At 46.3% G+C, this 70,969-nt stretch overlaps 3 protein-coding genes and 1 pseudogene across 3 annotated transcripts; 2 read left to right on the top strand and 2 right to left on the bottom strand.

Moving 5' to 3' along the window:
* Window positions 1-16,937: 16,937 nt before the first annotated feature.
* LOC134364457 (CMRF35-like molecule 5) lies at window positions 16,938-21,442 on the top strand. The gene is made up of 4 exons (XM_063080374.1): window positions 16,938-16,998; window positions 18,339-18,668; window positions 20,135-20,231; window positions 21,331-21,442. Exons 1-4 carry the CDS (start codon window positions 16,938-16,940, stop codon window positions 21,440-21,442), a joined length of 600 nt encoding a protein of 199 aa, XP_062936444.1.
* A 9,567-nt stretch (window positions 21,443-31,009) lies between these two features.
* Window positions 31,010-48,842, top strand: LOC134364456 (CMRF35-like molecule 2). The gene is given in 5 exon segments (XM_063080373.1): window positions 31,010-31,070; window positions 38,096-38,443; window positions 40,470-40,530; window positions 40,664-40,832; window positions 48,798-48,842. Coding segments are annotated over 5 exon segments (684 nt in total).
* Window positions 48,843-49,277: 435 nt separating this feature from the next.
* On the bottom strand, window positions 49,278-59,663 carry LOC134364455 (CMRF35-like molecule 7). Its single transcript, XM_063080372.1, has 4 exons — window positions 59,624-59,663; window positions 58,272-58,601; window positions 53,281-53,339; window positions 49,278-49,388 (listed from the first exon to the last, which is right to left on the bottom strand). Exons 1-4 carry the CDS (start codon window positions 59,661-59,663, stop codon window positions 49,278-49,280), a joined length of 540 nt encoding a protein of 179 aa, XP_062936442.1.
* LOC134365032 (ribosomal biogenesis factor-like) lies at window positions 59,029-59,330 on the bottom strand (annotated as a pseudogene).
* Window positions 59,664-70,969: the final 11,306 nt, after the last annotated feature.

Raw genomic sequence — 70,969 nt, 5'->3', positions numbered from 1 at the left:
CATAAGAAGGTGGGAGAGGAGCTGTAGAGAGGGGCAGTCTGGTGGGAAGGTCGAACCCAACTCTGCACTCATGAGCTGTGAGACCCTGGGAGGACCACTCCTCTGAACCTCTTTCTGTATCTAAGTGGGGTTGCTAATGACACCCAATGCTCAGGGTTGGGAGGATTAAATGACAATGTCCATCTAAAGCACGCTTCACTTGGGAAACATTCTCCCTTGTCCCCTCCATCGGACTCTTCCATCAGTGTATCTACCCTGCTCCTCTCTTGGACAGCGACCTGGACATCTAACTAGTCCCTTGACACCTTCTCGTGACTGTTCCCCAAGTCCCTCAAACTCACTATGGCCCAGACCAGGCTTCCTGCTTCTCTCCCAGCCTGCTCCTCCCAGGTGTCCTGACTCAGTCCCCAGTGTCCCAGCCCATCTTTACTCTAGATTCATCTTCAGCTCCTTATCCTTCACCTCCAGTGTGTCAAAAATCTGGTCAACTCTACCTTTTAATAATTCTCGACCTTTCCTCTTTTTGCTGATTCCCAGCTACTCTCACGATCCAGAATCTTATCACCAGTTTCTCCGCATACCCCTGCAGGAGAGGTCTCTTTCCAAACCCCGACTTGATCAAGCTGCTCCTTTGCTCAAAACCTTCAGTGGCTACTTGTCACCTTCAGGGTAAAGTTCAAACTCCCTGAAAATGATATTCAAGGCCTTCCACGAGCCACGCTTCTGCTGACCTCTGTAGCTTTATCACCTCCCACCCCCAGGAGACCCTGCGCTCCAGCTGCACTGAACGGGTACAGCGCTCATCTTTCTGGATTCTTCTAAGCAGTCGCTTTGGCTCTTAGAAAGCTTTTTCATCTCCTAAGAGTGGTTCCAGCATCACCTCCTCTGTGAAGCTTCCCCTGACCTGTCCAGTCACAGCTGGTCATGACCGTCCTCTGGTCTTCATGGCTCTTGTCACATCGTGTTAGGGTTGGTTGCATAGATCTCTGCCTGCTGGATTGCACGTCCCATTGGGGCTGGGGGCTGCCTTGTTCATCTTTGTATCCTCCACACTTGGTACTGAACCTGCTTCAGGGTGGATACTCTGCAAATGTTGGTTGAATTGTTGCTGAGTGAGGGACACTCTAAAAATATATATTTCCATAGGGATTTCTGTGTTGCCTCGACACTACACAAATCAAAGCTCAGTGTCTTGGTAATTTGTTGACAAGCAAATGGAACATAAAAATATACATTAAAATTGGTCGGCTTTTGGTAGGCTTCACTCCTTTGGCCTTGAAATGAGTTGTCGAATGAATTCCAGCACCCAAAGAAAGCGTTTGTGGCCAAAGTGAACAACTGAGAAGAGACCTTCATTGGGGAATTTATTGCAAATGACCTCAAAATAGATTTCTGATGGAAAAGCAGCATTAAAACAAACTTTCAGGAAAGATAAAATCTTGAAAGTGATGGTTTTTGAGAAACCATCTGTGCTGAGCAAGTGATTCACAGGGCTACTGGGAGGAGAAAATTAGGAAATGGATGCAGAAATGCTTTGAAAAGTCAAACACACTATCCTAATGGAAGGCATTCTCTGATGAGTGGTTTGCAAAGCGTCTCTTCTGGGGCCTGGTGCAGCCCCAGCTGTTCTGTGGCCTTCAACTGGTGGTGAGCACAGGTAGAAAAGTGCCTTTTAAACAGAGCTATTCCTACTTCTAGCATCCTTACATGACAGACCTCCTCTGTGGCTCTATTGCAGCTGGCCACTAAGGTGGGTGTTGCTTAGGGGGCTGCAGTGGGCACTGAGGAAGAAATGGGGAAGCAGATGAGCAAGCCACTCAGCGTCTGTCCCTGAGTCCCTCCCCCAGGTCCCTGCTCATCAGCATGCCCTCCCTGCTCCTGGTCCTCCTGAGGTGTCCCTGCTCCTGAGCCTGCTCTGTATTGGGATCTGGGTGAACTGGCCTCAGAAGGGCTGCTGAGGGAGACAGGTGAAGACCCCCATTTCCTGTCCACATCAGCTTGCGGTGCCAGAAGGAAGAGCCACACTTTTGACCCTCAGCACTGAGCCCTTCCCCGATGGGCTTGAGAGGATGATCAGAGGCTCTGACTCATCCATACCTGTGGCCTATGATGAGTGACTAAGACCAAGCCACAACTAGGTTGGAGGCTGTGCTACTCCCCAAAAGGACAATGATATGGCAGGACTGTAGTGTGTGATTCTAGGGTTCTGCTTGATCAAACCAATGCAGTCCCCAAACTGGAGAAGGTTTGCACTTACCTCCTCAGGCTTCCAGCTCTGGGGCCATTTGCTAGTGCTGGAGGCCCTCTGGGACAGCAATCCTGCTTATCCCATCTGCCTTCACTGTTATGTGTGCACTGATTGGTGCATCTCCTTTCTGTGTATCTGCTCCCACCTCTGGGTCTTGCACAAAGGGTGTTCATAAATGTTTGTAGAATAAACTCATGAGAGCAGAACTGTGTCTGTCTTACGTCTGGGTCCCTAGACTCTACTAGCACCTGGAGCATGGCAGGCACTGAGTGAGTGCTCGTCCCATTAGAGAGTAAATGAGTCACGTGCTGCTCTTTCCTGAAGGTGAAGACACAGGGAGGAGGGGGCCGGGGATTAGTGACTGGCACTGGAGCTCACATTTCCTGATGCAGTCAAGGGTGTGGATCGTCACAGGAGTACTGGGTGTGACCCACGAGCTCAGTCTTACAGAGCTAGCTGTTGTGCTTTCTCGATGAAAACCGAGATCTTTAGCAAAATCTGTTACACATGCCTCTCCCTGTCCTTTACCAGCCTCTGGGGACCGATGGCTGTGAGACCCACCCTCATTTCATTCTTGGCACTGGACTCCCACCCCCAGCAAAGTCTCACCCAGTCCTCCTGGCAGTGCCAAGGGGTGTCTCTGGGATGGTAAGCACAAAGCCTCGGTGTGTTCTGCTCCTGCTTGGGCCTGCTCACCAATGCCCACTGTCCTTGAAGCCACCTGAGTGAACACCACTGCCATGGCCATTGCCCTGCCTCCTGAACATCAGTGTCTGTGCTGGAGATGCTGCCTCCAGTGAGCCCAGATCTGCTGGCTGCTGAGGTCCCTGAGTGGCCATGCTGTGTCCTTCCTCCCTTCTCTGAATCAGGCTGTGTCACTCGGCCCTGAGCCATGTTGCTTGTGCCTCCATAAGACACAGAGAACAGGTGAGGACCATTTTATTAAAACCTCACAGATTTGTGTGTCAGAAATTTGGCCAGGGTGTGGCTGGGCGATTCTTCCATTGCACATGGTGTTAATGGAGGTCACTGACTGGCAGGTGAAGGAGTGGACCTGGATGAGCAAACCCATTACAAGGTTTGTGGCTGAGACCCCTACAACTAAAGGCAGATGAACAAGAGAAAAGCACACACATATACTGACTATAAGTTTTATGTGACACAGGAGCCTTCATAAGGACAATAAATACCCAAAGAAACAGGGAAATCTGTGTATTTTTATGGACAGCTGTGTAGAAGTATAATTGGAGGATGAAAGGGTATGATCTAGTGGTAATAAACTGGGGAACCTAGCAAGGCCTGTGTGTTCAGATTCTTCTTGGCTTCTCTGTGTGACATTTCTTCGCTCCAGGTATGGGGCAGGACACCTGTCATGTCTGAGTCTTCAGGGGAGAAGGGAGGGAGAGGATCAGAGGGTGACCTTCCTGTTACAGGGCACAGGTCCGGCTGCCTGCCCTCTTTCAAAAACAAACCACTCAAAAGTCAAATGTTGGTGAAAATGGAAGTCAGCTTTTATTCAGGAATGCCGGTGACCTAGGAGAGACATTAAACTCTCTCATCTCTCGGGGAAACCTGAAGGAGAAAGTCCAGACTAAATCCATCTCTAAGATTCAGATTTACTGAGGGGTTTTTAAAGAGGGGGCTGAGGGAATGGAACGTGGGAAGTGAAAAGCAGGAGGGAGGGGGACATGGGCCGCAGCAGGTCTGTGCAAGGAGCCAGGTGCAAAGTCTTGCCAAGAATCCTTCTGGTTTCTGCTACTCTCCTTGCTGTTATCTCAGGGTCTTTCTGGAGGGGGTTTCCCAAAGTCTGGGTAGAACATGCAAGTCTGCAGCTTTGGGATGGCTGGAAAACAACTTTCCATTTATTCATGTAAATAATGACATCTTGCCCCATTACCAAGGTTCATAATATCAAATAACCATAGGAAAAGAGGGAACTCAGAGAAATGCACGCCAAGAAAAAAAAAATTGTGTCGTTTTAAAATTTGCCTACAGCCCGTGTGGTTTTAGGTCCCAACATGGCTTCAGTCCTGCTCACTCCAACCTTCCTAGGCTTAATGGCCTGCTTACGGGAGGGTGAGAGTGACCTTCCAGCTTCTGCTGTTTTCTCACATGCCAAGATACCATATTTTGGGGTAGCATGTCATGAACCCTAACAAAAATTTGTAGCCATTTTGTTTTGGCAGCTGGCCGATACGAGGATCCGAAATGGTGACCTTGGTGTTATAAGGCTGCCCTCTAACAAACTGAGCTAACCTTCCAGCCCTTTGTAGCCATTTTTAATTTTCCACAATCTTATTTACTTTGCTGGCCCAGGGCAGCCTGGCCTGAGGACACATTGTGGGCTTGACTTTCTGGGATCCATGAGGAACAATTTTCTCTGTGGCTTCTCTCTCTTGGGACCAGAAACCTCTTCGGCAGCATAGTGAGTTCATCCGTGGTTTACAGGGTTTAAGCAGGATGAAGGCAGAAGGGAAAAGCTGTGGGCAGTGGGTTCAGCCAGGAGTATAAGACAACTGCTGCTGCTGTAACAGAAGACCACAGACTGGGGGGCTTAAACAGCAGACGTTTATTTCTCACAGTTCTGGGAGCTGGAAGTCGAGATCAGGGAGCCAGCAGGTGGGGATCTGGTGAGGGACCTCACGTGGGTTGCAGATGGCTGACTTCTCACTTTGTCCTCATAGGACAGAGAGAGAGATTGAGCTGTGGTCCCTTCCTCTTCTTATAAGGGCACGAATCCCATCATAGGGGCCCCACACCCATGACCTAATCACCTACCAGAAGCCCTGCCTCCTAATACCGTCACATTGCAGGTTAGGATTTCAACATATGAATTTTATGGGGGACACAAATGTTCAGTCTATTGCCCCAGAGCAGGCAGCTATAGCCTGTCATTCTTCAGAAGTGTAATGGACTTCGTATTAGGTAAGTGAAGTATCTTTCAAGGGCATGAATCAAGAAGGTTCTTGCGGTTATAGCTGAAACCATCTGCTCACATCGATTCATTCTTGACATTAAAAAAAAAATACTCAGTCCCAGCAGAGACCAGGCTGAGAAAGAAGCCCTGGCACCAGGAGCTGGTAGCCCTGGAAGTACCTGTGCAGAGGGACAAAAGGCCCAGAGCCAGCTGCTACTTGGGCAGCAAGCCCCATGCTCCCCACCCCCCTACACCCGACAATGCCCACGACTCCTGCGTCTTCCGCCATGACCCACCCTGGGCAGCTGATTCACCTGCCTTCATCCGTGGGAACGACTTCCTCATGGCTGTCACTTTTCATTTCCTTCTGTTCCCTTTCAAGCTACTCGGGGATACAACATTGACAGCGCTAAGCGTAGCCTGGAATGGGAGAGAGAACTCTCCAGAAAAGATCTGGAAAGTTAAAGATGAGCAATGCCACCATTATGGGCCTGCAGGCCCAAGGGACAGTTCGCCCATGGGTCCAGCCCAAAGCAGCCGAGGGCTCTTCTTAACCTTCTTAACCAGGGCCAGTGAGAGAACAATGGGGCATTCGAGGTGAGAAAGTCCTTTGAGCCAATGTACTATTTTAGGGGTGGAAGGTGGGGTCACAGATACCCTTGAGCTATCCTTGAGCTGTAGACCCATGACCCCAGAAGAACACACATATACTGAATTTCGTATAACATTATGAGGACCTCCAGAATCCCTCTGCATAGCCCAGGTTAAGAGCCCCCACCCTAAAGCTGGAGAGAGTCTTATATACAAGTGCCCTAGTTCTCTGACTTCTCATTTAACCAGCATTTATGATGCATCTAATGAGGATGGAGTGAGTCCAATAATAGCAAAGCTTGTAATGCTTGTCACACACTTTACAGCTCAAAATCAAAGAAATTTCACAGGTGCTGTCTTAGTAGTTTCCCAGACATTGTTAGGGCCCATTAAAGGGAAAGCACCTGAATAATCCAGATCTTGTTCTGGGGGTCATGACCCATCAGCTTGGAACACACCATCAGCTGCTGCAACAACGAAGAATGACACTTCCAGGGAGTAGTGAGCCCCAAAGGTTTATGCCCTTGCTGGCGCAGTAACTCTGGAAGGGAGGACTCTAGACAATTAATGATCCCAGATCCTGGGGAGGGGGCAGGAATAGCAGTGGCTGGGTTCATGTCTTGGGAGGTAATTCATTCTTGATTCTTCAGGGAAATGAGTCAGAGCATTTGGGGAGCCACAGGAGGCTCTTACCTGGAGCAATGACAGCCCCCACTTTGCCTTTCACAGTTGTGACTGACTCCTTCCATCCCCGTGAGACATCTGTGGACGAGAGCTCCTGCCGGTCTCTGCCTGTCTACTGCTGTAGCTGTGATGACTGCATTGCAAGTTTCCCCAGTATCTCCTCTGCACCAGAATTGCATATTTTTTCTCAAATTCATTATTATAATGACTTCATCTCACCAGGGACCCTTCTTCTGGAATGTTCACTGGCCCAAGGGATTTTCAGTGCTGAAGCATGTGATATTGTGAAAATATGTATTTGGTCATCATTCCTGTCTCCTGACACACAACTCCTAAAACCCTTAGAGTCTCCAAAGTGATTTGTATGCTACTGATGGCTGGCAGCCCCTAGGTAGCTTCAGGATGGGGGATGGTCACAGGAAAGACCAAGGCAGGACTTTCAGTCCCACCTCTCAACCTCTGGGGGAGGGGACAGAGACTAAAGGTTAAGTTGATCACCACTGGACAATTATTTAATCAATCATGCCTACGTAATGAAGCCTCCATCAAGAGGCCTGGGTTCAGAGATCTCCTAGATAGCTGAACACAGGAGGTTCCTGGAGGGTAGCATGCCAGGAGAGGGCATGGAAGCTTCGTGCCTCTTCCCCCATTCTTCACCCTAGGCATCTTTTTGTCTGTATCCTTTGTAATATCCTTTATAATTAACTGCTAAGTGTAAGTATGTGTTTCCCTGAGTTTTGTGAGCTGCTCAAACAAACTAATCAAACAACCTAAGGAGGGGGTTGTGTTGGGTGGTCAGAAGTTCCAGAGGCCTGGACTTGTGACTGGCTTCTGAAATGGGGGCAATCTTGGGGACTGAGACCTCACCCTGTCAGATCTGAAGCTATCTCCAGGTAGATGGAGTTGGAATTGAACTGGAGGACACCTAGCTGGTGCCCTCTACAGAACTGCTGGCTTGCTCGCCAGTGGGGAGAAGTCCCCACACATTTGGTGACTGATGTCAGTCTTCTGTGTTGATTGCTGTTGAGTAAGACCATAGGGGGAAAAACACTACACTGTGTGTTTTTCTCACTCTCACTCACTTTTGTTTTTCTCACACTGATACAAAGAATAAAACCGAAATTCCATTTACCAGAGCTTATTTCCAAAGTGGTTAATGCTTTTCAACTTATCAACACCTCTGTCTGCTGTATGATACAAATGGATGTCTGATAACCCCATAAGAATATCCCATTTGTACCACACAGATTTGGTTTTACTGTGGGTCTCAGCTTACCCCCCATGTCTGCAAAATTTGATCACTTCTCTCTCTAAAATACAAAAAGTCTGCACATTGGTGTAATCATTGTGCTCCCAACAACTCCACCTTCAACTCTGGTATTACCATGACTATTACTGTCTACTCATAGAATACTTTCACATTCTTTCTGGTTAATACACCCATACTCGGTGGCATAATTCATAATCTTCAGTTGCTTCTAAAAAGGAGAGAACAAGAATAACTCCATATGAGGGTACCTCAAAAAGTTCTTGGAAAAATAGAACTAAAACATAATACAACTAAGATAAATGTTCAGGTGATGGATAAGCTACCTACCCTAAGTGAATCACTATGCAATATATGCATATATTGAAACAACACATTGTACCCCACAAATCTATACAATTAAATTTTAAGATAAAAAAGATAATATGAATCTTTCCATGAACTTTTTGAAGTACCCTCAAATTTCCTCATTCTGGTGTTCCCACTTGGAAAAAGAGAGACTTTGGGGACACGGGGTCCAAAGCCATTCCTGCAGCCCTACACCAGAAACGCCTGCATCGGTTGCAATGAGCTGCTCGGTGACCAGCACAAACTGCATCCTTCAAGGCTGTCCCTGATGGACACTCACTGCTCTTGGTCTCCAGATCTGATGCTGAGGCGCAGACAATTGGGGGCACATACACTGACAACGCCTTTGCATCAGTACTTATCACCATCCTGTACCTATCCTCATGCCAGCCCAGTACGGTCAGCAAGTGCCCTGGACCCTGGTCTCCTTTGTATTCCAGCCACTCAGAGACAAACAGCCTGGGACATAGAACTCATGACCCTGTTTTTCACATGTATGGAGAAGGTGGGTGGGGAAATTCATAAAACCTTAGACTCCTAAAGATCCCTCGATTGGTTGAGTAGGTGAGATCTAGGGGAGCGACCCTTGTGTTATGGACTAAATATATCCCCCCCGCCAAATTCATATGTTGAAGCCCTAACCCGCAATGTGGTGGTATTTAGAGGTGGGGTCTTTGGGAGGTAATTTGGTTTAGATGGGGTCATGAGGGTTGGGCCCCCATGATGGGATTAGTGGCCTTATAAAAAGAGAAAGAGAGACTAGAACTTGCTCTGTCTCCACCACAAGAGGACACAGTGAGAAGGTATCTGTCTGTGAGTCAGGAAGAGAGCCCTCACCAAAAACTAAATCTGCCGGCACCTTGCTTTTGGACTTCCCAGCCTCCAGAACTGTGAGAAATAAACGTCTGCTGTTTAAGCCACCCAGTCTATGGTACTTTTGTTACAGTAGCCCAAACAGACTAACACATAGGATCTGTCACATGCAGAGACACTTCTCCCTTCTGGATCAGAATGTGCTTGATGGAGATTCTGGGCACCAGGAGACAGAGGACAGTGTGAGGTTTTCCCTCACTCTTTATTTTGGGTAAAATCCTCAAACATGATCTAGCTCATGGCTTTCAGTATTTTTTTGACCAGGACTCAGTATGAAATTCAGTTCCATTGCAAACCTGTATGCACATATAGTAAACAAATAAAAATTTCAATATTTGCCATTACTACCTGAGATGTGCTCTGATCTATCCTAACATATCCTATTTATGAGAAAAAATCTCCATGAATTTTAAGACCCATTAATAGGTTGCAACCCTTATTTTGGACAACACTGGCCTCACCGTTCTTGCCCTCTGCCTGTTGGTGTAAATCTTCAACATTGTGTCCAGAGCCACAGAACCGGTTATGCTCACCTGATGAATGAGGGGAGGGACAGGAATGACAGAGGACTTCTGCCTTCAGCCTGTCATGGAGCCTTGATCCAGCAGGGGAAAGGAGTGTTCTCACCTCTCTTCTTTTTTATATTAATCTCTCTTTCTTTTTCTGGTGCAAAGATTCACATGAAACTCACATGCAACTTCCACCCATGGTGAGGTCTAGTTATAATTTTGGTCTTATGATACAAGGGGACATTCTCCCTTACCTAATCACAGAGAAAGGGATATCTAAAAAGAGCAGGCAAGAAGGACAGCCTAAACAAAGGGGCTTTATGTCAGGGCTTGCACGTGTTCTTCCTGTCCCTCAGCACAGACTTGCATGTCTCTTACAGGACATTTGAGGTGATGTAGGTCTTCCCTGCAGTGGCTGCAATCCAAGTCATGTCTGTGTTTGTGAGAAGGAAATGCTCCATTTGGCCGTAGCTGGCAGCTCAGGTCTGGTCTGGGATTTTCCGAGTGCTCCCCGTCACTTGCCCTCTTCAATTGACTGAAGTGCCATATCTGCTGTTAACTGCTTACTCCCCCATCGATGGTGTGCAATGATTTTGTTTTCCTGTGCTCGTTTCCTGAGGATGAGGCAGTGTGGGCCTCAGCGTCAGGCCATGTGGAATGGTGGTTTGGCCCTAGAGTATGATGTGGTTTCCTCCACCTTGCGTGTGGACATGTGTGTGAGTCTGCCAGGGCTGCCATGACAAAGTCCTGGGCAATATAACCAATAGAAATGTATTCTGCACAGTTCTGGAGGCCAGAAATCTGAATTGAGATGTTGGAAAGGTTGGTTCCTTCTGAGGGCTGTGAGAGAAGGATCTGTTCCAGCCACTCTCCCTGGCTCGTAGATGGCATCTTCTCCCTGTGTCTTCACATAGTCTCCCCTTTGTGCATGTCTGTGTCCAAATTTCTTTTTCTTATAAGGACACCAATCATATTGGATGAGGGCCCTCTTTAATGACTTCATTTTAATCTATCATCCCTTTAAAGACCCTGTCTCCAAAGGCAGGCACATTCAGAGGTACTGGTGGTGTAATAGGTATGTAGTCACGTTGCATTGTGGTTTTAACTTTTCCCAACGACTAATGATGTTTAGCACATTTTCTTGTGCTTACTTATTCTGTGTATATCTTCTTTGGTGAAGTGTCTGCTCATATCTTTTGCTTATTTTTTAACTGGGTTGTTTGAGTTTTTCATTGTTGAGTTTTGAGAGTTCTTTATATGTTATAGATACAAGGCCTCAATCATATATGTGATTTCCAAAAATATCCTGCAAGAATGTGGCTTGTCTTATTTATTTTTTAAAAAACAATGCATTTCAAGGGGCAGAAGTGTTTAATTTTGGTAAAGTCCAATTTATCGATTTTTTTCTGTTATGGTTAAAAATCCGGGGCCGGCACCGTGGCGCACTCGGGAGAGTGCCGCGCTTGGGAGCGCAGCGGCACTCCCACCGCAGGTTCGGATCCTATATAGGACTGGCCGGTGTGCTCAATGGCTGAGCACAGAGCGGGCGACACCATGCCAAGGGTTGTGTTCCCCTTACTGGTCACAAACAAACAAACAAACAAACAAATCCATATGCTGCCTATAAGAAACCCATTTTAAGTATAAAACACAAATAGGTTAAAAGTGAAATGATGTAAAAAGATATTCATGCTAACACTAATGGAAAAGTTGGAGTAGATATAATTCAGAGTAAATAATATTACCAAGGGTAAAAAAAAAAGTCATTTCCTAATGATAAAGGGGTCAATTTATCAAAGGACAAGCAATACTAAACATTTATGTACCAAATAATAGATATTTAAAATACACAAGGCAAAAACTGATAGAACCTCAAGGACAGATAGAAAACTCTACCCTTCTACTCAGAGATTCCTATTGCTATATCTTCATGTTTACTAGTCTTTTCTTCTAATGCCTAATCTGCTATTAATCTCATCCAGTGTATTTTTCATCCCAGATATTGTAGTTTTCATCTTTAGAAGTTCAATTTGGGTCTTTTAAAAATATCTTTCATGATATCCCATGCTCTTGGATTGGAAGAATCAACATAGTGAAAATGTCCATACTACCCAAAGTGATATACAAATTCAATGCAATCCCCATCAAAATTCCAAAGACATTTTTCTCAGAAATGGAAAGAACTATCCAGACATTTATATGGAATAATAAAATAATACGCATAGCCAAAGCAATGCTGAGCAAAAAAAATAAAGCTGGAGGCATAAAACTACCTGACTTTAAGCTATACTATAAAGCTATAATAACCAAAACAGTATGGTACTGGCATAAAAACAGACACACTGATCAATGGAATAGAACAGAGAATCCAGAAATCAACCCACACAGCTACAGCCATCTGATCTTTGACAAAGACACCAAGTCTATTCACTGGGGAAGGGACTGCCTCTTCAGCAAATGGTGCTGGGAGAACTGGATATCCATATGCAGGAGAATGAAACTAGACCCATACCTCTCACCATATACTAAAATCAACTCAAAATGGATTAAGGATTTAAATATACACCCTGAAACAATAAGACTTCTTAAAGAAAACATAGGAGAAACACTTCAGGAAATAGGACTGGACACAGACTTCATGAATACGACCCCAAAAGCATGGGCAACCAAAGGAAAAATAAACAAATGGGATTATATCAAACTAAAAAGCTTCTGCACAGCAAAAGAAATGATTAACAGAGTTAAAAGACAACCAACAGAGTGGGAGAAAATATTTGCAAAATATACATCTGACAAAGGATTAATATCCAGAATATATAAGGAACTCAAAGAACTTTACAAGAAAAAAACAAGCAACCCAATTAAAAAATGGGCAAAAGAGCTAAGTAGGCATTTCTCTAAGGAAGATATACAAATGGCCAACAGACATATGAAAAAACGCTCAACATCACTCAGCATCTGGGAAATGCAAATCAAAACCACACTGAGATACCATCTCACCCCAGTTAGGATGGCTAAAATCCAAAAGACTCTGAATGATAAATGCTGGCGAGGTTGCAGAGAATAAGGAACTCTCATACATTGTTGGTGGGACTGCAAAATGGTGCAGCCTCTGTGGAAAATGGAATGGAGGTTCCTCAAACAATTGCAGATAGATCTACCATACGACCCAGCTATCCCACTGCTGGGAATATACCCAGAGGAATGGAAATCATCAAGTCGAAGGTATACCTGTTCCCCAATGTTCATCGCAGCACTCTTTACAATAGCCAAGAGTTGGAACCAGCCCAAATGTCCATCATCAGATGAGTGGATACGGAAAATGTGGTACATCTACACAATGGAATACTACTCAGCTGTAAAAATGAATGAAATACTGCCATTTGCAACAACATGGATGGACCTTGAGAGAATTATATTAAGTGAAACAAGTCAGGCACAGAAAGAGAAATACCACATGTTCTCACTTATTGGTGGGAGATAAAAATTAATATATAAATTCACACACACACACACACACACACAAATAACCGGGCTGGCGGGGGAAGAAGATATAACAACCACAATTACTTGAAGTTGATACGACAAGCAAACAGAGGGGACATTGGTGGCGGGGAGGGGGGGAAGGAGGAGGGAGGGAGGTTTTGGTGATGGGCAACAATAGTCAGCCACAATGTATATCGACAAAATAAAATTTAAAAAAATAAAAATAAAAATAAATAAACAAAAAATAAAAATACCTTTCATGTCTCTACTTAACACTTTCAATCATTCCTCTAGATTTTTGAGCATATAAAATATAGTTTAAAATAACCATTTTAATGTTCTTATTGGCTAGTTCTAACATTAGTATCTGTCCTGGATCAGTTTTAATTGACTAATTTTTTCCCCCTCGTTATTGGTTGTAATTTCCTGCCTCTTTACTTGCCTGGTAATTTTTGATTGGAAGCTAGATATTGTGAGTTTTACTCTTTTGAGCACTGGATATTTTTGTATTCATTTCAATATTCTTGAGCTTGGTTCCAGAATGCAGTTAAATTACTTGGAAATATTTTGATTCTTCTGAATCTTGCTATTAAGGTTTGTTAGTTGAGGGCTAATTATTTCCCACCTCTTAGGCAATCACCATCTGAGTTCTGTTATAAATATCCCACAAATTATGAAGTTTTCTCATCTGCCTGGTGGGAACAGAAATTACTCTTTGTTCTGTGTGAACCCCACACACTGTTCCCTCTAACCTGTTCAGGTGACTGTTTCTCTGGCCTTGGGAAGTGTTTTCACACAGAGATACTGATCTGTACTTTGCATCACTCCAGTGGTCTCTCCGTGGGCAACACTCTCCTCTCTGGTACTTTGTCCTGAGCACTCAATCAGCCTTGGCCTCCTTGAAATCTCTGCTCTGTCTTCTCAACTCAGGGACTCTTCCAGATTTTTCCAGGGTTCCTGTCCCTGTGTTGCAGCCTGGAAGCTCCAGGCAGTAAAGTGGGGAAATCATATAATCATATAAAGTGGGGTAATATATAATTAGATAATGGTATATATATATATATAAATTTAAAACCATTATTCTGTAAGGGAGTCCATAGGCTTTACCAGAGTGATAAAAAGGGTTAATAGCATTATAATCACCTATGCACACTGCAGTGTTGTGACTTCTGCATTTGTGACTAGATTTGTTGTTTCAATTGCTGTCTATGGCTGCTTTCTCTGCAGATAGTTATTTTTAGTATTAGGAATAATCATTTTTTACTAAACCATTAGTTTTTCCCTCTTGGGATATGTGACTTGTGTCACTGGTCGAGTTAACTATTTTGCACATTCTGCTGCAAAGCACAGAGCCAAATCTGATTCCCAACAATGGCTAGTAGATTGGGCTCTACGGGTTATATTTTTATATTAGCATCATTGCTATCTGTTTTTTATCTATTTTACATTTGGACATGATTTTCCTTTTTTATTTTTTACCTATTTCTCTTTAGGTGTTCATAAATTGTGTTAAGCCATTTTCAGAACAAGACAGTGAAGAGAAAAATTTATAATTCTCTTAGAACATTTAAACATTTATCACCATTTTTTGGTATTATTGCCCATTCTTTCCCTCTGGTTTTTTCCCCCTTCTTGATGTTTACTGAAGTGGCTACCACCAGTTGATTTCTTTGGCTTGAGAGTCTTGGTATCTCCGCCACTGTGGTTATCTCTGGCTCTGCATACTACTATCGGCTTTTCTGTTGTTGGAATGCAGGTTTGTTGGATCAGGGTAACTTTAAGATTGCTCATAGTTTTTGTTGATTTAGGTGTTTTCTTCTCAATTTCAGACATTTTTATTGTTAGCAGGTATAATTAGGTGAGAGTGCCCTGGTGGTATCCGTCTTCTCTCCCTTCCTGAAGAGCTACTGTGAGTTTTATGCAGTAACCACATGTAAATCATGAAGATTAAGATCTAACAGATTATATCAGTCAAGGCCCGACCAGGACCACAGAAACGCCTGTACGCATTAAAACAGAAGCAATGGAAATGCTGAAGGCTGAATAGGCAATTGTGAGTCACTCACAGATGAGGCTGGAAGGGCAAAGGTAGGAGCCCCAAACCCGGAACCCAGAGGTCAGGGCCACTCAGTAGAGGGTAGAACCACAGCCAGTTTCTCTGCAGGATCTGGTGACTTGGAAGAGATGGGGTGGTGGAGAGTCACAACCCGCCGAGAGAGGCGTGAGGAAATGTCCTGGCTTCTCCGTTCTCTCCAGTCTCCTGGGTCCTGCCCGGGCTTCTCATTGGCTGACTGCAGTCAAAAGCCCATTGACATTAGGGCTTGGGAAACCCACCTGAGGGTTCAGGTCCCTGCTATACAGAGCAGACCCAGGTAAAGGAAAGGAACGGGTCTGAGAACAAACAGGCCAAGGCCCTGCCTGTAAGGATTTTTTTTCCCTACCTGTTTGATATGCACAGTTACCTGGGTGGGTGCAAGGTAGGCCTGACAGCTTTAGAGAACTAATCACGCTTGCAAATGTAATTAAAATAAAAACTGTACACTGAGGGACTCCATCAAATTCTGATTTTCCCATGAAGACATTACAAATAATGCCTTTTAAGGAAATATCAAGTGTGAAATGTTTCCTACGTCTCTTTCGACGATGCAGCTCTGCTGGAGCTCGGCACTTGCTGCATCTGCCTGTTAGGTAATCCTGGCCGCGTGGGTGTGGGTTTGGGAGTGGCTGGCATGTAGCTGGGGCTGTGCTGAAAACGCCACTGCCTGCAGCACCCCACCCACCACCGAGCCTCAGGATACCCTGGAGTGGGCAGAGCCCACGTGCAAGCTGGTGACTCAGGGCTGGGGAACGTATGAGATCAGGACCAGCAGCCGTGGGTTCTGGGCTGTGAGATGCACTGTGGACCTGTACTTGAGAGGCGTGAAGACAGCAGAGCCACTTGCTCAAGCCTCAGAGAGAGGAGCAGAGGGAGCTGGTGGGAAGGGGAAGCAGAGAGTGAGGGAGTAAGAAGGTAAGGCCACCGCCTCCAGTTCTCCTGTCTTTTTAAGTATAACAAAATTTTTGCATTCAAAAGGGAGGGTGGCCCTGTTGCTCTCATTTGCTCTCCCATGGAGGTGGGAATTTTTCTGGGCCCTCGGAGTAGGTGAGGTAGCACCAGTGACCCTGGACTTCCCCCAACGACAGCGCTAAGAGCTACCTTAGGTTGACTTGCTGGGGACCTTGTGGGAGCTAGTGATTCGATTCAGCCCAAGGGGAGTGTGTGACCTCAGAGAGGTGAGAGGGGCTGACTCCGTGAGTTGGTCATTTCTTCAAGAAACTAACTATGAGTTTTGCATCATCGAGTAACCCAAGGTGAGAGTCAAGGGCATCGGATCACAGTCCTGAGGTTGTGGTTCTAGCCTGGTTTTGAGTCTGATCTTGTTCAAATCACCTACTTTCGGACTTTGGTTTCTTCAACTGTAATTGGAGGGAGTTAGACTAGGTCAGTAGGTCGTGATGAACACTAGGTTATAACATCAGTTGTGGCAGGGAGGGGGTTGTCACCGACACTTTAAAAAATGAAATAGAATTGAAAACATCCCAGTGCATAGTGGGTAGTAAGGGCAAGTTTTATTTTGTGAGATTTTTGTTTCAGATATAAATATGGGTAGTAACTCTGGGCTGAAATGTAAAACATATTTCTCATTGTGAGTTCCAGCCAAAAACTTAAAAGAAGACTGAAATAGATGAAGTTCCTTTAGTAACCGTATCTGATATTTCCAGGTTAGTTATCAAATACCTCAAGTCCAAAAAATTTTATACCACTTCCCCTACCCCATGTACTTTAAAAAGTTTTCTGGGAATCTTTATTCATTTTGAGAACTATTGGTTTGGAAAGTCAAGAAGAGACGTAATAGCAAGAGTAGGAATGGAAGGAGGAATAAAAAAAAAAAAAAAAAAGAAGCAAGGATGTGGCTCTGATCTGTGGAGAGCACAAGGGCCTGGTGTTTATTCCTCCTGCAGATATGCTCGAGCATGGCCCCGCAAGGCCAGAAGCTGTATCTTTCCAGGGCCTTCCTGCTCCTGTGCCTCCCAGGTAAGTGGAACCTCAGACTCAGGGAATGTCTTGTCTGTTGAGCTGATGGGAAGAAGGAAGATCTGTCTAGAGAGACCTGTAAAGGAGGTATAGAGTCCTGGGGGAATCTTTCTAGAAGATTCCAAGTGTGTCCTACCTTTATTTTCTCACATGTCCTCCCTTACGAATGGAGAAGGGTAAAATTATCCTTGGGATAGTTGTCCCACAAATCCACCTTTTCCTGATTCGAGGCATAAACTACTATTGGAAAAGGGGCTTCCAGGTGTGGAATTGTGTGCTGTCCTTGTCAGGGTGAGAAAGGGCTTGGTTTAAGGCTAGCACAAAGTTCTCTTCAGCCTTTGCCCAGTGCCTCTTATTAATCCCCATCCCAGCAACATCGCTGCTTCCGCCAAGCTCCCCCGGCTAGAGGAAAAGCATCCTCTACCCCTCACCCATCCCTCCGAAATCTGGTGAAGACTAGAGTACCCAGGGCTGGGTCCTTGCTCAGAGACAAGATGTCTCAGCTTCAGTCCTGTAGCTTGGGAGAGAAAGCCTCTTTCCTTCCCTCCCTCTTTCGCTCTGTCTCTACTTAAAGACGTTTCACTCTAAGGACTTTATGAAGAAAGCGCACTGTGAGATCCATATGCCAGTTCCAAATGCCACCTACCCAATGCGTGTTAACTTGGGCAATTGGATGGTTTTGTTAAGTGGAATTAATGACGTCTGGTCATGGTGGGGACATCACAGGTATGTTCTCCAGGGGGCTGCTCTGAGGATTAAACCCATCGACACATGTAAAGAGCGCAGAACAGTGCCCCGTCCCTCCTAAGCCCTAAGTCAGTGTCAGCTGTTGTAAGGATCATGGTGCTGGTCCAGGGGCTGGACGCTCGCTCAACTTTCTCTCACCCCCCACTGAATGCTGGGGAGTCGAGGGGGGCCCATAGAGGAGTGAAAATCACCAAGAAAGGGGGCTCACACTGACATCACCTGCAGAGACCCAAGAAGGTCAAAATAGCCTGGGGAAAGAAGGGAGCGTGGAGAAAGGGTTTGCAGCAAGGACGAGTATGTGTGTCTGTGCAGGTGGTTAATTTGCTATATGGGGAGGATTTTCTGTTCTCCAAGAGAAGCAGCAGAAGAGTTGTTTTGCTCACAGAACCATAGGGAAGCACAGCTGCCCACGTGGCCTGTGTTTGCACGACTATCTGTGGTTCCTGTAGAGGGGTGAGCATGTGAGGACACGGGGGGACACCCAGGGATGGGAGGGTAGTCTATTTGTCCATTGCAGGTCATGGTGAGGGGTGGCATTGGGGACCCAGATTCCCAGGACACACTGGCTGAGGGTGTGTGGATATGTTTTTCAGGCTATTTCACTTTGAGCATCCCCAGGGTGTTACAAGGTGCAGTGGGAGGGACGCTGTTGGTGACGTGCCGGTACAGTGAGGGAGAGGAAGGCCACAGGAAGTTCTGGTGCCGAGGGGCCAACTGGAAGGACTGTGTTCGGGTCATTGAGACGACACAGGCAGAGAAGGAGGTGAGGCATGGCCGAGTGACCCTCAGAGACATCCCCAGAGAGCACCGTTTCCTCGTGACCATGGAGAACGTGGAGAAGGGAGATGCGGACACTTACTGGTGTGGGGTAGACAGGCCCACAAGTGGCCCCCAGGACCTGGTGGCAGTGACTGTTTTTCCAGGTAATCTCTCCCCACTCCCTTTGCCTGGCGTGGGCCAGGGTTTCTCTTGCTGAGGGGTGGAGGATGGGTCCAGCCCGGGCCCCAGGACTGGCTGCCCAGGGGGTGAGGAACATACCTGAGCACATGCACGTGCGTGTGGAAGAGTGTGCATCCGTGTCTGCCTGTAGGTGTGGACAGGTGGGCCTTGGAGTCAGGCTGCTGGGCTCAAATCTCAGCTCTGCTACTTGCTGGCTGTGAGAGCTCAGGCAAGTTACTTAACCTGCTTGTGCCTCAGTTTCCCTAGTAGTAAAATGGGAGTAATAAGAGTACTGCCTCACAGGGTGGTTGTGTTAAACGAGCTGATAGGTGTAAAGCACTGATGCCTACAGTGGCTGGCAGGTGGCGAGGACTTACTGGCTGGAAGCTACTGGTGCTGTCGTCAGGGCCATGTCAAAGCGGCAGCTCTCTTTTTCAGATCTCTAGGCTCCAGGGGAGAAAACTTATCTTGTATCCAGGTTCTAGATTGTCCCCTTGGTTCTTGCTCTCATTTATTAAAGACCTTCATTGCATGTCTGTTATGGACCTGGTCTGGTGATACAAGGTGGGGTGGGCAGTAGACAGTCCCAGCCCCTGCCCCCATGAGGCTCCCAGCTGAGGGGGTGTGGAGGGGGGCTGGCTGATGTGTTTCCCGAGTGGAGGGTGGGAGAGAAGGGCACAGAGCGCAGAGGCGCTTGGGAACGCTGGCGGGTGGGAGAGCCCATCACAGGCCTGCAGTTGCTCACATCTATACAGATGGTGACAAGTGCAATGCAGGAGTTATGGAGGCCTGAGGCAGGGACTACATGGTGTTATTGTGGGGGCTACTGTAGATTCATGGCACACAGGAGTGCCTTTGGAGGAGGTGGCATTTAAGCTGTGTCACCTCCCCCTGACCCCATGGCTTCCCCTGGGTCACCCAGTCCTTCCCTCTTGGCCCTTTTTAGCCCAACATTAGCACATCTGTGTGTAATTAGTTTCCTTACTCTGGCCCCCACCGGACAGGCCATGCTCAAATCCACACAAGAGCTTCTGCCTGAACTGTGTCTATGTGTGAGGGAAAGAGGTGGGTCTGGTCCCGCCCTGGGATGCTCACTGGGCTTCCACAGTTCCTACAGGGCCAGGAATGTGCCAGCACCTCTTCCCAAAGGGCCTTTTGGGGTGCTTCCTGCAGGGCTAGCTGAAGCCCCTGAGTTTCCCTCTTCCCAGCAGCCCGTTGCTGAGGAGACATCACTCAGTGCCTGTTGTGTCCTGGATACAATGTGGCTGGGGGCTCCAGAGGGAGCAAGGTGGGCTTCTCCTGGCAGGCCTGGCCACTTCTCCAACCTCCCAAGGACCCTCTGCTCTCTGCACTGACCTTCTCTGCCTAGGGTCCCTGTAGTTTCATGACAGCTGCAGATCCTGAGCCATTTCAGGTTGGGGCAAAGAGTGACTTGTGACCTTGTCTGCAGGCTCAGGGACAGTTGCAGTGAGCACTTCTGAGACGTCGGCCAGCACAAGAGCCCTGGCCATGACCAGCCACATGCCCAGCCCTGGCCTCCCTGCCTGGTGAGCAAAGCCCAGCCCCAGCAGGGGTTCCCCCTGATGGCGATGTTGAAGCTGGGGTAACCCCTGGCCCTGGTGTGATACCTTAGTACCTGCTTCAGGTCCCAGCTAGAGCCCAAGGCCCCCTGTACCTGACCTCTGTCTCAGTTCTCTGCTCTGTTTCCTGTTTCTATGTGTGAGAGGCTAGTGTCCAATGTTTGGGTTCCTATTCCAGCTCTACTTTTTACTAGCAGTGTGGTGACACTGGGCAAGCTACTTCATTTCTCTGTGCCTCAGTTTCCTCATCTATAAAATGAGGATTATTCTAGTTACTATGGCTGTTTTAAGGCAAAATTTGGTAGCATAATATAATTATTTATTATGTTCATGAATTCATGAATTTGGACAGGGTATGGCAGGGACAATTTGTCTCTGCTGCAGGATGACTGGAGCCTTAGCTGGAAGACTCACATGCTGGGAGCTGGAATCACCAAAAAGCTTTCACTTATTTGCCTGGTGCTCACCCATCTGCGTCAGTTGGGGCTGTGGGCTGGAACGGCCGCATGTGGTTGGGCTTCCTCACAGTATGGCGGCTGGGTTCATGAGCAAGCGTCCTGAGAGAGAGCCAGGCGGGGGCTACATGCCTCTGTGACTACACAGCATCACCTCCAGCTTATTCTATTAGTCAAAGGAGTCACAAGGCCGCCCAGGTTCAAGAGGAGAGGAAATACACTTTCCCTCTTATTAGGGCTATGACAAGCTTTGGGAAGAGCACATGAGACCAGAAATTCTGCTGTGGCCATTTTTGAAAAATTCAATCTGCCACAAGCATAACAGCAGCACTGCCTTGTAGGGCCATTGTGGGGAACACGAGATGGCCTCAGCAGTGTGATGTCCAGTGCTGGTGCACGTGAGCCCGGCCCACTGCGAGCCATCCTTTCTCCTGCTCTCCCTTCTCTCTGTGGCCCACCTCTGGGGAACAACTTATCAGAAACAGCGTGGGGGGCTGATGATGGTCTGTGACTCATGTCCTGAGTTTAGGGCCCAAGGGTGGGGAACACAGGGGTTGTCTGTCTGTCTGTGTCATTGCTGCTTTCTCTCTGACTCCTGTTTCCTCAACCAGGCCCCTCCTGATCTCTGCAAGCTTCCTGTTCCTGGTCCTGCTGAAGGTGGTCCTCCTTCTGGGCTTCAGCTATGCTGTGATCTGGTTGGCCTGGCTTCAGCGTCGCCTCTGAGGGGCGGTGGTCAGCTGTCCCTGAGAAACTGTGACTCCCACTCCAGCTGCTCCCTGTCTGGTGACAGTAGCTGGCTTCTCAACTCTGACCCTGTCCCTGGGATGTGAAACCCTCAGTGACTCGGCCCTGCGAGAGACTTTTGCACCCAGGAGCTGAGTCTCCTTTGCCAGACACTCTCCTGGAGTGGCCTGGCAGAGTGGACATGGTGCGAGGACATAGGCTGTGGAGTTGGATGGATGAGTGTGCAAACCCAGTGCTGCCACTGCTTAGCATGAGGCCCAGGAGAGGCTATTTGGTGGCTTTCATCTTCTGTTTCTTGGATTTGTATATAATGGGGACAATACATGGAGGGCACTGGCCACGTAGGAGGGACCCCAAGTGGAGCTGCCCTTGCAATTACTGGCTTGGCTCCAGGGCAGCAGGGAGGAGGGGTGGGCAGGTGGGAGACCTGGGATGAGTGAGCCAGACTTCTGGGGACTCCTGCTTGATCCAGGGCAGGATGGGGGAAGGTGGTGCTAGTCCCTGGAGAGCCATACCCAGGTCTCTCTGAACGCACAGTGGCCAACACACACAGTAATAGGTGAGGGGAGGAAGGATGGAGGCCTTGCCTCAAAGGGCAGCTGGGAGCTCCACCCTATATGCATCACTGCTGGGAGGAAGGTTTCCTGGTGACAAGCTGCAAACAGAGCTGGGCTCAGCTCCTTCTGGAGGGCAATGGCCAGGCATGAAGGGACCCAGCTCCAGACTGAGCCCTCCAATGCCTGCCTCTCTGTGTCCCTCTGTCCTCCATACTCAGTGGCCTCTGCCCCTGGGGAGGAGTTGCTTTCTCCTTCCTAATTCAGCCCTGATGCCCTGGGTACAGAGGTGACAATTCATCTGTTCCTTTTTATGACCCCCTCTCCCCATCCCCTGGACTTCTATGACCTCCAGAAGAGTCACACATGCCTTCTATGTCTTCATCCAAGTTACCTGTAAAAATATGGAGCAGGTGAGACTCAAGGTGGAGTTTTTGGTTATCCAATTGCAGACTGCCTCTTAGGTCAGGCACTTTTGTCCAGGACCTCTGACACTGTCCCCTGGACAGGTGACAACAGGCTATTAGTTTGTTAGTCACCACTTCACTTCTAGTTGAAGAAAGCCATTCTCATACCCTTTGTGCTTGGCTTTTCACACTTAGCATGATGTTCTTAAGGCTCCTCCATGATGTAGCATGTGTCAGTGCGTCATTCCTTTTTATGGCTGAATAATACCTGGGTACTTCAAAAGTTCATGGAAAGATTTGCACTATCTTTTAATTCTATTTTTCTGCAAACTTTTTGAAGTACCCTCATATTCAGTGTATGGTTATACCCTGTTTTGTTTATCCATTCATCTGTTGATGGTCATTTGGGTTGTTTGTACTTTTTGAGTCATAAGCATAAAGTGGCTATAAACATTTGGGTACAAGTTTTTGTGTGGACATACATTTTTGTTTTTCTTGGGTATTATAGGAGTGGAATTACTGGGTCATATGGTAACTCCAAATTGAATTCTTTGAGGAATTGCCAGCCTGTTTTCCAAAGTGGCCGCACCATTTCGCATTCCCACAGGCAGTGTATGGGAGTTCCACTTCTCTACAGCCTCGCCAACACTTGTTGTTATCTGACGTTTTGATTCTAACCATGGTAGAGGGTGTGAAGTGGTTTTGATTTGAATTTCCCCATGACTAATTATGCTTTCTGTGCTTGTCTTTGGACTGCCCCAGCTTCCACCTGCCCTCTAGTGTGGGTGGGCAGACAAGGATAAGAGGATAAGACAAGCCTTCTCTTCTAGGTGCTAAGCCTCTTCCCTCTGGCTGTTTCCTCCATTTGGAAGAAGCCCGTGTGCTCAGTCACTGAGGGGTTGAGCAGGCAGAGCCCTGCAGGCCGCAAGCTGCTCAGACAGGATGTGTCTGCACAGTGGTGTTCATGTCCTTTTAAGCCTTGCTGTGTGCACTGTCCAGCCTGTGACCTCTAGCTGGGAGGCACTGATAAGGGCCTTGGGGCAATAGGGATGGGGACAAGGCTGTGCTTCCTTTGGGAAAGCAATTTCCCTCTTTCCTAGCTGTGGAGCTCTTGGTCTCCTTTATAAGAAGGTTTCCTGCTTCCTCCATTGGCTTTTCCTCAAAATCCCAAAAGACAGCAAATAAATGGAGATTCATGAGCTTGGTTAGATGACCTCTGGTTGCAGGGCCTCTCTGAGCCTCTGTTTCCTCATCTGTGAAGTGGGGATAAGGCTACCTGCCATACAGCTTTGCTGTGAACATTAGCAATAACCTGGGTGAAGTGCCTAGCACCATGCTCAGGTAAGAGCAGCAATTACTGTTGTTCCAAGGAACCCTGGCCAGCCTCTTCTGGTCCCCCAAAGCTCCAGATCCCACATCCGTGTGGCCAGCTGCCCACTCTGCTGTGGCCTGGAACATTTGACTTTCCACTTATTGTCAGAGTCCTGCCCAGGGAGGGAGGCCACACCCTTCAGTGGTTAAACAGAACCTACTGATCTGGCCACTATTCTCTTCCCCAGAACCTCAACGGGAAGTGAGAAGTACCTGCCACTCCGGGCTCTGAGCCCCAGACGCTTACTTTCATGAATATTTATTTATTTATTTTTTTGTCTTTTTCGGGACCGGCGCTCAGCCAGTGAGCGCACCGGCCATTCCTATATAGGATCCGAAGCCGCGGCGGGAACGTCGCTGCGCTCCCAGCGCTGCACCCTCCCGAGTGCACCACGGGCTCGGCCCTTTCATGAATATTTTTTAAAAATTATGTGAATCTTCTTTTCAAGAATTAATTTTATCATTTTTCAATAAACATAATAATCATACTAATAATGATGATTGAGACATAAATTTTAAAATGTAAATGATTTTATTTTCCACCATTATTTTCTTTATACCGCATCTTCCTCAAACCTAAATTATTTGTTTGAGCTGATTTCTCAGTTGGTTGGGTGGAGTTCTTTAAGCCTTTTTTTTTTTTTCCTCTCCAAGAAAGAATGAATAAGTGGTGTGCATTTGGAGTCCTTGCATTTTTAAAACAACTTTCTGTTCTTTATCAGGTATAGCATTCTTGGGCTTTGATTTTATTCCACAAAATCCCATAGACATTACTACCTTGATATATATTTTTGCATATATATGTATATTTAATTGCACATATATACGCAGTTATTTATAAGATATACATAGAGAACATTGCATAAAACATGTTTACAGTTTCCAAAATAATTAGAAAGCAAATGTTTATATAACTATCAAAGAGGTAAAAATATAGAACGTTGCCAGTACCCCAGAAATCCCCTTCCTGTTCACACACCCTCTCCCTCCCCACTAGAAGTATCCATTACCCTGATATTTATGATATTCATTCCCCTGATTTTAAAACTCAGCTTTATGGTAGTATACTTTCTGTATATAATAAGATGTACCCACTTTATATGTATAGTTCAATGAGTTTTTATGAATTAATATACGTATGTGACCAACACCACGATCGAGATATAGGACATTTCCAATTACCCTGGAAACTTTTGTCTTGTGCCTTTATAGACAACCCCCTACCCCTAACCCCAGTCATCCATCAGTCTGATTTTTATTCCCTATATATTACTTTTGTCTGTTTTAGAACTTCCTATAAATCATTTTCTTACTTAAAAAAATATTTTACCACCTTTATATATATCCCTAAATATGATAGTTTAGTTTTGCCTGCTTTGGGACTTTCTATAAATGGGATCGTATTGTATATTTTATTTCATGACTTCTCTCCCTTAACATTATTCTGACAAGTCATCATATCGCAGCTGTGGTTTTTCCATTTTCATTGCTGAGTAGGATTCCACGGCATGAACGTACCACAGTGTATTTATCCAGTCTGTTGCTGAGGGGCATTGGGATTGTTGCCAGATTTTGCTGTTAAGAACAGGGCTGCATTCTGTGCTCATGCATAAGAGAATCTGTAGGACACTATATTTGTCATTTGCCTGTTTGCTCTTAGATCCAGTCCTTGGCTCTTTACCTGCCTACCTATCTACTTACCTATAGTAGTTATATAGTTTCTTATGGTTGAATAATTAGAGTCCTTTAAGTTTTTTACTACTGTACGTTCATGCTTCCAGTTTTTTTCTTAGGATAGATTATAGGAAGTGGTACTATGGGGCAAAGAGGGAGGCTGTCTGGAATTCTCCAGGCTGGTTGCTGCTGTACTCTGCAGAGCAAGGCACTGTACCACCTGCAGCACACGGTTCCCACGGCACACAACTGTTGCTGCCTTGGCTGAGTATTACCATAAAAAATCTTGACTAATTTGGGTAAATTAATAATTTTGTTGTTTTTATATATCCATGTGTTTGACTATCAGTGAGGTTAACCTTTTTTTCTTCTGAATATCAGCCTTCTGTATCTCTTCTTTTGAGAATTGTGGGTTCATGGTCTTTGACAATTTTTCCTTTAGAGTTTTAGTATTTTTCATTTTGATTTGTAAAGGCTCTTTATGTTTTGGGCATTTTCATTTTAGTTTTTCCAGTTTTGTTGTCTTTTTTTTTTTTTTTTTAAAAAAAAACACCCAAATGATTTTAATTTTATGCAGTTAAATGTATGTTTTTGCTGGGATTTCAAGTTCTGTGAGCACCACAATGACATCCTGGAGACTTGCCTATCGACAAGGACAAATTTATCAGCACACCTGCCCACTTACCCTGGCAGCATAGTGCAATGGTCTGTCTTTTAATAAAAACATTCCTTTTTGCCCCCAGCCCTCTCCAGCTGTTGTTTCATCTCTCTCCATGTTCCTTCTCAGAGCTTCTTGTGAAACATTGTCAGCACCTTCTGACTGTTTCCTTATCTCTCATTCACTCTTTATTCATTCCCTGTCTTTCCATCTCACCGCCCTACAGAAATGCCCTTGACAAGGGGACCAACTACCTCTCCTTCAGTCAAATCCAAAGGTGTCTTCTCTTTCTGCATCTTCCTCGGGCACTCAGCTGCACCTGACTCAGCTGATCACTCCTTTCTTCCTTTTTTTGCTTTTGGACTGTCTTGGTTAGCTTGGGCTGCTACAGAAAGAATACCATAGACTGGGGGGCTCAAACAACAAGCATTTATTTCTCACAGTGTTGGAGTCTGGGAAGTCCAAGATCAAGATGCCAGCTGATTCAGTTCCTGGTGAGGGCTCTTTTATTGGCTTGTAGACGGCCACCTTCCTGCTGTATCTTCACATGGCAGAGAAAGAGAGAGAGGAAGTAAGCTCTCTTGTGTCTCTTCTTATGAGGGTGCTAATCCCATTCACGAGGGCTCCACCCTCATGACCTAATCACCTCCCATCACCAAATACCATCACATTGGGGGTTAGGGTTTCATCATATGAATTTTGGGGGGACACAAACATTCAGTCCATAGTCCAGACTCTCCTGGCTTTCCTCCTCCTTTACTAGGCACCCTTACTGTACGTTGCTGCCTCCTCCTCTTCTCCATCTGTAAATATTGCAGAAGCTGGAAGCTCAGCCTCAGCCCTCTCCACTTATTCTGTCTCAGGCATCTCAGTCAATTTCATGGCTTTAAATACCTGTAACAACCGTGGACTTCCAAATGTAGTTCTCAGCTGGATATCAGACTGTATATCCAGTTCCCTACCAGACATCTTCACTGGGACATCTAATGGTCATAGGGAGCATAAGACATCCAGTTTGGAGTTCTAGATTCCATCTGCATCCTCAAAGCCCTTCTCCCATCTTAGGAAGTGGCACTAGTGTTATGGGCTGAGTTGTTTCCCCCCCAAATTTTTATATTGAAGCCCTAACCCCTCGTACCTCTGAACTTGACAGTCTTTGGAAATAGGGTCTTTAAAGAGGTAATTAAGTTAAAATGAGGTCATAGGGTGTGTCTTAATCCAATATGACTGGTGTCCTTATGAAAAGGAAATTTGGACACAAACGTGCAGAGGGAAAACCATGTGAAGACACAGGGAGAAGACAGACATATATGAGGGTACTTCAAAAAGCTCATGGAAAGATTCGTATTACCTTTTAATTCTATTTTTTCGCCAAACCTACCAACACCTTGATCTCAGACTTCCAGAATTGTGAGAAAATAAATTTCTTTGTTTAAACCACCCAGTCTGTGGTACTTTTTGTTACAGCAGCCTTAGAAAATGAATACAATAGGCATTCACCCTGTTTTGCCAGAAGAAAACCTGGGAATAATCTTCAATCCCTCCTTTTCCCTCCCCACCCACATTTATTCCATCATAGATCCTGATGGTTCTGCCTCCAAAAATCACCCAGGACTGTACACTCGGTCCACCTCTGCCACTATTCAAGCCACCGCCATCACTCCCCCAGATGACTGCAGACCCTCCTGACTCATCTCTCTGCTCCTACTTTTCCTTGTCTAATCTGTTCTCCACACAGTGGAGTGATCATTGTAGTATATAAACCAGAACACACTCTGCCTAAAACCTTTCACTGGCTTCCCATTGCTCTAGCTTAAAATTCAAACTCCTTGCCACGCTTCCCCAGCTCCTCCCTACATCTCATGCCCCCTCCCCCAGCTGACCAGCTACAGCCTTGCTGGATTCCCCCATCTCACCAATACACCAAATGCTTTCCCATTCCAGGGCCTTTGCATATGCTGTTCCCTCTGCCTGGAATGCTTTTCCTTCAGCTCAGGGCTTCTCATCCTCAGCACTAATGACATTTTGGGCTGGAGAATCTTTTATCACAGGGGCTGTCCTGTGCATGGTAGGATGTTTGGCAGTGTCCTTGGCCTCTGCTCATTAGATGCCAGTAGCACCGCCACTTAGTTGTAACAACCAAAAAACGTCTCCAGACATTGCTGGCTGTCCCCTGCGAGCTAAGCTGCCCTGTTGAGACCACGGCCTTAGCTCTTTGGATGCCAATCCAATCTCATCCTTTGGGTCTCAGCCTGAATTCACCTCCTCAGAAGGTTTTCCTGACAGTCCTTGGTGGCTTTTGGTTGTATTACTCTGTTTAATTCTCTCAGAGCAGTCCTCACAGTCTTTCTCTTGGTTGGTTTTTTTTTTTTTTTTGTATTTATTTATTATAACCAGTGTGGTAGGTGGTGGATTAAGGGCACAGATTCTGGATCCAGGTTGCCTGGGCCTTCAAATCCCAGTTTAGCCATTAATGAGGTCTTCGACAAGTTGTCCTCTCTGTGCCTCAGTTTCCTCATCTACAACATGGGCATGGTAGGAGTTCTAACTCACAGGGTTGTCTGAGGGATTAAATGAGTAAATATGTGTTTAGCACTTAGAACAGGGCTAAGAGCCCATCATAAAAGCTATGTAGCTGTTAGCTGTCAGTATGCTATCTGTTTCCCTTACTAGAATGTAAACTCCATAGGATCAGACACTTGTCTTTCTGGTTCACCCTAAATTCTTTGATTTTATGATAGTCTGGCACATAGTCGGTGCCTAGTAGGTATTTGTTGAAAGGATGAATGAATGAGCAAATGGGAGGGTATTCACTCTGTGACCTTGAGGCTGACGATGGAACCAAGGTCAGTGGCTCCCACCCACAGATTCAGCCTCCATAGGCTGGTTGAGAACAACCCCCAGGCCCTAGGCCCTGTGTCTGGAAGTGCACAGGGAGACAAGGCCCTTAGGGGAGGGGATGGTGGCAGCTGTAGGTGCCATGGGCCCCGGGCTCTGTCCTGGACTTGGGGCCTGGCCTAGTTCCCACCCTGCCCTGCACAGCTCTGGATAGGTAGTCCAAAGTGTGGGCCATGGTGATGTTTTATGTTCTGGGGCACGAGCAGCTTGGACAGCCCCTCTGCCCTGGGAGGACGCTAACCCCAGGTCCTCAGGGCTGAGCGGGGCCTAGTCCCTGTCCTCGACTTTGTCTTTTCTCCTCCTCCTCAGATGTCCAGGCTCCTCACCCTCATGCCCACCTGACCTTCCCTCCTCTCCTTCGCCCACAGGACTCAGCTTCTCTGGACGGGCTACCCCAGGCCAACAGCAACCTCCTTGCTGCAGACAGCAGCTCTTGGAGCGTACAAACTCCTCTAGCTCGTGCCCTGGGGAAGCAGGACACTCTCTCCATTCTTGGCAGAAATACACTCTAAATCTCTATAAATTGGCTTTTTAGGAGTATCTTTTAAATATGTTTTCTATTTTATATATATTAAATATATATTCTATGTTTTATATATTATATATATATTTTATACATGTCATATTGCTGCCTTTCTTTATGCATTTTTCCTCTTCAGTTCTCTACAATTCTGGCTATATCAGAAGTAAACTTTAAGCTAGTAAGTATGTTTTTTTAACTTGCTAATTTCTCTTTTCTAACAAGGAGGACATTTATTTCCTGGGCTCAGGGCAGTTCAGATGGGGCAGTAGCTCTTATGACAGCCCTAAGAGCTGAAAATGAATGTTCTGGGTTGGAGGGCACTCCAGGGAGTAAAGAAGAGAAGCAGGTTGCTGTTTTTGCTGTTGCTGTTGGGTGGGAAGTCAGTGAGAGAGAGGGTTAGACTTTGGATTGGTCAAAACTTGGTCATGTTGAGTTTGAGGTGCCAGTGGGACCAGGGCGGAGGTGTTCTGAGGGTTTGGGGTGCAGCAGGGTTATGGGGGTGGTGCTGGAGACAACAGGCAGGGAATCCCAGGTGTGGTTGGAGGAGCAGGTAAAAGCTGCTGCTTATACATGTAAAATCCATCCTTAGATGGGCTGGTTGAAAACACAAGGTGAGCTGGAAGTGTGCTTTTGGGTTTGTGTTAATCTCTTCCAAGGCCCTAAGTCACATTATTTGCCAACCTGTTTTATATTGATTTCTTTGCCTGACACTCTTGTGCCATGGGAAATTGAGACTTTGGATTTCACACCTCTATGTAGGGCAACTTAGCTGCTTGTTCTTATGAAAGTCCAATTCATGGCTCTAGGAAACCTAGATGCCTTTATGCTTCCATGAGCCCATCGATGCCTCTCCCCAACCCTGTTCCATGGGTCAAGTGACCCTTCATGGATCCCAGCTTTCGGCAGGGAGCATTGGCTTCTATCCCTGAGTGGCTGTTTAAACACCAGCCCCTCTCCTCCTGAAGCCCAAATTTATTTCTACTAGTTCCCATTAGACTTTTGGTATCAGATCCTCCTGTTCACTGTCCTGGCTCTCAGTTCCCTTTACATTTCTAGTACCTGGAACTTCCTTTTCTTGCATTTGATTTCAGTTATGTATCAAAATATATAACTGCAAAATGTATAAAATGCAATTTCTTGGATTGCATTTTATAGAGAATTTTTATGTTTGGAGTTAAAGGGAAGTCTCTATATTGACTCCACTTACTGTATTTGGAATTTGGGCTTTCTTATTGGGTTATAATAAAATATATCCACATTAGACATATTTTATATTTTTTCAGCCATCAGCACTTGCCTAATCCCATTTTCTTTATTTTATAAACAACATCAAGAATCAGATTGGAAATAAAAAGGAAGCAGAAGAAAACAAGATAAGAGCAGAACTGAGGGGGCTGGAGATTAGTTTGATCCTCTTGGTGGAGAGAACTGAAGCCTCCAGCTGTGGTCTCTGCTGAAGAAATGACACATGGGCGCACAGCATTGTGGCTACTGTCAGCTCTGCTCATTCTGGGTCTCTCAGGTGTGTGGCTAGTAACATCCACGGGACCAGAATCCAGGTATTTGGTTGTCCCATCAAGAGCTCAGTCCCGTATACCATATTTCATCCAATATGGTAGAAGAGAGAAGGTAAGAAGTTGTGCTTTTACAGCAAAAGTTTGAAATGGCAGATGATTCACTAGAGAGTTCTAAAAAGTGAAGATTGGAGGCTGTGGGTACTGATCCTGGGGAAAGAAAAGAGAAAGTGGAAGCAACTGAGGGGAGTTATCACCGGAGTTATATCTTCAGATATCTGTGTCTTAGGGAAGAATATGATTCTGATGTGTCGGTTGGATTAGAGAGAGTATATAGTTGGCTGAGAGACCAGATGACAAGCTATTTCAATGGTCCAGAACCATCCCAAAGATACTCAACATTTACCAAGCAGTTACCATGTTCCAGGTGCTGTGCCAAACACTTTACTTGCATTAACTCGCTTATTTCCTATGGCCACCCTACAAGACATGAATTGTCACTATTTCTCTATTTTGCAGATGAGGAAACTGAGGATGAAGTGATTTACAACATGCCCAAGAACACGTGATGACCAAATGATGGTTATATTGAATTAGGTTAATAGTGTATGATCAGGTATGACACAGCTGTGTACATATACAATAGTGTAAGACCAAGTCAGTGTATGACACAAATTTTCTACAGGAAGTTAGAAAGTTGGGTCTGGAGCCCAGGAGGGATATTGGGATATTGGGCTAGAGGACGTGGTGCAAGCTCATCCACATGGAGGTGATGGTTGAGGGAGAGATGGGGAGTAATCACCACACCTCTTTAAGTGGGGGTGTTGTTTTATGACCCCAAAGCAGGCAGCCATAGAGAAGGGACAGCTACTTAGATCAAGAAAGTAGTCCCAGACAAGAAGAAGAGTGAGTGAGGCAGGGGACAAAATGTCTCCTCTGTTGGAGGTTTCATATATTGGAATACACTTTCATAAAGGCTCAGGGGTGAACCAAACATTATGTGTGCATTAAATGAAGGGAAGAGAAAGTAGATTTCCCTTTGCTCTTAGTCCATTTCTTGAAGTCTCTTGCCACTACCCCTTTTGCTAAGAAAGGCTTAAAATTAGAAAGCAGCTAAGAGATTAAAAAGGAAGTAGATAAGAGAGAAACACAAAAGAAATTTGAACAAGTAGAAGGTGGAGGACAGAGGCTCTGTTACACATATCTGGACTCCAGCTAGGACCTGGGTTTGCTGGGGATAGCAGCCTGGAGACAGGACCATATGGCTCCCCCCAGCTCTGCTCCTTTACTCTCTTCTAGGTGAGTGGGGCTGTGGCTTTGGGAACCTGGTTATGCAGGGGGTGAGACGATAGGCATAAGGGCTGTCCTGGGCTCAAGCCAGAGGTGAAGTGTTAGCAGAAATGGGAAGGACACATCATTCATCCATCTGTATATTCTACACAAACATTCATCCATGGTTCCTACACTTATTAAGCACCAACTGTGTGCCAGGACTGTTCTAGTTGCATAATTAAGAGTAAGTTCTGCATTTGAGGGATTCGTGATTGAACGAGGGAGTCAAGGAACAATACAACATGGAACTTGCTACAGTAGAGATTCATCCACGTGGTCATGACAGTTTGCAGCAAGGACCCCTAACTTTGCTCTTGGAAGGAGGGAAGTCTTCACTAAGTCAGTCTTGAAGGATGAATGAACGCAAGGAGTGGAGAAGGAATAGCTTACACAAAAGTGGGGAGATATTAAAGGCCATGGAAAGTTCAAGAATTAGCAATAGTTCTATCTTGTCAAAACTTATTGTAAAGGGGTTGGAAATGTTTGTAAGAAAGAACTAATAAAGCATCTAAAATGCTATCCTCAGTTTCCACCTTAAATCCTTCCTGGAACAACGTGTAGTGTAAATGAGTAAATAAAATTGTCTCCCAAAGGTTAGATTTTCAGAAGAGAAACTCTTAAAAAAGACATTCAAAATGCAAAAATGCAAGAAAGCACATTTTTCTGTGGGAAACAAATTTAGGATAAAAATTAGAGGACATTCTTCATGTTTGTAGAATGAGTTGTATAGTTAGTTTCCCTCATTAAACACAGAAACTACCCAATATAATGACAAGACTTTTTCCAGAATGATGAGTGGAAAGGCAGAGATTTAAAGGAAGATGAGCAGCTGGGTGACAATGTCCAAAATGTAGTTTTGTTATCAGTAAAATGATAATGACCTTGGATAATTTCCAAGGTCTTGTAAGGCCCTCATAATCTAGATCTTAGACTCAGAAAGACATTTAAAAGAGGTGCATTGCATTACACATGGGAGGTATTCAAAATGTCTTAAACGATAATGACGATGATGGTAATGGACAAACTAGAGAGTGCAGTGGACGTTTTGTGAATCACCGTAATTAATGAAGTGGGGACCCAAAGCAGTGGTGGCTGGAGCCAGCTTGCACTGGCCCACAAGAGCCGATTACAGGAATGTCTTCCCAACTCCACATTCAGTGACAGCTTCAAATCAGTCATGGTGAGAATATTTGCACCACAGAAATCAGCAAACACTACAAATTAGGACTTCCCTCTTTGAGAACTCATTTACCAGTCTATTACTGCCTGTTTAAATCAGCTTGCCAAAATCTGATAAAATTACCTAAATGCTCTAATCTGGGTGCAGTTAAATTGAAGATAGAAACTTCTTCCCACCCCTTCATGTGGAACCTGCTGGCCGCTCTAGTTCCCCAGGTTCACCTTCTTATGCAGGCTACACTCGCAGCTGGGGGTTCCTCATGGGTCCAGATTAAAACTTTGAAATCACTAGTAAAGACTTACATTTCAGTTCTTTTCTATCCCGACTCCTGGCTTAGCTTCCCCTTCTCTGTTCCAGAATTCCCCTTCGCTCTCCACAGCCATCTGGGGCTACAAACCTGCTTGCAAAAATGTGATCACTTTCAATGCATAGAGGGTATCTGCAAGGGTTATCCGAGGGGTCTTCAAAAGTTCCATGGAAAGATTCGTATTATCTCTTAATCCCATTTTTCTATGAGCTTTCTGAAGTACCTCATATTGCCAGCCTGAGAATGGGGAATGAGAAAGGGATGGAAAGACAGATAGAAAGGATAATTCCAGAGCAAGGAGAAAAAGAGCAAAGAGGAAGTGAATTCCAATATAAAATGAGCAAAAATAGAATTCCTATTTGTTATGCATTTTGCAATCTACAAACACTTTCAAATCATGATACAATGTAACCCTCTGAGCAGTTTTGCAACCTAGGCAGGGCGGATAGCATTGTCCCATTTTACAGATAAGATGGTGAAGGGATTAGCCCATGACACAGCAAGTAAGTAGAAGAACTGAAGACAAAGTCCAGATCTGTCTCCTCCATAGAGCTCTTTTCACTGGCCATGGGGTGTCTAGAGCAAAGCTAAGCTGGTAATATTCACAAAGTAGCTCAGGGTGCTTTCTGTTGACCTCTCTGCTACATCATCTGGTGGTTCCATTCTGAACTGAATGCCCTCCAATATTCACTAGTTCCCATTAAACTCAAGCAACCAGCAAACGCTCTTATCAAAGAATGGACACATGCATTCACGAAATCCCACCAATCATTTCCAGGCACTACCATCTGCTACTCTTGCACTTAGGTAACACTCTAGCAGGACAGAGGAAAGTACCTTTGGAATCAGCAGAATCTAGTTTCTTCTTTTAAAAAAAAAAAATTTGTAATGTTTATTGGGAACCAAATGGGAGGATCAACCTGGCGAAACACCATGTGATACAGAGTCAGAGATGTGCTCCAAAGTTTATTACAAATAACAAAGCCTTTATAGACAGAAAAGGCTGAAGAAAGCAGAAACTAGGGCCGGCCGGTGACCTCACTCGGGTGAGCGTGGTGCTGGTACCACCAAGGACATGGGTTCCTTGTTTCTTCTTAACTTCAGGTGCTCAAGATTGGATTACTCATGGCTCATGACACCTTTTTATCATTGGCCCGTGCAAGACCCTCTTTTATTTTAATTATATGTAATTTATTTTTATTTATTTATTTTGGCCTCTGGCTGGTACAGGGATTGAACCCTGGACCCTTGGTGTTATCAGCACCATGCTCTAACCAACTGAGCTGACCAGCCAGCCCCTAAGTGTGTGTAATTTAACAAACACTTGTCAACCTCCTGGCCAACCCAAGTACTAGAATGTTACAACTTCGATCTGCCTACTCTTTCCCAATCCAATCTTGTTTCCTCTTTCAAACATCAGTAGTTTGGTGTCATTTGCTAACACTTTGCATGAATATTTGCTTCTGTCATATTTGCACATTAGATAGAAAATTGGGCTAAGGAATCATAAGCCAAGTTCTAAATCTGAGGGTCTGTGATTTAATGAGCTACATCACCCAATCTCTGCCTTTTTAAAAATACTTACCTATCTCAACAATCCTCTCTGCAAGTTGCCTTACTTTACCTCTGTTTTGGAGGTGGCTTTGCTTATTGGGCTTTAGTTAGTTCATGTGTCTACATTCCCTAGCCTACCCCTGAAATTTAAATCTTTACAAGTGACTTCAAAGTTTTAAGAGCCATCATTTTTCTTTCAGAATATAAATTTGAATTGGTGTCATTTCAATGAGAAGTGTTGCCTAACAAGGAGAAATAAGGTATCATGAATGCAAAAGGCTCTTTTCTTTTCCAGGGCGATCTTCCAGACTGATTAGGTTTGGGGTTCTACATAGCACTTTCAGACTTTATAAAATGAGATTCTGCCTCTGCAATGGCATTGATGTTTACGTGACTTAGAATTGCTCGGGGTGTTGTTTTCTGGGGTAAAATTTATGAAGAAGAAAGACCCTGAGATAGTGGTGTTTACCCAACAGAGATCTGGGGAGGAAAACAGGTCAGCCCAGAGGGAGACAGAGATAAGTGGCTCTGGTCCCTAGAAAGGATAAAATGGTCCCTGCGGGCTTTCCTCCCTTGGCTGCACTCTCCCCTGGTGAGTGAGTGAACGTGTGTGTGTGTGTGTGTGTGTGTGTGTGTGTGTGTGTGTGTATGATTGAGAGAGAGTGAGAAAGAGAGAGAGAGAAACATCTGCTTCCTAGGAAGGCTAAGGGAGCCCAGATTGTAAGCAGGAGAGTGAAGAATAGAGTCCAAAAGCAGAAGGCTGATCCAGCTCTTAGGTATATTCCAGAATTAAAGACTTTTCAGACTGGAAGGAGCCTGGAAGGTTCTCTTTAATCTGCCCATCTGCTGCTGGAATCTTCTTGATTGGAGAGGCAGAAATTCTTGGACACGTTCAGCTCTGAAGGGGCTGGTTCTGAGCCCGGCAGAAGGACTGCAAGCTCTATTGGAAGCATTCCTTCTGGAAGCTGCACCAGCAGTCCTTTGTGCCACTGCCCAGGCTTTTGGCTGTGCACCCTGATAAATCCCCACTGCAGGGGAGTGCAATTCTGAGCTCTGTCCAGAACCTGGAAGGAGGCACTGCTGGCCTGTACCACCTCTAGGAGGGGGAGAGGGTCAGGTGGGAGAGAGGAGGTGAGGCCAGCTCTCCAACCTTGTGGGGAGGGCATCTGTGGGCAGAGAGGTCCTTGGGGAAGAACATAGGTGTGGAACAGGGATCTGGAAACCAGAAGGTTCCTGGAGTGCAGTGTCCGGGGTGAGGAAGGTTCTCACATGGATTAGGACAGCAGGAGATGTGGTGAGAGCTCAGAAGTTGTGGGGTTAGGAGCCACTTTGCTGCGGTCAGGGGAGTACAAGTGCAGGAACTGTCAGGGGTCAGATGGGGGCTGACAAGTGCCGCAGAATTTCGGAGGGGTTGGAAGGGTAGGAAAAAAGCTTAGGTAGTGACAGTGTATGGTGGCACCTCATACGTGGGCACAAGGGCACAGATAGCAGGTCAGCCAAGGTGTGACAGAGAGAGCCAGCTGGGGACAGAGCAGGGAGGAGAGGCAGAGAGTGGGAAGAAGGGAAGGAAATGAATGGTAGCCAGAGATCAGGGGCTCCTCCACACCTGTGCTCACTGCAAATCCAGACATAAGGGCTCTTGCACGGTGCCTGCTAATTCCCAGGGCTATGCTCCCATGGCCCCGGCAGGTGGGTGTCCTCTCGTTGCTAACTCATGTCAGCCTGGTGCAAAGCTCACCCCCCTCACTGTTTTCTGCCCCCCCAACATACACACGCACATTCAAGTTCAAACCAATCTCTTGTAAGTCTCTGAGCATTTGCTCAAGACACGGGGAGGAAGGTGCTCTGCTGAGCATCACCTCCCACCATGCACGGATGTCTGCCCACTGCAGCCTTTCTTCCTTTTTCTTTTTCCTTCCACGTCACCTTCTCATGCGTTGCCTCCCACTTCCCCCCAGGCCCCAAATTGTCCCACTTGATTATAGAGAGCAGCTTCCCTCTTTCTTCTGAACGCATGGTGACCGTGGACACCCAGGCCCTGAGACTATGATGGGGAAGTTTTGGCTTGTGCTCCAAACCCGTGTAAAGAAACCTATGAGGGCCTCCTTTGGACACAGCCCTTCCTTCCAGAAACCTGGTGATTCTCCCTGGAAAGCAGTTAAGATTAGACCCAGAGATTTTTTTTTTTTCCCTCTCTCAAGAACACATGGAGAGGAGAGTAAACAAGAAGTTGTACTCTTAAAGAAGAAGTCTGAGTTGCAGAAGTCCTCAGAATGCAGAGGTCTCACTCCAAAGGGGAGTGTTTTTGTATGTGACCAAATCTCATGCCTGGCAGAGGCTGCAGGCTCAGGATGGGGCAGAACAGCCAGCTCCTCTCAGCTCCCTGCTCCAGCTTTGGTCTGACTCTTCCGGGCTCCAAGGGCAGAGGCCCCAGTGTGATTACTCAATGTTTCTGCTCCCACAAGGGACAGGTTTCTACTTGTCTTGCTGGCTGCAGTCTCCAGACTCTTTGGCTTAGGTTGTAGGGTAGGTATCCCTCCATGTCCCCATCCCAGGACCCATCCACGGCTCCCTGGCCACTTTCCCCTCAAGCTTCAGGCAGGCAGCTGCTGATGGGACCCATCTGGATGGAGACTGGGGCTGGGGCTTGTGTTTTCCAGGTTGTTTGTCTCTGATGGGCCCCAGGGCTGTGACTGGCACCACGGGGGGCTCTCTGAGTGTGCGGTGTCAGTATGAGAAGGTGTACGAGGGGTGTAACAAATACTGGTGCTGAGGACAGTATGGCACGTCATGTGAGACCATTGTGGAGACCAAAGGAAATGAAAAAGAGGAGAGGAAGGGCAGCATGACCATCAGGGACCACCCTGATGACCTCACCTTTACTGTGACCATGGAGAACCTCAATGCAGATGATGTGGGACCTTGCTGGTGCAAGATTCAGACAGCATGGATCCTGGATGAGTGGTCACACGACCCTTCGTTCCTGGTGAGAGTGTCTGTTTCCCCAGGTAAGAGTTCCCCATGCTCCAGTGACAGAGCTTATGGGATATGACCAGACATGGGGACAAGGGTGGATGCTATACTGAGGTGTGTGTCCAAGTTTTGTCCTCAGTCTTGGTGGTGTTTAGTGGAGCCTGTGGTATGGTCAGGAAGAGAGATGGCGAATTCTTCAGCCTTGGGATGGGTTGGGGCTGCACAGCTCAAGGTGCCCTTAGTCCTGTAGGGCCTGGGCCTCACCCCATCACTTGTGGAGGACCCTCCATGCTAAGCCAGAGCTATTTCCACCATGCCCTTTGTAAAAGCTGTACCAAAGGAAACAACCCCCATGCATTCTCAGCCTCCGCACAGAACACCCCTCTACAATGTTATCCTGAAATTGGCCTCACTTGGGGAGACCTTCTCATTTATAGGCTTCCTGGGTGGAAGCTACTGTTTCTCTTACTCTCCATGTGCAGAGTCTCCCAGCCCCGAGTACAGCTTCCAACCTATTACCTTCCACCTGCTTCCTTTAAAATTTGTGTCACATGACCATGCCCAACCTCTACATGTCCTTGACAAGGCCATCTATTGGCTTTCAGGTGACTCCCTCACACTCGGGGGGAACCTGGCAGCATCTCCACTTCAACCTCTGTCACTCTCTTGGGAGGTTTTTTTTTTTTTTTTTTAAAAAGATGACCGGTAAGGGGATCTTAACCCCTGACTTGGTGTTGTCAGCACCACGCTCAGCCAGTGAGCAAACCAGCCATCCCTATATGGGATCCGAACCCGTGGCCTCGGTGTTATCAGCACCGCACTCTCCCGAGTGAGCCACGGGCGGGCCCTCTCTTGGGAGGTTTTAATGAGTAACTTGTCAAATATCCTCTCTTCATGTTCCTTGGCCTTCTCAGCTTCAGGCGCCTTTATTTCCACTGTCTTTCAGGATCCCACCCCATGGTGACATCTCAAACCTTGTCATCATCCAAACCAGTCCATGTCCAAAATCCTACACTCAAACAACCTGCTTTCTGACAACTTTGCATGGATCAGCTCCCTCCCACCCTGCCTCCTGCTATTGCTACCCTCAACCACACAGAGGCCTCCAGGCCTTCGGTCCGTCCCTTCATTTTCTCCCAATTCATTGGCTTCCTCACTCCTATCCCAACCTCACTTCATTCCTAGGCTAATTCGAACCCCCACCATAGCCACATTTTCTTCTCTTACCAGAACCCTTATCTCACCTACACCAATTCCTGATCCACCTGACAAAACCCTCATCCCCGGATCGATCCTAAAATTAAGGTCACTAATCATCTCGGTTTTCTCAGTTGTGAGGGCTTTCCTGGGACATAAGACTTTTGGTCCTAAAACTGGAATAGTCCTGGGAAAACTGGGACAAGTTGGTCACCCTATCTAAAATCCATCTTCTTTAGCCCTGTTGGAAAAAAGTGACAGAATGGGGTGTGTGGCTTTCAATGGAAGTTCATGGTTTCCCATCCTACCCTCCCATTTGCGTGCCTTACCAAGAACACGCAGGATATCAAACACGAACTCTCTTGATTTCTTTCCTCCTCCACTTACAAACCTCCATGCAGTCTACCTCGTCCTTGCCTCTTTCCCTTTCAGGTTGAGGATTAGGCTTCCGTCGTCCTCTCCAAGGACAACCATGCTGAGCTGGCCCTTTGCCTCTGCGTCCCCTTGAACCAAATTCCCTCAATTATCTTCATACACTTCCTCCTTGCTGCCCTTGACCTCAGCCTGGAAACGTGCTCATGTCTCATGTCCAAAAGATACCTCCTGATCCTGTAGCCTCAAGCGCCACACACCACCATGTCTTGTTTCTCTACTTTCCACTTGTCTGGGAGGTGGCTCGGTTGTACCTAGAGAGTTGCCTTGCAGGGCCCACCACTTCCTATTGAGGTTAGTCTGTTTGTTCATGTGTTTCTGCCCCTCTGTGAGGGCAGGGATAGTGTCACAACCACCAAGGAATCCCCAACAGGAGAGAGGTCAAAGGCTGTTGGTTGGGTCAAACTGAGCCTGTGTTGGGCATGTGTGAAGGGCTGAGCCTCCGGAACCAAGGGAGGAGGGATGATGGGGGTCCCAGAGAGGAGCTGTCCTGGTGTGGGTCCTTTTCTGGTTTGATCCTGAGTTATCTGGGCTCTAAAGTCAGGACATAAGGAGAGGTGGGGAAAGAAGGGTCTTGGGGACTGTCTGAGGAGGTGGCTCATTTCCTGTCTCTGCGTCCCCCACAGGTCCCAGGGTAGCAGAGTCCACTTCCTGTTCCTCACACTCCTGAGGTTGCCCTTGTTCCTGGGCATGCTTAGCACTATCCTCTGGGTGAACAGACCTCAGAGGGCTCCTGGGGGAGATACAGTCTTCCTGACCAGGAGCCCTGCAGTGCACAGTCCCCAGGAATACCCTGTGAGGGGATCAGCCCTTCAGACCAGATGAGAGAGACCTTGGGGCTCTGGACCCCAGGACAGGGAGGCAGCAGTGACTGGATTCTGGGGGGACTTGTTTTTCCTGTGCCTCAAAGAGGGGTCTTGGATCTTAGAGGGCACTCCTTTGGAGTCATCAGTGTGGAGGGGGGAATGAGACTCTCCCAGGCCCTTGCTTGGGGGTCCTCCTTTCTCCTCCCCAGATCCCCTGCCTCCCCACCATCATGCCCACCTTCCAAAGGCAAGAATTCTCTGGAAGTTGCATGCTCATGAGCCTGGCCCTTTGCTCTTCTCCTTGGCACAACAGCTTCCCGGGTCACTGTCCCCCACGGCAATAACCACCCCTTTCCTGCAGACAGAAGGCTCTCTGAGGACACGTCCTTCACGGCTTCAGTCTTTGGGCTCACAGAGCTCCATTCCCTCCTCTGGAACAATCCCAGGGGAGTTTGATCCTGAAAGAGCATGCTCACAAGCTGCCCACTGTCCCAGGCACTCAAGGTTTCTTACCCTCTTCTGATGCCCTTTGTCCCCCTGGGCTTTAAGCCCCCTTCTGTCCCTGTGACCAGGGAATGTATGGCTGGGCTCAACACATCTCTACTGGCTGGCCATGGCTGACCAGCTCCAGGTTAAAGTTCTGGGGTGAGTTGGAGCAATAATGGGAGAAGAAGGTGGAGGATGCCCCTAATATCACTTTTGGAATTCCCCAAACTGAAGGGTCTCCTGAGCATAGGGTCAACAGTCTGGCTTTGTCCACTTTAGAAGTCTGGCTGTGACCACCTGTCAATGATAAACACTTTCCTTAAGAGAGGCACACATGCTTTTACAAAGACAGGATGCAGGGCACCGAGGTGCAGAGATAGCTTACCACATTTGGGTGGCACATTGCCACTGCCACCACTGGGCATCCCTAGCCCAGGAAAAGGCTCAGTTGGTTCTTTTTTAATGCTTGCCAATTGCTCCCTCCCTGAAGTTTGGAGGGAGAACTCACACAGTCTACCAGAAGCAGGTGTCATCATCTCCACTCGCTCCTTGCACCTGACCAGCCCTCTCCCTCCAACCCCTGCCCAAGCCTGACCTGAGCTAGTGATGTTGGCTTCCAGAGCAAACTGAGAGCTCCTCTGAGTGCTGAATTCTCAGACAGAGCTGCCACACTCTGAACCTGAGCTCTGGTGTGGCTCCCACGAGGATGAATCATCCATGGTGACTGGAGTAGAGCTGAGGCTGTCCCAGAACTCATGCTGAAGGAGGAACTCAATACGGCAAGGCACATATCCATCATATCAATAAGTCCCACTGCAGTCTGGGTCCAGGGTCAGGTGCAGAGATCCCCTCATTTTTGGAAATGGGGAGCAACTGGAAAGGGGAGCACCCCCTTGCCCATCACGCAATGCACATTCAGGGAGAACCTGGTGCTAAACCACTTGTAAAAACCTGCTCTGGGTCAGGGTTTTGTATGTAACAGAGCAGCTCCCTTGCTACACTCTATTGAGAGTCAGCCCTTGACACAAAGGTTTGTAAAAAAAAAAAAATTAAGTGTGGGGAAAGGAGGAATTGGCAACAGGGCATGAAAATCAACTGCACTGTACATTGATAAATTAAAATTTAAAAAAGATTCAGAAACTATTTCAATTAGATATTTAGTCATCTCACTGTTTCAGTTTGCAACTGATTGCTTTCTTATGTACTTTTCCTTCACCGTCAGGTATCACCGATAAATGTTTAATAAAATTGCAAAAAAAAGAAAAAAACAAAGTGAAGAAAAAGAGGGAAAAAAGGAAAAAATCATTAATAACACATACACAGGGCAATGTAGGAAACACAATGATGTGCAAGAGAGGAGGCTATGATGCATTTTATAAAAAAGATAAGCTCACAAGTCATTACAGCATAGACAGAACTGGTAAGCACCTCGGGAGAGCCACAGGCAAGATGCTTCTTGACATCAGAGGGGGAAACATTATGTCAGATTGTCCAGATCAGAGAAAGGAGGTGATATTTGAGTATGATGTTGAAGGAGGTGTAGGATTTCAGTTGCGCAGGGGTAGGGGCAGCAGCAAGAGAGGGGACATATTCAGAGGAGTAGCATAAGTGAAAGTAGAGAGGCAGGAAATAATCGTCATAATGGTAATCACAGAGGAGTACATGTGCTATTCATATGGTTTCTCACATTGGGGTGTGTCTAAGATTCCAGTGGGCTGAAATTTTTCTTGTGGCAGTGCAGATGGAGCTAGCCTAGGACAACTAAGGTGGGGCAAGTTGTAGAGGCTTAGGACTCAATTCTTACTTAAACTTTGGTTGGAGACACTTGGATAGATTTGAGCAGATTAAGATGGGACCATGGACGTGATTTAGGAAGGCTTATTGAGCAAATGTGTAGTGTAGTCTGAAAGGAAGAGCCTGGGAGTCTGGAGGTCTCAAGCCCGGGAGACCAGAGAAATGGGGCATCATTGACAAAGTTGCAAAGTCAGGAGCGGGCTTGGGTGACACTGAGCTCAGTTTTCTGAGTGTGACTGGGATGACCAGGTGGAGAGATCTAAAAAGAAGAGTTCAGAACCAAGGACAGAGCCCTTGGAGCATCTACAGTTAGGAATTGAGGGTAGGAGGAAGAAACATTGAACAAGGTGCCAGAGAAGCAGCACGCAGGTAGAAGATGAAAAACCATGACAGTTTCAAGGAGGAGAGCAGAGCTAGAGAGGTAGAGGTGGGCCAGGACTGGTCATTGGTGAAGTTCAGGAGAGCAGGTCAACAGAGCAGTGAGAGCAGAAACCAGATGAAGAGTTAAGAAAGAGTAGACAGACACGAGGATGCGGAGGCAGCAGGTGCAAGAGAAAGGAACAGCGGCTTCCCCATGCTTTGAGGTTTCCGTCTTTTTCTCCCTCCCTCCCTCTCTTCTTCCTTTTTTCCTTCCTTCATTTCATTCTTCTCTATTTTTCCCTTTTATTTACTCATTTATTCTATAAACTTTTATTGTGTGTCTATGGTGCATTGTCCTGGGCATTGCAGATAAGGATTTAAACAATGCGGAGTCCCTACTCCCCAAAAGGGAAAATTGAGTAACAGACTAGCAATGGCAATGCAGAGTGTTAGGAGCTGTGTCAGAGGTCTGCACAGTGCTGTTACGGGGGCACAGGAGTAGAAAACTCACGTGAAGCTGAGCAGAGAAGGAAAATTGAGGGCTTGATTTATAAAAATAAGGCAGAAGGCTGGAAGGTGATTGTTCCAGGCAAAGGCAGGGAAAGGTCATGGAGCATGCTGGGTCAGGACCTTCAAGTGACACATTACCATTTGCATAGAGCATGTGTGAGAGGAGAGAGAGATGGGGCTTCAGCCACATTATGAAAGGCCTTCGTGTCAGGATAAGGGTCTTGAATTGTGTCATGGAAACTATAAGGATCTCCTGTAGGTTTTAAAACTTTCATTTTGAAATAATTATAGGTGTAACATTGCAAATATAGCACTCATACATAGAGTCCTCCAGTGGTGACATATTGCATAACTGTAGTACAATATCAAAACCAGGAAATTGTCATTGGTGCAGTACTGTTAACTAGATTGCTGACCTTATTCAGCCTTCACCAATTTTTACATATGTTCATTTACGTGTGTGTGTGTGTGTAGGCTTCTGTGCAATTTTCTCCTATATATGGATTCCTGTAACTAACACTGCTGTCAAAATACAGAACTGTTCCATTATCACAAGGATCTCCCTCAGGCTACCCCTTTGCATTGGCAACCCTATCTCATTCCTGTCCTCTGGTAGCCACTAATCTGTTTTCCATCTCTACAGTTTTTTCATTTTGAGGATATTATTGTAAATAGAATTATACAGTAGGTAGTATTTGGAGATTAACTTGTTTTACTGTGTGTAATGCCCTTGAGATCCATAGAAGTTGTTGCTCTTAGCAATAGTTCATTCCTTTTTATCAACAAGTAGTATTCCATTGCATAAATGCATCACATTTGTTTAACCATTTTCTCATTAAGGAGTATTTGGGTTGGTCCCAGTATTTTACCATTATAAATAAAGCTTCTATAAACATTCATGTATAGGTGTTTGTGTGTAAACAAACATGTTTATTTCTCTGGTATGTGTCCCAGTGCAGTTGCTGAGTCATACAGTGAGTGCATGTTTAATTTTGCTAGAAACTGGTTTTCTTTAATTTTAATTTTTAAAATTTATTTATTTACATTGGAACATAGTTTATTGTACATATCTGTGGCATACAGCATTGAATATCAATATCTGTGTGAAATATGTGATGTTCAAATCAGGATAATTAGTATATTCAACATTATACACTGTAATTGATTTTTGTGGCTCTTTACCAATTCCTCCCTTACCCTCCTTTCCCTCTCCCATTTCTACCTCTGGTAACCTCAGTTCCGTTCTCTTCTTTTGAAAGTTCAATGTATTCAATATATTATCATGATTGCTGTATCTTTATTTCTTTTTTATTTGTTTATTTTTTTAACCTCCCACTTATAAGTAAGAACATACAGTATTTCTCTTTCTGTGTCTGGCTTATTTCACTTAACATAATTTTCTCTAAGTTCATCCTTGTTGCTGCGATTGGCAGGATTTCATCCTCTTTTTATGACAGAGTAGTACTTCTTTGTGTAAATTTTTCCACATTTTCCTGATCCAATCATCTGATGGTGGACATTTAGGTTGGTTCCAACTATTGACTATTGCAAATAGAGCTGCAATAAACATAGGAGTGCAGGTATCCCTTTGACATGATGATTTCCATTCCTTTGGGTATATACCCAGCAGTGGGATTGCTGGATTGTATGGCAGTTCTATCTGCAATTGTCTGAGGAACTTCCATACCATTTTCCATAACGGCTGCACCAATTTACAGTCCCACCAGCAGTGGCGTGTTCCCCTTTCTCCACATCCTCACCAGCATTTGTTATTCTCTATCTTTTTGATAATAGCAGGTCTAACTGCAGTGAGATTATATCTTGATTTTTAATTTGCATTTCCCTGATGCTGAGTGATAAGAAACTGTTAAACTATTTCCAGAGTAGCTATACCGTCTTACATTTATTTTTATTTTATTTATTTTTTTTGGAGCTGGTGACTGAGCCATCTTACATTTAGACCAGCAATGTATGAGAGATCAATTTTCTTTGTATCTCTGCTAGAATTTGATGTTATTTCTATTTTTTATTTCACGTGTTCTAATAGGTATGAAGTGACAGCTCAATGTGGCTTTAATATGCATTTCTCTGATGGCTAATGATGATGAACATCTTTTAGTATGCTTATTTTCCATCTGTATATCCTTTTTGCTGAAAGGTATGTTCATACCATTTACCTATTTTTAATCAAATTAATTTTTCACTCGTTTTGAGAGTTCTTTGCATATTCTGTATACAAGTCCTTGGTCAATATTTTATCTTAGACTGTGGATTTTCTTTTTACCCTCCTCACAGGATCTTTTCAATTTTGGTGAAGTATGATTTACTCATCTTTTCTTTTAAGGACTGGAATTTTGGTGTCATGTTTAAGAAATCTTTATCGAGCCATCGGAGTGTAGTACTTATTCCTGTGTTTTCTTCTAAAACTTTGATAGTTTTTATGTTTTACATTTAGATTCACAAATCATGATCCATTTTGGATTAATTGCTGTGTATGGGTTACAGTTTAGTTAGGGATTTATATTTTTAAACCTGTGGATGTCCAATTGTTTCAGCCAAATTTGTTTGTTTATAAAAGACTGATTTTCCTTCATTGAATTGTTTTTGCTCCCTTGTCCAAAATCAGTTGGGCATACTTGTGTTGGAAGACGTGTGAAGAAGTTAACTGAGCCCGGGGAGAGAAGTCTTCCAAGGAAAAGTTCAGAACCAAGGACAGAGCCATTGGAGCACCTCCAGTTAAGGATCAGGTATTCTAGATTTTCTATTTTCTTCCATTGATCCATGCGTCTATCCTTCCTCTAATATCACACTGTCTGGATTATTATACCTATACAGTAAGTCTAAGCATCAGATAGAGTAATTCCTTCCACTTTATGTTTTTTCAAAATTGTTTTAGCTATTCAAGTTCCTTTGCCTTTCCATACAAATTTTAGAGTAAGCTTGTCTTTATCCACAAAAAAATCTTGCTGAGATTTTGATAGAAATTGTGTTAAACTCATGGATCAATTTGGAGAGAATTCACATCTTTACTACGTTGAGTCTTCCAGTCCTCAAACAAGGTACATCTCTCAATTTATCTAGATATTCTTTGATTTCTGTCATCAGTTTTTTGTCATCTTTAGCATACAGATACTGTACATGCTTGTTAGATTTATACCCAGGTATTTTATTTTGGGGAGCTATTGTAAATAGTATTGTGTTTTTCATTTTGGCTTCTACAGGCTTGTTGCTAATATATGGAAATATAATTTTTTTTCTATGTTGATTTTGCATTCTGTGACCTTGTTGAACTCATTTATTAATTCTAGGAGGGTTTTTTTAGAAAAAAATATTCGTGAGATTTTCTATGTAGACAATCATGTCTTCTGCAAATAAGGACAGTTTTATTTCTTCCTTTTTAATCTGTATGTTTAAATGGTGTTTTGGAGACCATGGGGAGCTAGCTGGGTGAAGGTGTGCATTCACCAGAGTAAGGGCTTTGGAAGCAGCATGGCTTTGAGGTTTGGTCATGTGAGGAGAAATGGTGAGTTTAGATGTGGAGCACATGTTCAGTTTAAATTTTTTCTTTGAATTAGTCTTTTGTTTACAATCTGAAATCTGATGGCATTCAATCTGTGAAAGGACTAAGTCCTGAGCTTAATGCAACCACAGCAATGACAAGGAGAGGACATCAGTGCCATAGTTCAGTAATGTAAGGTAGACCAGGCAGAGAGGTGAAAGCAGAGGGGAAGGGTAAGAAGCAGATGGAAGGGATGGCCTGAGCCAAGATTTTATGTGTTTCTTCTTTCCCCCAAATTATCAAGGTAATATATGCTTACCACAAAAAAATTCAGAAATATTTAAAAATATACAAATTACCCATAATTTCACCAACCAAAGACAGCCTATTTCCATCCTGCTTTCTATATGTATTGAATGTGTGATATACAAATATACACACATATAGGTATGTGTAGTTTTATTTGCCCCTTCATGCAGTTACCTTTCCTACCAAAAATGGGTTATTACTATCTATATATCAGCTTTTTTTATTTAACACTACCATAAGACATATTCCCATATTAATGTCTACAGATCTGCACCATTGTTTGGCTGCCTATTCTGTTATTATTTATTTGCAATACACTTCATATGGCTAATTCCCTATTGGTGGACTTTTTAGTTTGTCCCCCAATTTCAGCTCTGTAAGCAATCCCATGGATGAATATCTTGATACGCCATCCTTGCCTCCTTTCTAATTATTTCCTTAGAATAAATGCCTTAGAAGTGGAATTGCCATGAGAAGGAGTAAACACTTAAAAAGATAGGCTTGATACATATTTGCAAATTGCTCTCCAGCAATGCTGAAATCTGTGAGAATGTTTCTTCCCTTATTCCTACACGAAGATACTCTACTTCTAAGATGCTTGTCATCTTACAGGTTGAAATCCTCATATAGCCAAATCTGCAAGTGTGTTCTGTAATGATTTCTAGTACTAGATTCATGCAGATGCATCAAGAAAGCAGAGTCCTGAAGGATGTTTTCCTGTACTCCTTGGACCCAGACCTCTCTCCCGTTTGGTCAGCAGCATTCGTGCTTCCCAGAAGGATGATACAGCAGAATGCAGACGTTTAAGTTTCTAAAGCTGAAGTTTGGGAGTTGCAAAACCTTCAGTCTTGTGCCAATTGGGGCCACAGGGAGTGTCTGAGGATCAGGGGCAAGGCTTCCTGCCCAGCAGGACAGGTGTTGTCCCAGTGGCAGGGGAGCCTCCCAGAGAGGATGAAGGGAGCTGAGACAACCAGCTGTGAGTCCATCTCCTTCCAGGGCCAAGTGCCACAAGTAGGGAAGGTGGTAGACCCCTTCGTGTGACCCCTAGAGAGTTTCAGAGCACCTTACCTGTGAAGGCAAAGTGTGAGGCTTACATTTTTACCTGGGGCAGGTGTGGCCTTGGCAGGAGGTTTCGCCCTGTCATTTCTGGACTCAGTACTGAGTCTGCTGTGAATTTTTGGAAACAGGGAAGCCTCACTCCTCAACAGTCTCAGAGCTGAGCTGAGAGAGGGGCAGCCCCAGGTGCACCCAGCACCTGGTAGGCTTTGCTGTCTCTGCTCTCTCCCCTCGTCCCCATCTGGTTGACCCAAGGACTCACCTAAACCCCTATACCCTTTTCACCTCATTCTTGATATTAAGAAAAATGAAAGGAAGTAGATGAGAAGAAATTTAAAGTGTATCTCATCAAGAAAACTGGAATCCTCTGGGTTTGGTGAAAAGCATTTAGGGCTCACCAGGGCTCTAGTGTGCTGCTTCTCATGGGTCACAGAGGACAGGAGCCGGGGAGGCAGGACCACATGGCTGTTCCTGGCTCTGCTCCCGCTCAGCCTCCCAGGTGAGTGGGGCTGGGACCTGAGGAGCCTGGACCTGCAGGGAAAAGGGCAGGAAGCAAAGGGGCCCATTCTCCAAGGGCAGGTGAGGTGTTAGGGGAAACAGTAGGGACATTGTAGAGGGAAAGTCAATAGAGGGAAAGGAGACTTTCTGGTGTCTGCATATAAGCCTCAGCTCCAAGACTGTGAAGCAGGAGTGGCAAAATCAAACATGCACGGGTGCCCGACAGGTGACATAAAAGGGTAATGCAGGTGGACATCACACGGTGGGGACTGTGGCCAGCTAGAGCCCATGTGCCCCCTCTGAGGGCCAACAAACAGCCGGCTGGCACAACGTAGCACGCGGGCCCATTGTTTCCAGGCATTCCTACTTTTAAAAGAGAAATCAGAAGTGAAACTTCTTCACGTCTACACATAGGCAACAAATCTCCATTGAAAAAATATTCTGACTCAAACAAAACACATCCATGCAAGTCATGATTGCTAGTCTGTGACGTCTGAGTAAAGGATGGAAATTTCAGAGTCTATATTTATGTCTGGGACCATATGGTGCCCCCAGCAGGCTTGAGAACTGACCTTTGAACATGCACAGATGGGCCTGCAGAGGTGATGTGTGGGCCAGCCCCAGCCTGGCATTCAGGGGCAGATCCAGCTCTGCTACCTGGCCTTGTGACTGGGGGCCAGGTAGCTTCACCCCTTCAGGCCTTGTTATTCTTGTATGTGACACGAAAGTACTAGATTAAGATTCTTCCATGTGGCAGTTTAAAAACATGCCGCAAATTCCTTGACACTCCTTCCACTAAGATCTGGGGTTTATGTCCCCTCCCGAGTCTGGCAGTGACTGCTTCTCGTCTCCCAGTAGACGAGAGTAGTTTCTTGCCCTTTTTTCCATTGTCATCCTCCTGAGGCACCTGTTTAGGTGTCCCCCCACCTCCCTGAAAACCTCTTCTCATGAAATTTTAATACCAAAGATATGCTCTACATATATTTCTCTCTCTCTTTCTCATATATATATGTATGTGTTTTGTATCTAAAAAGAGTAAAATATTTTTTACCCTCCAACAACCAATATTCACTCCCACTGGGAACGCACAGATAGAATAAGGAGAACGTGACTCGATGTGGCTTCCAGAGCTAAGTCAGCAGGAACCCTGCAGCTCCTTCCTCAGTCTCTTGAAAGGCTTGCTCTCTGGGTGCTTGCTCTGGGGATACCCTTTCCTAGAACCCCGCGGCTGCATGAAGAGGGTCTCTGGGCAACAGGCCCAGCTGAGCTCAGTCTTGGGTAGCCCCAGCCCCTGCTCCAGACACATGGGTGCAGAGGCCTCCAGATGGTAACAGCATCAGCCATTTGAGCCTCCCCCTGCCATCCATGTCTTCCCAAATGAGGCCCCAAACATCATGGATGAGGGACCAGCCATCTCTGCTGGACTCTGTCCTAACTCCTGTCCACAGGATATGTGACATAACAAAATGATTATTGGGGCAGCGGCCGGCCCATGTGGTTTTCAAAGAATTATCCTCTTTGTTGGATCATTGCAATCTAGAAAAGAAAATTCTGAGCTGTGTAGTTCTAGAAAATGAGACATTAGTTCAGAAGAAGACAGTAGACTCTCTTACGAATACATTTGGCTATTCACCGTGAGATTAGGGGAAGACTAAAGGAGATGTTACTCGGAGTTCAAGCCAAGGAAAAGCCTGTGGGAACAAGTGCAAAACAGGCCGGCAGCAGCAGAAATGGGGAATGACTGTTCGATTCGACTCAAGCTTGAGTAGACTGAGAAGCTTGGGTGAGAAACCCTGCACATGTATTGAATGTGAAAAGACTTTCAGTCAGAGTTCAACTCTGTTTCAGCACCAGAAGATTCATACTGGAAAGAAATCCCATAAATGTACTGACTGTGGGAAAAGTCTCTTTCAGATTTCTAATCTCATTCAGCACCGACAGATCCATCCTGGGGAAAAGCCCTCTAAATGTGATGAGTGTGGAGAAAGGTTTAAACAGAGTTCAAATCTCATTCGGCACCAGAGAATTCATACTGGAGAAAAACCCTATCAATGTGACGAACATGGCCGATGTTTCAGCCAGAGTTCCCACCTTATCAGAGAACCACACAGGGGGAAACCCTACCAGTGCAGTGAATGTGGCAAGTGCTCCAGCCAGAGCTCTCATCTGACGTGCACAAAGGAGAGAAGCCTCGCAAAACCCGCGGTACAAATATCAGGGCAAAAAGGCATTTAGTGTCCTCTTGGAAAGCTGGTACAGGAAGGAAGTCAGTGGCTGGTCTTTGCTAAGTAAAAGGCACTGCCGCAGTCTTCTTAAAAAAAAAAAAAAAGTAAAAAAGACCGGCCCATGGCTCACTTGGGAAAGTGTGGTGCTGATAACACCAAGGCCACGGGTTCGGATCCCATATAGGGATGGCGGGTTCACTCACTTGGGAGACTGTGGTGCTGACAACACCAAGTCAAGGACTAAGATCCCCTTACCGGTCATCTTTAAAAAAAAAATAAATAAATAAAAGCGATCTCTTTTAGATCTGGAGATGCTTTATAGTAGAGCACTTAAGTACTGGATTTTCTGGCATGGGGACATTGGGAAGGTTAATGACATTATTTGGCTGAGAGAAACTACATGAGTCCACCTGCCCTTGTTTCTTTTTTATGTGACATGGAGCACAAAGAATAGAAAATATGTTTTGAGAGAATTTAAGATTCTTGACCTCAGTTGAAATTGCTTTTATATCCTTTGGACAACAAGCATCATGTTTTGATGACATTACAGGTGTGCCAATGATTACTCAGTTTTAGGACTTTTCTGTGCAAGGAATAATTAAATAAAAGGGAGAAGAAATTGATTCCACTAATTTTGAAGTTCTGCAACAGAGGAGATTTTATGTTTGTAAAGTTTTGTAGTATATTAATCATTGTTTTATAAGTATGAATCAAGATTCAGCATATTAAAATGCATTCAAGTTTACTGACTTTTAATCAACAAGGCCCATCACATTATGTTAGCTTTCTTTTGTTTTTTTCACTTCTGCTTATGGACAGTTATTAAAGGAGTAAGAATCTCTGTTTTTCACCAAATTCCTAGTAAGAGATGCTATAGAATCCAAAGTGAGAACTGAATTAGACTACAAGTCTCCTATTTCTACTAATACTGTTCTTTGTGGTGGTGTTACTGCTATATCACTTGTTTTCCAGAAGTCGGGGTGGATTTATTTTGATCCATCCCCATGCCTTTGACCTCTTTTGACACTTTCTCGTGCTCTGAAAAACTGAGCCAGCTTTATAGATCTACATGGATAAACAAACTGTATTTTACCAACAAAATCTTAGCTTGCTTCTTGCTAACTAAAAATCTGCAATTTACACACCTCCCTGCCTTCAAGACGGTGAGCTTTAGATAACCCTGGTTATCTTAAAAGTTTCTCAACAAGAAAAGTCATTTACTGTGTCAGTGCGTTGTAGCTCCTTTGATCTGCATTACATGAATTGTTTAAGAAGTCTAGCAAACATATTTCTCAAGTTCCTTCAGAACGGTGCCAGGTGTCACACATTCTGATCAGACTTCAGCTCAGGTTTTAATTTCTATTGAATTAGAAACCTGATTTTTTGGTATCTTTTGTAATCCTGTTAGTTCCTGCTGTATTAGTGACAATTATCCATAAAAATAAAAAGTGAAATATTTTGCATTAAAAAAAAAAACGATTGTTGTTTTATGCCACGAAGTATAATATAAGCAATAGACAACTGGAACATTTGAGCTCAGTCAGTTCTAGGGTCAGAAAAGATGTCTAGGAGAGATGTGCACGGCTCCGCCTCACACACAGTGGACTGCGAATGAGGTTGTTTACTGTGGCTGCAGCTGCTGGTAAATTTCCCTCTGTGATTTACACGGTGAGGAAGCGTGGCTGGTGGTTACCACTCACAGCTGTTCTCCAGCGCTGAGCAGGGTGCAGGCTGCTGCATCTTGAGGTCTCGCCCTTTCCTGATGCAGAAAAAAGGAGTCAACATGTAGCGGGAGGTGTCCCAACGACTGTTCATTGTGTGGGCAGTCCTCCTCGGCCTCTCGCCACAGCTCACGCTGCTCTGTGCAAATCCTCGACCTCATTCAAAGAAGAGTCGTCTTCAAGAGCAAGCCAGCTGATGAGGCCAAGGAGAGGAAACGAACGCCAGTGAAGGGCACTGCAAGAATAATGTGGGTCACCAGAGGGAGCACCCAGGAAGCGAGGAAGGGTGCAGACAGCTTCTCTCCTCTGACTCAGAGAAATGACAGGCAATGTGATCGCTCCAAGAAAAGGATCTAAGGACAGAGACATAAGGGCTCCAAAAAATGGTTCCAAATAAAATATGGAGAAAAATATGAGCAGAGAGAGCCCAGGAGGAATATAAGTGGAAGACAATAATAATAATTATTATTATCATTACAACAACTTGATTGAGGGTAAATACATGCATTTTTGAAAACTAAAAAAGAAAAAGGCATGGACTGTTATTTCATTAAGAGTGAACGGGGCGAGGTTAAACGGGAAGGGTGAGCTTTCTGGGCTTGCTGGGGCACAGCTTGGGGGTGGAGAGAGCAAAGCTTAGGTCAAACCCAGGATTGGGTGCTGGTGGGGTGCTGGCTGAGCTGGCTCGGGGTGGGGAGTGTCACAGGCACCAGGGGTAGATCTGAGCTCCTCCAGGCACGGGAAAGTCCAAAATGCCCTGGGACCTCAGCTACTGGACAGTATAACAGTCCATTCTCTTGGAGTCATCCTGAAGCCACAGGGAAGGAGGCTGAGGCAGGATTCACACAATGAGACTGCAGGTGCCTCCGAGGAGTCAGTGTGTACAGGGGATGCTGTATCCTTTCCTTTCTCTTCTCCCGAGGTGGAGGTGGCAGGCGGAGGAGAGGCCCCATCAGGGTCCCGGAGCTGTGCGGGCAGAGAGGGAATGGGCTTGTGTTCCTGGAACCATGACAGGGGACTCTCCCCCACTGCAGGGACCTGTATCTACTCTGGAACCACAGTCACTGCTCATTGCCTGATAGGAGGCCAGGAGGTGCCGCTTGTCCGGTCTAAGGGTGTCGATGGTGGGAACTGTGCATCTCTGGCTCAGGCCGACTTCATTTCCCCCTGGAGTGCCTCTGAGTCCTGCTCAATCACTGCACAGCACAGAGCAGGCCCCCAAGCAGCAGCACCTTCAGGAAGGTCAGTAGCACAAAGGAGATGTTGCAGAGCAGAATTCTGAACAAGGGGACAAAGTGACAGGAGTGAGCTGCTGCTTCAGGCCAGCCCCAGACCCCACTCTCCAGCCTCCCTGAACCAACATCTGTGGCTCCAATAACCTGCGTGGCAGGCACACCTGGTCCCTCGCCAGAGAAGCCCCCTCCGAGAGGCATGGTCATGCTGCCCAAAGCCGAAGCCTTCAGAGGCCTCTCCAGAGGCTTGGGGCGGGACCCAGCCCGGGACCCAGCCCCTTTCCGTCTGTTGCTGTCCCACCTTCGGGCCTGCCTCCCACAGTCCCTGCCACTCATCTGCAGTCCAGCCACGCCCGAGGGTTGCCCGTGTCCCGACTTTTTGCCTCTGTTTCTGGCCTTCTCTGTCTTGTGTCCCTTTGTATATTCTGCCCATCTTTCAAATTAGATCTAATATTGCCTCTTTGAAGCTGTGGAAGATTTCTCCTAACCTGGGTCAACCTGGCTGTTTTCCTACTTAGTTCTCCTGGGAGGGGTCTCTCCCTGGTCTGATCCCATGTGATAGCAGGTATGAGACGTGCCATCTCACATGTCCCATATAATTGACACTTGGTCTAATTAGACCATGGGTACTTGGTTATTTATGTTCCCGAGGTTGTCCCGATCACTGTGTAAAAGACTCTGATCCCCCCCCATGCCTCATCCCCTCCCCACATGTCTGCGGGTCCCCCGGTTCTCCCCCTGGCCTCAAGCCCAGAAAGTGGGAGCTTTGAAGAGTCACGTGGATTTCACTGGCAGTTTTCTTGACAGAGAGCGACCATGGTGCATTGCACATCACAAAAATATCCTCTAAACCACTGTGCTCCTCGCAAAAGTCCCACTCCCTGTGCAGCGGCTGCACCCTCTGTCTGTCCTGGCCAAGTCTCCCCTTGTGCTCCTCTAATTTTCTAAAATCCCATGTTCCATGCTCTCAGCAGGACAATCGCTCTCCAACAGCCACAAGCAAGACCAAAGCCAGGGCGAGAAGCATCTGCTAGCGCCGCGCCTCCTGCAGGCTGGTAACTGAGCACGCTGCTGCGTCCTCTGGAAGGAAGCATGCTGGGCTGCAGAAGGGAACTGAGCCGGTGGACAGTGATTCTGAGAGGCAAGACGTGGGTGGAGAAGGGATCTTGACCCTGGATCTTGAGGGGGCCAAAGGCACCAGGCTGTGATGGGATTAAACTGGGGCAGCTTGCTCCCGCTTTGATGAAAGATCTTACTGGTTGCTGTTCAGATGCCTTGGGGCAGGGGTGGGCTTCAGGCTGATGTCCACGCCTCTCTTCCATGTCAGGAAGGTGAGAAAGCAGGATGCCTAGCTCCTGACTGTCCCTCTCAGCCTCTCCCAGCACTTGGGGACAAGAAGGCTGGAGAGCTGAAACACACATCTGCCTGTGATGGTGGCAGGCAGAGTAATTACCCCCTTAGAGAAGTCCTAACCCCCAGGAACTGTGAGTATTTCATGTTGCATAGCAAGGGGAGTTAAGGCAGCAGATGGATCTAAGATTGCCAGCCAGCGAACCCAGGGGAGATTATCCCAGATTATCTGTGTGGTCAATGCAATCACAAGGTCCTTATAAATTGAAGAGGGAGGTGGGACAGCCAGTGTCAGCAAGATGCAACATGAGAAAGACTTCACTGCCATCGCTGGCTTTGAAGATGGAAGGGACCATAAGCCAAAGAATGTGGGTGGTCTCTACAAGTTGGAAAAATCGAGGGAACAGAATTCTCTCCTAGAGCCTCTGGAAGGAACACAGCCCTGTCAACCCCTTGATTTTATTCCAGTGAGACCCATGTCAGACTTCTGATCTCTATATCTATAAAATAATAAAATTGTGTTGCTTTAAGCCTCTAAGTTTGTGATGGTTGGTTACAGCAGCCACAGAAAACTCAAGCAGAGAACTTTCCTTCTAGCACATGTGAGGCTTAACCTCACTTCTGCTTCTCGGGGACTGAGAAGCAGGTCAGAAGGAGCTCAGAGCCTGAGATCCTGCAGCCTAGTTGGAGAATTTTATCTGTTGTGGTTCCATGGGGGAATCTCCTTAAGTACTCAGAGGTATAGACAAGGAGAAAGAGTCCCACTGCAGAGGTTGCTGTTTCTCCCCTAAGCCAGGGCCACACCGTGGTTCCCAGCACAGAACCCTGCAGGAGCAGTCTTGGGTAGCACTGGGACAAAGGTCAGCAGGGGCCCAGCTCTGCTCACCTGGTGAGGGTAAGAGCCATGGGTTTGCTGCTGTGGGTGTCCTGGGTGGTTGAAGGCCAGGAAGCCAAACTTGCTGTTCTGGTTGTTCTCATAGCTACACCTGTGCCTGTTGTCACAACTCCAGCTGTGACAAACATACTCAGTTTAGTCCCAGAGGCCTGCTTGGCACAGCTGAACACATGGGAACCATGTTCTGACTCCTTGAAGTTCTAAATCAAGGCCAGCCAGCTCTTCTCTGAGTCTCAGCCTTGGCCGAGCAGGCTCTTTGCCACTTGCTCTGTAGTGATGCACCCCCGGTGATGGCCACCCCTCCCTGGCCCTACCTGACTACCTGGGATTTCCCTCGTCTGCCCCTGGGCCGAGTGCCATCTGCCTTTGTTTCCCCCAAGTCCTTCCTGCCTCCTGACAGCCTCCCTGTTTCACCTGCCCCGTGAAGTCTTGTCCTGCTGGGAGGGTCCCAGCCTCCAGTTCTCCCAGAGGCAGCTCCTGCTCCTCTTTTGCTCATCCATGCCCCCACCTTGGTTGTCTTTTTCATTCAATTTCTGGAATATTCTAAAACCAGCAGACTTTCCCACTGCACACAGACGCAGGCACACCGTATCTGCATATACTAAGTTGAAAAGGACTGCTTTATACATGGGCCCATGAACAAAGGTGTGTTATTGAGCTAGTGTTTGTATGTGTGGGGGTGGGTGGGCGAGTTTCTCTGGTGCCCACAGTGGAGACAAGACTGAGGGCTCTGGGGGCTGCACTGTGGGGTGGGGGCTCCAGCCAGACTCTCTCTCCAGCCCCTCTAGTGCCTCTGGAGCTGCTGAGCCCAGAGTCCTCTCGAGAGCTTAGGGAGGCCAGTGGTGGCCCGTGGGAGGCTTCACACTGTGGTGGGTTCTGCCTTTCCTTCTCTCTACATCAGAGTCCCTTAGCTCCACTTCCCCCTCCTTATGTCATCAGGGGAGGAAGATAAAGAGGGGGAAGGGTACCAGGGAGAGGGTCACCTGCATGTCCTGTAGCTGAGCCCATCAGGATTGTGGCTATCCAGCATCCCCCCTCCCTGCACACCTAACAAGTCCCCCATCAGGCTGGGGCTGCTTTGAGGGCAGTTGGATGCCCCAAGTGACATGGAAGGAGGACCGGTCCTCTGTCTCAGCCAGAGCTGAGCCTGTCCAAGCCCCAGGCCCACTGATAACAATAGATGGAGGCTGCAGAGCTGCCAAAGCTCGCTCTTCCTTCCAGACTTTCCAGATTCCTGGTGCACCCCCCCCCCATGCACACATATGCCAGGCACACACACATAGGCACAAGGCATGCACATGCATGCAAACCTATGCACAGGCACACACATATGCGTGCATACACAGGCACACCCAAGCACACACCACCATATGTACACATGAGGTCTCAGGCAAATTTCAAGAGTCTTCATCCCTCAGGGAAGAGAGAGGAACAGTCCTGAATGCCCTAGGGGTCAGGGCAGGGCTCAGAGTACAAGAGAGAGCAGTCCTTACCTGGGTAAATGATCACTTGAACTTGGACCCCAAGGTCAGTGCCAAATCTCTCAATCCCACACCAGTAGATGTCAGCTTCGAATCTCCAGAGATTCTCCATGGTCACAGTGAACGTGCAGTTTTCATGATTGTCCTTGATGGACACGTCATCCGTCTTTACCTCTTGCTCTGATCCTGTGGTTTTGACGAGGATTTCGCAGGATTTCCAGCCCTCCCCGCGGCACCACCACTTATTGTAGGTCTCATACCCTGGGTCATAGTGACACTGCACGGTCAGGGAGCCCCACTCTGGACCACCCACAGTTCTCGGACCATAGATGGAGAAACAGCCTGGAAAACAGAAATCCAACATACAGCTCCTCCTTCCCTGGGTGCCTCTCGAGACATCTGGCATCTACCTGGGGACTGACTGGGGCCCCAAGTCTCTCAAGTCCTCACATCCATTTATTCCTTCATCCCTTCCCCCCTGTCATCTCTGTCACCTCTGTTACAAAGTTCTCCTTTGGGCTCCTAACTGGTCAATACAGTGGCCTCTGCTCACTCCTCATCCTACTGTGCGCTGACCACCCGGTCATCTGCCTGACACTAAATAACTCTGTCTGTCTGTCTGTCTGTCTGTCTGTCTGCCAGGCTTGAGGATCAGCAGCCTAGAAAATAGATGCCATTTGTGTTATTATTCTTATTCTTATTTTTTTTTTTTTGTATAAAACATTTAATTTATTGGTCTTTGGGGGGAATTTGATGCATCACGACAGTATTACGACTGGGCCATTAATTTTGTAGCTTCGTCAGCATTAACTGGTTGGTTTTCGTGCTGCCGCTGAGGAATCAGCTTTTTCTGTAGAGGTTCAAGAGAAAGGCTTTTTGAGAAGGGTGCAAGTTCCTTTTGTATATTTACAAAAGCTTTACTCACTGTGTTAACTTTTTCGTTTTTCACAATGTTTATTTTCTTAAGATGAGTGGTCGCTGGTTTTGCTTTGTTTTTAGCCTTGAAGGGTTTGGGGCTGGCTAGGTGAACACGTTGCTGGACTTCTGCCTTCTGAATTTGTTCTCGGCCATTGTCTTCAATACTCGTGTGCAGCAACTCAAGCCCCAGGTGACCTGTGTTATTTATTTTTATTTCTTTCTCCAATATCTGATTTAGTACCTGTCAGATAACAAAGACATTTCCTTCCTTCCTTCCTCCCTATCTCTGTCTCTCTGTCTTTCCTTCTGAAGAGTAAGTGCATGGATATATGACTGAGTCCTGCCACTCTCCCTGACTCCTCTACTTCCCCCCAGGACAGACCCACTCTGTCTCCTGTCCAGCCCTCCCTGCGGGTTCCAGTTCCCGGCACCCCAGGCCCACTCACCTGGGAGGATGAGAAGGAGCAGAGCTGCAGGAAGCCACATGGCCCTACCTGCCTGAGTCTCTCTCTGGTGATCAGCAGGTCCCAGCTGCCCTCCACGAACTAGGAACTGAGCCCAGAGGCAAACTCCTTCCTATTTGCCTAACTCATTATTTTTTAGTTCTCCCATCTATTTCCTTTTCCTTTGTTACTTCTTAATTTCATAAATTAGGAGAAAAGCCATGTTACCCTTTGCGAGCACGTGGCTGGTGGGATGATGTGTCCTCAATGATTGGGGGAAGCAAAGGGTCCAGGCCTGGCCAGGGGTCCACTTGCGGGTGTGTGTGAGGAACCGAGAGGCACCTGCCAGCTGCAGCGGAAGGAGGTGCAGTGAGGCCAGAGAGAAGAGATCCAGCACGCGGTAAAGAGAGGGACAGACACGTGCTGGCTTTGCACTGTTGGAGAACAGCCTGCACCCCAGACTCCTTCCAGGAGGCCCCAGGCAGTGCATCTCCAACCCCCACAGCCTGCCCTGGGCTGTTGTCTCTCCATGAGCCTGACCCATGACCCTCCCCTTGGGACAGCCTCCTCTGGGTCCTGAGTCATCTGCAGCAGAGGCCGGGGTGGTGAGGGGTGTAAAGAAGGAGACGCTGCCATTTCTCCTCAGCCTTGTTTTGCCCCAGATCCTTCCTCCTGTCTCCTCGCATGTTTCCCCTGGCTGCTGGCTGCGGGCCATTTCACTGCACCAAAACTGCTTACTCCAGTGACCTCCAAAGGGACATTTTCAGTCTCTCCTCTCTTCCTCAGATGGTCCCTTCCGTCCTCTGTCACAAGCTCCCTCTCCGTCTCCTGTCTCTTCTTTCCTGACCCTCCTCCTCTCCCTCACCCCTCCCTCCCAGCACCTCCTGGAATCTGTCCTCATGCTCTTCTCTCTGGTCCCTTGCCTCCAGGGAGTGTCCCTGCCGCAGACTCTAAGATCCCCTCCATGCACAGGACTGTCGCATGCACATCTCATCACCCCAACTTCCCTGCTCAGTGCACGGCTCTCATTTCCAACACTTAGTGGCTGTTTCATAGAGATATGCGCACTGTTAGCAGCTCAGATGTGCTCAAAGTGAAATTCTTTGTCATCTTTACTCCTACAATGGGTCTGTCACCCCACCTGGTCCATGTCCCAGGGCCTTCCCCATGCTCGGCCCGACTGGAAACCCATCAAGTCTTCTCCTTCTACCTGCCACCCTCAGAGGCCCTTGCAGGGGTGGAGGCAGAACAGCAAACAGCTTTGCCATCGGGGGCAGGGGAGGGCATCGGGGGTCAGTTCCCAAGAGGGAGTGATGGAGAAGACTCCTGAGCCTCTCTCCCTGGTGCTTATGTTTATGTTTGGGGGCTGAAGATCGGGGAGTCCCAGTGCACCCAGGTGTTTCTGCCTACAGCTAAGAACTTGTGGGAGGGGGAGGACTGCCGGGAGCACTGGCCACCCCTCCCTCCATCCCTCCTTTTCTCCCTTCATTTATTAATAATTTTATTGAGGTAAAATTGGGATAAAATAAACTGCTTATATGCAAAGGGCACAATTTGAAACATTTTTCTTTTATTTTTATTTTCAAATTTTACACACAGTAAAATTCCTTTTGCTGTGGCATACAGTTCTGTGAGTTTTAACACATGCATCATTTCATGCAACCACCACCAAAATCATATATAACAAGTCCATCATCTCCTCCCCAAAAAGGTCTTTAACTATGAATTCAGTTGCTTTAATAGCAGGCAGTCAAGCTGGGTAGGTTCTGGTTTCTGTGATCCGGGTTCCAAGGACAATTCGGCTTTCAAAGTCTTTGAGATTTTCTTCAGACCTGTGGGCCACCCAGTGGCCAGCCTGCAACCTGGATGGGGTCTTCCCCAAAGTTCTTAAAGGCTTGGGCATCTCCTTCAGGGTCTGACCTGTGTATGCACAACTTGGGAGTGAGCCTGGGAGTTCTAGGGTCTCTTTCTTGAGCTGCTTCCCTTCCTTGATCTCCCTTACACCCCCTCCCCAGCTCCCAATCACCCGCCCCCCCCTTCCTGGTCCTTTGGCTAGAAAGCAGGGGTTTTTCTCTCCCTAATTTGCTGTGTAATTCCAATGATGGGTCTGCTTCCAGGGCCAAGCAGAGGGAGAATAAAGAAAGATAAAATGCAATGGCTTCTCCCATGTCTTTGGACCATAGCTCCTCCGGTCAGAGTTTTGGGTGCCTGCCCAAAGCTGCTGCAGACACTGCCCAGCTGTGGTGGAATTGCAGCTTCTGTGCTGAGGCTTGCTGGGGACTGGGTGGAAGGGAAAGCAAGCAAACACACATCAGGAAAACCCCCAAGAAAACCCTTTTCCCTGGAGGGCTCCATTTTCCTGTTCATCAGATAAGAGAGGGCATTTCTTGGAGTTCTTTCTGTCCCTGCCAGGTGTGGGCTGCAGGTCTTGAGTCTAGGTGGGGGAGATAGAGAAAGAAGGGAAAAAAAAAAAAAAAAAACCCAGGAAACTCATGGCTGGACTGGTCATACCAGGAGTTCTGGTTTCCTTCCCCAGTTTTCCTGCTACCAGTCATTTGGCAGAGTCCTTACGTAGTTGCTCCATGAGTTCTGTCTGGGTACTTAGTTGTATCCAGTGGGGAGAGATTATGTGGAATGTGTTTACTTCATCTTACCCGGAAGTGAAAGCCTGTAGCATTGATTTGCAAGAGCAAAAACTAGAAACAGGCTCAATGGCCATCAGTATGGGAATAGTTAATTGTGGTATACAATGGGACATCAGGCAGCTATTTCAAGAATTAAGTAAGTATGTATGTAATGGTGTGGAAAGATTACATGGTAAAGTTTTTAAACTTTTAACTGGAGTATAAAATACATGCAGAATTGTGCTCATGTCAAAAGTGCACAGTTCTATGAATTTGCACAAATGAAACACACCTGCACAGCCAGCACTCAAATCAAGAAACAAACATTACCACCCCCCCCACCAAAGACCCTCTTGTCTCTTACAGTCATTACCCACAAAGGCAACCATCCACCTGATTTTTTACAACATAAATTAATTTTGTCGGTTCCCGACTTTGTATAAGTGAATCACACATTATACGCTTTTTTGCATCTGGCTTCATTTGGTGAAACTGTGCTTGTGAGATTCATCCACCCTGTAACAATGTAGCTGTATTTGTAGCTTGTTTATTCTCATCATGAGATAGTATTCTATTGGATGAATATACCAAATTTACCCATTTTAGTGTTTATGGGCATTTGTCTAGTTCCAAGTTTTTGGCTACTATGAATAGTGCTGGTATGAACACATTACTTCATGCCTTGCTGAACATCTGTGTACCCTTCTCCGCAGCATCTGAAGGGACCCTCATTCCCTGTATCAGGAGGAACAACTGTGCTGTAGATCAGGCCAAGATCTAATTTCAAAAGAAGTGAAGTTTCAGTAAAAGTTAAAGTTTTAGCCCCAGCAAGTATTTTAGGACAAAGTCAGGGCCCTGATGGGGACAGGTGGGACCCTGAGACTTGGGATGAAACATCTGCCAATGCATTTGAGCACTTGAGCCTCCCATTTCCCTGAAGCCTCTGGATCTGCAAACGTGGCTGGGTGTACTTGTCAGAAGATAATGGCTCTCCCTGTTGAAGATGATTCCAAAGTCACAAATGAAGCAGATACCTCACAGGACAGGACGTTGCTCACCTCCTAAGGACCTACTTCAGGAATCTGCCCTCATTTCCCCTCCTGACCACTAGGCCAATGTCTGAGGCTAAGTGTCAGCAAGGCCGACCTGAGGACATGCTGGGTGTGAAGGGAAGAGGAAAACTAATGCACACTGGTGGGAAATAGAAGGGTGGTGGAAGTGGATCCCAGGGACTAGATCAGGACGGTGGGATGTGATGCTGGATTAGGAAGAGTTTGTCAACTCAGGGGCACTTAACACTTGCAAAGCCAAGCGACTGGGACTAGTGCACTGCGGGGGTGGCTCTTGGAAGCTTGGAAGCAGTGAAGCCCCCATGAAATGAAGAATGGCCATGCAGAGCGTGGAATAGGGGATGAAAAGGCTCAAAGAAGCACAGAGTATGTTTAGGGTGGTGGAACTTTTCTGTATGACACTGCAATGGTGGATACATGCCATGATACATTTGTTCAGACCCAAAGAAAGTACAACACCGAGGTGAACCCTCATGTAAAACATGGACTCTGGGTGATAGATATGTCAATGCAGATTCATCAGTTGTAACCAGTGTATTGCTCTGGGGGGGTGGGATGTTGATAATGGGGGAGTCTGTGCACATGTAGGGGCAGGGGATATGTGGGAAATCGCTGTTCTTTCTGCTTAATTTTGCTGTGGATCTAAAACTGCTCTAAAACGTAAAGTCTATTTTTTAAAAGTTTCAAAAAATTTAGCATGCTCAGATGGAACTATTATATCTGACCTGAAAACCCACCAAATAAGGATTATCCTTAGGACTTCCCAGAAGTCCCTTTACCAGGGAAATAAAAAATATGCTGGCAAGGAGACATGAGCATTACTGAGAGGCTCAGTAGTGGCTGTCCTCTCTAGGCTGGGCTCGCGGGAGGAGATGCCATTATGTAACTGAGCGCCATAGGATCAAAGGGTGGATAGAATTCTAGAACAGCAGAGGGCGGGTGGAAGCACTTAACTGTCCAAGCAAGGTGAGGATAATTAGTGGACCAGGCAGCAAGTTCTGAAAGGAAAAAGAGGCAAGATCACGATCCTAGAGATAAGAGAGGTGACCCAGTGGTTATTTCCCAGGTTTCTGGAAACACAATAGAGATGGATACACTTAGCAATTGGTTCTCATGTGGACTTTTTGGCCTGTGAGTTAAAAGTGATCATCTTGGGAAATGCCAAGGGGAGGCCTCTGAAATTGCCCCTCTGCAGTGGTCAAGATAGTAAATCCAAAACAATATCACATTTGGTGAGAAATACTAGAGATTAGTGCCACCCTCCAAGATTTAAAGGGCTCAAAGCAGTGGTCCCATTATACATGTGCCTTTAATTCACCAACAACAATGGGCTGGTGGAAACTTAAGGAGTGGCTAAGTTGCAGCTTCTGTGCCAGTGGTGTAGATGAACACAATCTGGTGTGTTGTGTATGACCAATGATCTGACGAATGCATCTTTTCTAACACCCATCAGGAAGGGGAACAGAGGCAGTTTGCAGTTACTTGGCATGGGCAACAGTATACTTTCATAGTCTTCCCAAGACTATGTTAATTTTCTTCTTTGCACTATATAGTTCTAAGGAACCTGAATCATTCAGCCATTGCCCAGAACATAAAGTTAATCCCCTGTGCTCATCATATCATGCTTATTGGACCTGATAAAAACAAGGGGCTAGCCACTGGATATGCAGCAGAGACTGTGAGATAAGCCCCACACAAATGCAGGGGCCTGCCATGTCAGAAGTTTTAGGGGTTCGGTGGTCTGGGGCATATTGGACGTATCCTCAAGGTAAAGGACAAGTAAAATATATTGCATTTTGCTGCTTCTGCATCTTACTGAGCCACCTGCTAAAACTCAGGGGAGGCCTTGAAGTCACAGTCAACAGGTGTGATGGAGAGTGATGTTGGAAGTGGGACTGGAGACTGGTGAAGCGATTAGAGCTCTGTGCATGGAGCAGTTCCTCAGACATGCATCCCTCATATGCCTCCAATGTCTGCAGGCAGGCACTGACCCTTAGGTGAAATAGCAGAGGGTTCTTTAACTTAATAGAATGTCTGAGAGACTTCCAGTCAATATGGTGGAATAGATGGTCCCCAGCATCACTCCCTCCCACAAATCAACGAATTTACACCTATAAAAAAGCAACAACAGCCAAGCTGGGGCTGCAAGAGCTCAAAGGAAGAGAAGGAGAGATCTATGGAGTGCAAGAAGGTGGGAGAAGCCACGATGAGAGAAAGAAAAAAACATCTGACCATTTTGAGCCCCGGCTGCTTCCAGGAGGAAGCTGCTGAGTGCTCGGAGCAGGAGCCAGCAGAAGCTGCATCTGTGCCCTCTGGATGAAATTGCTTGGAGATGGTACGGGAGAAGAGGGCCTTTGCAAGCTGGGGCAGTGGGGGGCCTTGGCCATGTCCTCCAGACACACACAGCCAGCTCAGCGACGACCACTGAGCCGCAGCAGGAGGGGACCCAGGTTCCCGAGCTGGGATGGTGGGAGATGAGGGCTTTTGCTACACCCCCCTGACATCTGCCCCCAGCCTGGCATTGACCAGGCCACTGCTGGAAGCCCCCTGGTCTCCCCTGTGGGAATGAGGGGGGTGCCACAGGCCTCAATCCCACTCCTCCTCCTTTCACCTTCTTCCATCCCATTTCCTTCCCTTTTCCCCTTTCTCCCTCCCTCCCAACTGCTCTGCAACAATATCCTAGAATGTAAAAAATAATATTAATAAAATTAAATTAAAAAAATAATAGAATGTCTGAGAAACCAATGGCACTTAGAGAGGATGCTGCAGCCTAGCTCCAGTCCTCTTCCAATCCTCTGGAGTTTAGCAGGCCCCTCTCTGCCCATGCACCTTAAAACAAAGCTTACAAGTTAAGAAGGGATCAAAGGCTTGGAGAATTTGGCATGATAAAATGGAACTATTTTATGTACTCTTTTACTTCTATATCCTCTAAGGTCTCAGTCAGCAATGTCCTGGCTTATTCTCAGCTGTGACCTGATAACCAAGAATTATCAGACATTTGAGGCAGGCCCGTAATATAGAAGAGAAGGACCAAATGAAACAAAACAACAAAAGAAAAACATGGCCCCAGAGCGAGGGGAACAGAACAGAAGAGAGTTCAGGGAACAGAAGAGAATTTGAAAAACATCAGCAGTCACAGAACAAAAAAGAGCTTTTCGAAATAAAAATATAATTTCTAAACTAAACATTTGATCCAGAGGTTGGAAGATCCAGGGGTACAAAATAAAACAAAAACCTCCCCAAATGCAGAACAAACCCTGCACAGCTTGTAAATAAAAAGAAAAAAAAAAAAAAAAAAAAAAAGAGAGACACAAAGAATCAACTCAGGGAGGAGACAGGAAGGGAGCAGGTGACAGAGGAGGAGGGAGGGGACCTCTGAGGGATGTGGGAGAGATCCCTGGCAGGTCCCTTTGGAGGTCACTGGAGTAAGGAATTTTGGTGCAGTGGAGTGGCCCACAGCCAACAGCCAGGGGAAACACGCCAGGTGACGGGAGGAAGGATCTGGGGTAAAATGAGGCTGAAGAGAAAAGTCAGCTTCTCTGTCCTTACACCCCCCCCCACTGCGGCCTGTGCTGCTGATGATTCAGGACCCAGAAGAGGCCATCCCAAGGGGAGGGGAGGAGGTCAGGCTCAGGCAAGGATTACAGCCCAGGGCAGGAAGAGGGGTTTGAGACACACTGTCTGGGGCTGACTGGCAGGAGTCTGGGGCACAGGCTGTTCTCCAGCCAGGCTGGAGCACAGAGCCATCAGGTCTCCATCACTGTCCCAGAGCTCTTCTCTCCATTGCCAGCTTTGTCCTCTCCTCCTGGCAGCAGATCCCTGGACTCTTCAACTCTGAGTTCCCCATTGCTCTTTCTCCTCAGCTCATAAGCACTTGCCTGCAAACCTGACCAGGCCTGGATCCTTTTCCATTCCCGCACACACAAAAGTTTCAACACAGCTTGCATCACACACTCTCAGTCTTCTCAAAGGACACCACTTTTCTCCTAATATGTAAAAACAGAAGTAGCTGCAGACATAGCAGGAAGTGAGTGAGAGAGAAACTCAAAATGGATTTAAGCAGGTTCAGGGCATTCACTTCTGAGCTTGGCTTCAAGTCCTTGAAGGGCATTGGGCACTTGTTATCACTGAGGAGAGGAGACAGGACCATGTGGCTGCCCCCTGCTCTGCTCCTTCTCATCGTCTTAGGTGAGTGGGGCTGGGGCTTTAAGGGGGCACTGGAATGACAGGGGCTGGACAGGAGACAGAGTGGGTCTGTCCTGGGGAAGCAGACCAGTCAGGGAAAATGGCAGGGCCAATTCATTCATCCAGACATGTATTTATTAAATATATATCAAGCTTTTGCTACCTGACAGGTTCTATGTTAGGAACTGCAGAAACAAAAAAACAGAATAAAAGTAAAACCCTTCTTTTTAGAACGTTTCCCAGCCCTTGCTGCTCTCATAAACAGACGAATGAAAGAGTGATGGATGAACTAACGAATGAATCCATTCTTGAGGAAATTTTAAGGAGTGCAGATACTCAGGTGCCAGCTCAGATCCACTCGATCATGGCAGGGGTCAGGTATCTGGATAGTTTAAGTCTCCACAGCTGGTCTCGCTGTGTAGCCACAGCCGAGAAACTTCCTCTAAGTAGCTCAGAGTACAGGGAGGAAGACAGGCGGCGAGGCAGGGACGTAACAGCTCTCTGCAATGTTGCTCAACCCCTCACGTCGGCCTGCTGGAATTTCTGCACCCGACAAGCCAAAGACCAGACCATCGTCCAGGGCAGTAAGTACAACAATCGAGGTAGATACAAAGTGGTGTCACTGGGGAGTGGCTGAGCTGACCAGAGATTAGAAGGTCTCTGTTTCTGGGCTCCACGTAAAGTCCCTGGGGAGCAGCTGGCACTTGAAGCTCAGAGAAGACAGGAGCTAGGGAAGTGACAGCACATGGCTGCTCCCACCTCCGTTCTTCTAACTCTTCCAGGTGAGAGCCACTGACACTGAGGAAGTGGAAGCACAGGGCTTGGGGCAGAGGGCAGAGTCTGTCCTCTGGGAAGTAAAATGACCACAGGTATTCACTCATGGACTTATCAAATCTGTAGGCGAAAATCCTCCAATAGGGAGATTTGCATGCAGAAAGTTTACTGGGGAGACATGAATGTTATTATTGTCTTCATTTGGTAGCTAATAAGGGTAAAAAGAGTACATATGTGTGTGTTAGGTAGCTCAGACTGCCAAAGCAAAATACCATAGACCGGGGGCTTAGACAACGGACAATTCTTTCTCACAGTTCTGGAGGTTGGAAATTCTGAGATCAAGTATCTGGTGAGGACTTTCTGGCTTGTAGGCTGCCACCTCCTCACGTGTCCTCACATAAACTCTTCTTTGTGTGCACTTGGGTGGAGAGGGACAGAGATGTACAGAGAGAAAGCAAGAGTGCTCTCTGGTGACTCCTATTATAAGAGCTCTAATCCCATTATGGGGGCCCCACCCTTGTGACTTCATCTAACCATAATCACCTCCCAGAGGCCCCCCATCTCCAAATGCCATCACATTAGGGGTTAGGGCTTCCACATATGAATTCTGGGGTAGCACAAACATTCAGTCCATAGCAATACGGATGCTGAGTTGATAAGGGGTGAAAAGTGCTAGTTCCCCTCTTGTGAATTTGACAACATTACCACCTCCTCAAAGGCTGCTTTGGCATCACAGAGGGAAATCCCAGAATCCCTTTCCCCAAATCACCTTCCCTCTGTGGGTTTGAATTTATCAATAGAAGCACTTGGCAGAGATTTAGAAAGTGGAAAAGAGGCCATTATTCTCTGGGGGCTGCTGAGGCACACATGGGCAGATGAGAGACAGGTGGCTTCTTGGCAACCCTCACTCTGCGGATGTAGACTGAGATTATTGGTGGGAATTTCTTGGAGACCCTTCAAAACTGCAGCAGCTTCTTTGGGCTCTGCAGAAAACCTGTATTGGAACTTCTAGCTGTGATCAGTGTTAATTTCTCCTTTGTTGCAGGGGAGCTGCTCTGTGCATTTTAGGGTGTTTAGTGGAATCCGTGGTCTCTACCCACTAGATGCCAATAGCATCTCCCTCCCCCATGTGATAATCAAAACTATCTCCAGATGTTGCCCAGTGTCCTCTGGCAAAATCATCCCTGGGTCAGAACTACCGCTTTAAGGCCACCCTTAAATTTACCTTAAAATGCTAGAACCATTCACTTGGAGGCGACATCAGCTTAATGTGCAAAACCAGCTGAAATCAGGCCAAATATCTTTCTTCTTCTGTTAACTGTTGACAAGGAATATGGATTGAGGAATAGGCAAGGCAGCAGGTGTGGCGTGGTCCATGCCATGGCGGAGTCCTGAAAAGAATAGCTTGAACTGCCCTCTCCGAGTTGGCAAGGCTGCCAGAGGGAGAGCTGCTGGCAGGGCCACGGCTACGAGCACTTGCTTTCGCTGTAAGGATCTCTGCCTTGGCATAGTGGTACTGCTTTTACTTTCTCTTTTGATGTTTTGGTCAGTGTGGCAGTTTCCTGAGTTTCCGAAAGACGCAGAAAATGACACACAAATAGTTGTTGTCATAAAATTAGATAGTCCAACCAAAGATCCAGGAAGACTGAATAATTCCAAATTGTCCCTTTTGAGTCAATTAATTACGCCAACAGATGTTTCAAAAACAATTGCCTTTACCGGAGAAATTAATAAATAAAAGAAATCCCCATCCTCTCCCTACCATCTGGGTGAACAGATATATGGGATACAAAATGGGGAAAGGAAAAATTTAGTATCCCCCTAGGGGACATCCAAAATATGATGTAAGTTGGCAAACATCATTTATTGGAGATTGTATTAATGGCAAGAGAATGGTTGGCATTAATGAGAAATTATATGATTGGGACAAATTAAGTATATGGGAACGAAACCGTAGAACCCCCTTTACTTGGTGGTGTCCAGTTTTAATAAATCATTAAAAATCAGGTATTGGGATAAAAATATATGCTGTAAAATTATTAAACCTGCAAAATTAGATCTTAGAAGAATAAGAGAGTGCACCTGGTTTTGTGAGGGATGGTGCTGTACACAACGACACTTTAACATTTAGATCAAGATTACAGGGCCACAGCCAATGCATAACCTCAAAATATGCATGATAATGCTGCTCAAATATCCATTGTTCCTTTTCATTCCACTAGAACATAAAATCATTAGACCCCTATTAGAATTTAAATGTTAGCATTGTTCCTTTTTAGCAAATTTGTACTTACATTTAACAATAGTCATAGGTCATATGACAGTACTGTCTATCACTTTGTAACCGCAATAGCCGCCACCCTGTTAATAGGGTAGATATTAACCACAGCTTGCCAACAGGAAAATGTCACAGGGTTAACTTCAGGACAATGAGAAGATGGTTCTGATCTGATAACCTGATACCAAAAAGGAAGCACAAACTAATCACATGAGACATGCTGATGAAGGGAAAAAACTGGCTGACCACCAAAAAAATTTCCCCCGTGCTTTTTGAATTATTGACTCAAGCTTGCTGATGTAATAAAAATAGTACCCAAAGCCCCCCTACAGAGTTGTAAATTTAAATAAAAGGCATTGTCTCATTCTCTACGGGGCTCCAGCCCCAAAGCGCTGACAGCCCACAGAGAGAGAACGTG

Source organism: Cynocephalus volans, chromosome 16 (assembly GCF_027409185.1).
Source record: "Cynocephalus volans isolate mCynVol1 chromosome 16, mCynVol1.pri, whole genome shotgun sequence".
In the NCBI taxonomy this organism is placed as follows: Eukaryota; Metazoa; Chordata; class Mammalia; order Dermoptera; family Cynocephalidae; genus Cynocephalus; species Cynocephalus volans.
Note: the sequence above shows the minus strand (reverse complement) of the source record. Positions and strands in the feature narration are given on the sequence as shown.

Coding starts and splice junctions, on each gene's coding strand:
- LOC134364455 (XM_063080372.1), bottom strand. CDS start 59,663: ATGTGGCTTCCTGCAGCTCTGCTCCTTCTCATCCTCCCAG. Junction 58,602..59,623: donor GCTCCTTCTCATCCTCCCAG/GTGAGTGGGCCT, acceptor TCTGTTTTCCAG/GCTGTTTCTCCATCTATGGT. Junction 53,340..58,271: donor TCAAGTGATCATTTACCCAG/GTAAGGACTGCT, acceptor TTTCTGCATCAG/GAAAGGGCGAGACCTCAAGA.
- LOC134364457 (XM_063080374.1), top strand. CDS start 16,938: ATGGCCCCGCAAGGCCAGAAGCTGTATCTTTCCAGGGCCTTCCTGCTC. Junction 16,999..18,338: donor CCTGCTCCTGTGCCTCCCAG/GTAAGTGGAACC, acceptor TATGTTTTTCAG/GCTATTTCACTTTGAGCATC. Junction 18,669..20,134: donor GGCAGTGACTGTTTTTCCAG/GTAATCTCTCCC, acceptor CCTTGTCTGCAG/GCTCAGGGACAGTTGCAGTG.